The sequence below is a fragment of the Rhipicephalus sanguineus genome, chromosome 7 (genome assembly GCF_013339695.2).
Source record: "Rhipicephalus sanguineus isolate Rsan-2018 chromosome 7, BIME_Rsan_1.4, whole genome shotgun sequence".
Classification (NCBI taxonomy): Eukaryota; Metazoa; Arthropoda; class Arachnida; order Ixodida; family Ixodidae; genus Rhipicephalus; species Rhipicephalus sanguineus.
Genome location: NC_051182.1, coordinates 160,570,689 through 160,641,719, shown reverse-complemented (window position 1 = coordinate 160,641,719; position 71,031 = coordinate 160,570,689). Strand labels below are relative to the sequence as shown.

The following is a 71,031-nucleotide window of genomic DNA, read 5'->3' as shown; positions in this document are numbered from 1 at the left end:
CAGAGCTGGAGACAATGTGCTTCACACTGCGTGCAGGTTCGTTCACCCAACCGGGGCCGTTCCCTCGAAAGTTTGGAGGATGGTGGCCCCGCGTACCAGAGCCACTCGTCGGCACCATATCAGCCCCAGTACCAGGGGTACCACCACAACCCGCCGCCTTACCATGCCCCCCAGTCAGACTGGTACCACATGGTCAGCAGTTGGCGGCAGCACGGCTACGACACCGACTCCGAAGTGGTCCGACAGGTGTCTCACGGCTACGACTACGGCTACGAACCGGACGGAACGGCCACTCTGCACCGGCCACGAGGACTCGTGAAACCCCGGCCGGTGGCCAAGGTCAGTTATATGACTGCCCACTGAGACACAGATGATGCCATATGCCTAATCAATACTCGAAGCAGTAACATAAAATGCCCACCGGCACCTGCATAATTATTATGGTGATTAGAGGACAGTTAACGTGCAAATATTCTATCACTCTGAGATCAGGATCGGATTCCTTTGTTTCAGTACTGTATGTCTTGTTATTTTTCAGTGCCCGTTGTTCTAGGCAGAATTCTGGGCTTGTGCAAATAATAAATTTTAGGTTCGAAGCGAATAGTAATTAGGTCAAATAATTTCGTATAGTATATATCGCGTATTATAAAAAAAATGAGCATATTCATAACCTGCACAATATTTTTTAAATTGAAATAAGGCGTGTGCAAATGTCATTCCTTTTGGTTCAAAGGAAGTGAAAGCAACATCGAATATTATCAGGATTTGACTTTCGCTAGAATGCTGGAGATAACCTGTAAAATATGTTACGTTTTAAAATTTACTGTGCTTATAGAGCATAAAAGCTGGCATAACAAGCTTTTAAACTTCAAAAATGATGAATTGATGTGAGGGTAATATGTTCGTTTAACCTTGAGGTAAGCTTCGCGGCAGTGCGGATTTTTTGTGGATAGGTGTATTCACGGCATAGCACGCCTCCACTGCAGCGAAACCACCTTTACAGGGGGGGGGGGGTACATGTGGACTAATATACACTGTTCATTTCGAATACTTCGAGATTTCCAATAATTTAAATTCGAATCGCAGCAAATTTAAATACTGTAAATTTAAATAATTTAATTTCGAATCGCAGCAAATTCGAATACTGTAATAATCGTTCGAATATTCGAAGTGTTTGAATATTCGCACAAGCCTACAGAATACCCTTGTTATTTTCTGCAGTGATTAATGTGAATTGCGCTGTATGTCACTTTCAATGTTTCATGTGATGTTTTATCTAATGAATGCTAATATGGTGCTGGAGCCCTAGTCAGGTGACCACCTAAACATCACCTTTTCCTCTAAGTAGCATGGAAACTGTGTATTGTTAAATAAGTAAGTAAATAAATAAAGTAGCTTCAACAGACTTTGCTGGAGCAGCCTCCTAGCAAACTCAGAGAAACTTGTAAGATCACACTGCCGGTGCAGTGAATCAAAACGAACTTGCCCAATCTCCCATTCCGATAAGGGACTTGCAGCAATCTCATAGACATAGGGCGTACATGACTACCCCGATAAGTCATCAATCCCTTGAAACGTAAGTCCTTAACCACAAAGAAACTGACATGGCCTGTGCCCCCAGGTGGCAGCGAGGGCGCTGCTGGACAGCCCCGACCTCGACTATGACCCCAAGGACCTTGACCCCAAGCTGTCCTCCGATTGGCCAGACACGGGAGGCGGGGCAAAGCGGAGCCCCGCCCCGACCCCGCCCAAGCGAACCAACTCCATCCGGAGGCAGCAGGAGGCCAACATAGCTGAGACGGCATTTGCCACCTGCGTACAGAGCCTCACGTCCAGGTAGGCTGCTTTGCTGATGAAATTCCGCAATGTTTGTTTCATCATCTGCACAGACGTATCTGACAGGACCTGTCAATAGATTACTTGGCTTTGTTCCTGTAGCATTGTTGGTGCGCTGAGCTTGATCAATTGAGAACAACAGTCATGCTTGCACGTAGGCATTTGCAGGGTTCTCCAATGGGGGCGCAGTGTTTCTCACCACAGCCGTTGGTCAAGTACAAAAGAAAACAAGCTTTGCAATAGATGCAAAAATGAAAATGAAGCGATGAAATTCTTCTCACAGTGGCCTGCCTCTGGTCCCCAGTTTTCTGGAGGGTGATAGTGGGGAGTGAACAGTTCTTAGAATGCACCGTCAAGGGCCCTCAGCTGCCATTTTCGTCACGAACCTGCATGGCCAAAACTCTGCAGTTTACGCAATGACAGGACAGGTCTGTCTGAGTGTAAAGGTAATGGACACACTTGTCACTGTTAGTGGGATGGCTGCCCCCTAAACATCTAAGGACATAGAATGTTGTACAGTCGAACCCGACTATATCGAACCCGTTTACATCGAATTATCCTGTATATCAAACAACTTCTGAACACGGTATAGCTACAGGGAGAATATATAGCGAAAATTACGGTTACATCGAACAAGAATAGCAGTGACTCCCGATATATCGAACGTCAAGCGGGTCAAAGTGCCCCCGGAAGTTGGCTTTCCCTCGTAGCGGGGGGGAAACTGGCGCTTTTCCCCACCGCTCACTCCAAAAGTTGTTTAACCCAGCAGCGCATGACCCGCTCTCCCTACAGTGACCGCGCCGTGTCAGTCGAGCCGCTGTCACCCACCTGCAAAAAAAATGATCTTGACCCGCCCGCAGCGCTTGCTGAGACAGCCAATCAAGGCCTCTTGTACTCCCGTCGTGCGAGCACTAGGGTCATGCGAGTTATCTCCCTGCATTTCTCGTTCGCTGTGCTTCGCACCGTGCGCCTGTGCCGTGATGGTTAGCGTGAAGCGGCAGAATTTGCCTTTCACCGTGAAGCTCGAAATTATAAATCGAGTCGAACATGGTGAGAAGTCGGACGTCGCGGCAGTGTGCAAAATTCCGAGGAGCACTCTCAGCCCGATCTTGAAGAATAAGGCGGAGATTAGGGATAAAGCGGACAAAAGACCCGGTGCCCGTGGCACCCAACGCGTAGCACGTCGAGGCAGCCGTGCACAAGTGGTTCGTCGACGTTCAGTTGCGCAACCACCCCGTGTCCGGCCACACGATCAAACAAAAAGCAAAGGACATGGCTTTTCTCCTTGGCAGGGAGGATTTTCAAGGTAGCTCCGGTTCACTACAGCGGTTCAAAGAAAGACATGAGAAACGACGATCCTTTGCCCACACCCTCAGAGGTGATTGGTGCTCTCGCACTAGTCCGGCGCTTCTGCGTGAATGTGGAAGGTTGCGGCCTCGCCTGCTCTGACTCCTTAGAGCATGTTGAGAAATGCGTGCTGTCGCAGGCAGCGAAGTTGCTCAAACAGAAAAAAATGGAAGACTATTTCAAGCGCAACTAAGCTAGCTTCGTCAATAAAGTGCTTTTATGAATGGTGTGTGAATTTATGACGTCCAATTCTTTAGCAGGCTTATATCGAATTATGCCCTATATCGAACTGACAGGTGTTTTTTTGCGAGTTCGATACATCCGGGTTTGACTGTAAATGTAATGTCTTGGTCAGTAACTGTGTGATCAGGCATTTAATTCCATTTATGGATTGTCTAGCAGGAACATTGGCAGTAGTATGACCTTGAAATCATAACCTAAGAGCGTTGAAAGCTGAAAACCGGGCATTATATTTATGGAGTGTTCACGCAGATGCCAGTGTCACAATTGCAAAGTTTCAGCAAGATAAAAATTTTGTGAAAAGATGAAACATTTGCTCCCGTATTTCAAGGTCTGAATATATGCATTTTTCGGCGAAGAATTTCAAGAAGAAAACAACTAAAAAATTCAGCCGGTTCCATGCCGTGAGCACCGTCGTGACAGAAGCTGTAAGCGTGCAAGTGTATGTGAGGGTAGACTAAGACAGCTTAGTCTCCTTTCTAGCATCATCATGACTACTTAGCGTCATCGTCATTTCGTTCTATTTCTTTATTCACTTCTCCTGTGGTCATGTGACCTGCATGACGCATACTACTACTTACTACTACTGCTATGACAAGGGTGGCACGGGGTAGACTAGGACAGCTTTGCTGTAAAAAATGAGAACACGCATCTTTAATGTCATTCCATTCGCGCTTGTCTCACCCTCACCACCAACCACTCGCAGGTTCACCATGGCGACAACGCGTGACGAACCACCGCTCCCTCCACCGCCCCCGCCCGCAACGTCAGCGAACAGCGTGGTAGACGAAGCTCCGCAGGCGCCACTGCCGCCCCCACCAGCCATGTCGACCCCCAACTCGGCCTCCTCGTCGGATGGCGAGCTCTCGCCCAGTGGCACCCTGCTCCGCCGGAAGGACTCCAACGGCTCCAGTGTCTCGTCGGAGTCCCTCCCGTTCGCCTGCGAGAACGTGGGCACCATCAAGCAGAGGCCCGGGGAAAGCGTGCCCCCACCCTTGCCACAGCACGGCACGGCACTGGCCGCTGGAGGATCTCCCGGCGCGGACGACGACGGACTGGACAAGCCGCCTTGCCGGACCAGTCCACCGACGACGACGGCAGCGGACGTCCGTAGTCCCCCTGAAGAAGTTCCTGTTAGAGGTGAGACTCCTAAGGCAATTCCTCAAAGACACGAACTTTACTCAAACGAAAAGTTCCATTTCCAGATGGAGAACCGGAAATCTTTTCAGCTGGGAAGACTTACGGTTCGATAATTCAGCTCAAAGTGGATGAATGTACAGCTGGAAGTTTGCCAGTTCGCAGCTCAAATTCGGCCATATTCCAGCTGGATACTCGTCAACTTCGAGCTGTATTCTAGTTATATATAGCTCAATTATCGAACCAGAAATCTTTCCAGCAGGAAAGAGTCACTAATGGGGCAGGCAGTGGAACATTTTCATCTGAGTATATTTACACTCACACCTCATTATAACAAAGTCTCATCTGCCACGAAAATAACTTCGTTATATCCGAAAATTCGTTATAGACGTTTATTTTTAACACTGTAGCTATGAGAAGGCTATTCTTCATTTGCTTCGTTATAACCGATAATTCGTTATATCCGTGTTCGTTATAACGAGGTTTGAGTGTACATCCACAATTGCAAGCACATCGCGTGCGCCGTGTAGGCAGTGTCGGCACAGCAGTGCTTTCAATGCCTGTGCACACAGGCTCATTCACCTATGAATTCGCCTGACCACACGTTCACTGACCTTTTAGGACATCACATTCTGCATTGTAATGCCAGACATTGCTTGCACAACTTGGTTGCCTTGCTTACAAAGCTAATGGATGCACGTTGTGTGTCCTTTGCACTTTCCTGCGCACACTGTATGATAAATGTCAGTAAACAGCATGTATATTTGACATTAAAGTTTTCAGTTGGCAGTCAGCGCTTGTCCTGTGGCTTCCTCTGTCTCTGATGAAAAATCCTGCAGCACTGGAACCAAAGTTTCAAGAAGTGGTCTTCTGCTGCCTTGAAGAAGACGAGGCCCTTCTTAAGCTAACAGTGTTGAAAGCTAATAACTAGGGGTGTGCGAATATTCGAAATTTCGAATATTTTTCTAATAGTGTTTGCTATTCGATTCGATTCGCACTGGAATTTTACTATTCGAACTATTCGAACTTCCCAAAAACAAATACAGTCAACGTCCGACTGAACGTGACCCCTTCAAATTTTCAATATGCTTCACCTCATTACACTCTCGTATTGCGGCAAAGCTGCCTTTCACTCTCCGTTACAGTCGAATTTTGCCAAGACACAGTCAACGTCCGATTGAAAGCAGGGCTGGGCAGTATCGCGATACAAGAGTATCGCGATAGTATTTCAGAGATACTTTTGAGTATCTGTATTTCTGTATCGAGATACATTTGAAAAATGTATCTGTATCTCAGTAGTGAAATACATTTACGATGTATCGCCTGTATCGCGATACTATGCTGGACACTGGTATCTCGTTACATTGTTTTTTTTGTGTCAAAAATGAGTTGAGGCGTGTTTCCAATGGGGGAATGGCATTTTTTTTTTTTCTTTTTTGTGCCAAGACAAGCAAAAGCGCGCCGCCGGTAGCCGACAGATAGGGCGGCGATGGTTTCCGCTCAAGCACAGAATGGTCCATGTGGTAAAGCGCGTGACGCCGCAGACGGCAGAATTGCGGGGGCAGTGTTGTCGGCCTCTGCCGACGAAGGTCGCTGTCTCTCAAGGTCAGTGCAGCACGCCTAACTTTTTCCGGGTGGCAAGCTATTACTTCGCGACCCCCCACGCGGATACCGCCTTGGAACAGACTTTGCAATGCTTCTCATGCATTTAGTTCTCAAAGCGGCGGCACTTCCAAAAGCAGTTCCCGTAGTCGCGGCGGAATGGACTAGAAGATGGCTATCTTTGACGCGCTTTCAGCCATCTCTCCAATGTCAGGGTGCGTTCCTAATTGATTACATGCGTGAAACGGTCTTTTGTGGTAGCAGGCTCCCCCACCGCCGGAGCCGACTTCGCCTGTTGCACCTTTCTGAAATGGGTGCTGGTAGCGTCGGTGATGGTGACAACTTCATTGAAGCTGACAGGGTCAGATGGCTTAGGATTCCGAAGATGGGGACAGACTTCGGATTCTAAACAGTCAGAACAAACCAAGTGAGGGCGGAAGCGTTTCGGTATCTAGATGAACCGAGAAGAGATATCGCCACGCTGCAGGGCAATCCGGCTATGAAGGCGATATTTATTCACTATAACACGAATTTGTGCTCGCCTTCAGCGGTAGACATACTTTTTTCTTTGGTGAGTCTTGTGCTGAGGCTGAACCGACGCTGTTAGAAGACAGCCTATTTGAGATGCTCATACAGCAACCTTCTCAGCAAAGCAGATCTTATGTGCAAAGTAAATGCATACTTTTTCTCAATTCACTGGTGTTCATTAGCGATTCGAGTGATTTGCTTAAAGTGTGCTATTTCTAGCAGAGCTTAGTTTGTTCGCCAAGTATGTCGATTTCGGTGTCCAATCCTTGTTACTGTTGCTGTGAAATAGTGTATATTTATTTCAATTGATACTTGTAATTATGTCATTATTGCTAATTATGTACTTTGTCCACCCCCTCCCCTGCAATGTCTTAATGGCGCTGAGCGTACTGTAATAAATAAATAAATGAACTGAACGTTTCGTTGCGCTGTAACTTTATTTACAACATTATTCTGCACTAATAAGTGTTTGCGTAGTATGAGCATCCTTGAAATAAAAAAAGTATTCCAGTATCTGTATCTCTGTAACTGTATTCTGGAATACTTTTTTCATCTTATTGCAAAAGTATCTCCGAAATATCCCGTTACGTTATAAGCAAATGTATCTCAGTATCTGTATTTTAGGCTTCCAGTTCATGTATTTCGATATCTGTATTCCGGAATACTTTTCTGGGTATCTCTGCCCAGCCCTGATTGAAAGTAATCCCTAGAATTTCTATATGCTTCACCTCATCACACCCCGGTATTGCGGCAAAGCTGCTTTTCAAGCTCCGTTACAGTCGAACTGCCAAGAGACAGTCAACGTCCGGTGGTCCCTAGATTTCCAATATGCTTTACCTCATCACACCTTCGTATTGCGGCAAAGCTGCCTTTTAAGCTCCGCTACGGTCGCAAATGTTTTACCTCAAACAAAAAAAACGCTGGTTCCAACATGGAGATGAAAGATGTGGTAGAGTTGGGGGCTCAATTAATGCATTTCTGGGCCTGAAATTTGGGCAGGAAGTCAGAAAAATCGGACGCCGAAGCTTTGTAGCATCCAAAATTTCAGATGTTCTTATATATCGACGTCTACGAGGCAGATTTGGAACTCCAGACTTGAAGGGAGCACACCCTTGTCCACCACATCAGTTGGCCTTCCACAGAAGTTGAAAGAGGAGAGGCTGAGGAGATGGCATCTCTGCCTATCACGTGTAAAGTGTTGTCGGCACCACTTGGTTGCACCAAATCATGTACATAAGTAGAATTCGGCCTCTACATTGCCTCATTCTTGATAAGACAACCACCCCGCCAGTGCTTCAACCTGGCGAAAAGAAACGCTCATAAGAATATGCTTAGGAATCCTCTCTAACTTTTTTTTCTGCTATTTCACTTCGAAGTATTCGAAAAACATTCTAGAAATATTCGAGAAATATTCGAAAAATATTCGATTCGATTCGCACTCACACCTCAATATTCGAATTCACTTCGCACCCAAAATTTTGCCATTCGCACAGCTCTACTAATAACCAGGTACTATATTTGCGGAGGGTTAATACAGATGCGAATAATATCACAGTTGCAAAGTTTCAACAAGTTAAATATTTTATTTTGCAAGGTGATGACATATTTGCTTCTGTATTTCAAGATCTGAATATATGCACTTTGTGGTGGAAAATTTTTAAGGGGAAAAAAAAGTGGCCTAGGTCAAGTAACTCAACATTATTTGTTTTGACAGCTTGGGTTGAGGGTTTACGGGTAAGTGTCTACGGGCGAGCGTTTACAGATTAGCATTTATGGAGATGGGTGTTTACAGTTGCTGATCTCTTCAAGCTTCCATCTTCCACTGAACTTCTGCTTTATTTGGAATTCCTCTGTGTTTTACACGTCCATTAGCAATGGCTTGCACGCTTTAACTGATGTGTCCAAGTGATGAAACGGTTACTCCTTAATGAGGGAGCCCTTAATTTTCGATTAACCTTGGTGGATGACAGAATAAAGGTGCCCTGTTATGCGTGACATTATTGGTGTTTGTTTATTGCAGACGTACCCAGGAGCTCACCCCCATCATCACGCGACAAAGCTACAGCACAGAAACCCACCGTTCCCCCTCGCCCCGTAGACAAGTGAGTCTTTGTTTTTTCATTACTTGCAGTCATGGGATTGAATGCTTGCGCAAGAGACAAGCTATAGCAGCCAGCCAAGCTTATCAGCCTAGTTTAGCTCAAACGAGACAGCAAGGATGGAGCCATCAAGTGTAGCTGTTGAACGGGGGTAAGAAAGGGCAAAGACGAGCTTATGGAGACTTGTCTTTTGGAAGGCCCTGACGAGGGCAAGGCTTGTTGTCTACAGTAGACACTCCATCGCTTCTAGCCTAGGTCAAGTAACTCAACATTATTTATTGTTCAGACAGTTTGGGGTGAGTGTTTACGGGCAAGTAAGTGTTTATGGCCCAGTATTTAGTGACAAGCATTTATGGAGATGAGTGTTTACGCTTGTTAATCAGCATGTTGGTTCGGCAAAGAAGAACGTTGATCTGGTTTCGGGGGACAGAAGCTTCAGGAAGGATGAGTGACATCAGGCTTGGTTATCAGTGCAGGTCATCAGTACTCTTGAAGACGCGAGTACAGATCTTCTAGGGTGACATTTGTAGAAGAACTAACCAAAGAAACATTGAGGGAAACAAAACTTTAAGGCTTTCAATAGAATGCATACCGTATTTTCTCGCATATAACCCGCACCAAAAAATAGGAAAATGTGCTTAATAAGTGGGGGTGCGGGTTATATGCAGGGGCGAGTTATATGCGAGAAAATATAGTAATTGGGGGCAGCATTTTAAAGACACTGATAGCATTCCAAATATACATACGAAATAGGACAGCTAGAATGTATAATGAATGCTTATTAGCAAATGGTGGTCGTATCAGCAAGTGAAATGAAAATGCAGTTAAGGTTTTGTGTGAGTGAGTGCTACTTGTGGTAATTTAGGCCTGTACTGTGTGCATTGTTTCCCTGCTGACTTCATCCTTAATACATCTAGCCAAGAAGCAAACGAGGAGAAAGATAGGCACCATGCAGTGGAGTTTTCCAGTGTGACTAGCACTACAACACACAGACTAGTGGATAAAAAAAAAATCAATATTGAGACGGGTCCAGACAAAATGAAACGCAATGCGCGTCTATCTCCCCTGCATGAGGGGGTGGACTGTGGCCAGGCTAGAGGGGGGACGTGTGCGTGCATCTATTTTCTGCTTGCCCCTCGCGGCCAATGTCAGCAAACTTGAGATGGGCCAGTGCAAGCAATGCATTTGCCTCTGGTCAGTGGACAGTGCCTGTACGCGGGACATTTGCTCTGTGCCTAGATATTTATTTGCATAAGTATGTATGACCAACTAGCTGAAATCAAAGCTTAGCTCATCCTTAACATTGAAAAACATGGTTGTTGTTCTGTGCAGACTGTCCCTGACGGCGGGCGGTCGCCTGATGGCGCCGGCACCGTCGTCCTCCTCATCGGGAGACGTGATTCACGACATTGAGCACATGCTGGCCAGCTTGACCGACCAGTTGGATGCAATGCTGGAGAGCGAACTCAACCCCTGAGCTCTTTTTCCACCTCTTCCCTTCCTTTATGCCTTTGTATTCCTTCAAATTTTTCTTTCGCACATTGCTTGCACGTTCCACATTTTGCGATTCCCTTCCTGGAGATGTTGCGTTCTCGATTGGTCACTTGCGGTTGCGGTATTTGTAGTTTGATGCGGTGGTCAGCGCCATCTATCATTGCAAGATGTGCATTTGCCGCTCTTTTGTCACTGTTGCTGTCAATTTCACTTGAGTGAAAGAAATGCACTCAAAGCTCGTTTTAAAGTGAAGTCGCATCTGGTACGAAAATAACTGTTATATCCGAAAATTCGTTGTAAACTTATATTCGTAACATTGTATCTATGACATGATTACTTTTTATTTGCTTCATTATAACCGATAATTCGTTATGTCCGTGTTCGTTATATCGAGATGTGGGTGTACAGACAATTGATGCGCTTAACTGCTGCAATTGCCCCATGGCAACGTACTTATCTCGGGTGCTTCCGATTCCAATAAACTTTGCCATATCATTACCTTTTTGTACTTTATTGAGACAGTGCTGCCAGTGATCGATCGAGAATGAACTGCACTCAGCGGCCTTTGAATTGCTGCAATGCCATTCGTTACATCGCTTCTATCTTTTGTTGCTTTACGCCAGCTATGCTTTTAGTTTCTGTTCTTGATTTTTATTTTTTGTCCTGTTTGCTTCTCATCCTTCTTGTCATGGAAGCTGTTAATCCTCCTGTTCTTATCTATCAGCAACTTTCGTCACCCTAATCAATCACATGCATCCCTCCTGTTGTTCACTCCTTCACTTCCGCCGCACACGCCTTCTCACAACCGTCATCGCATCACTTTCCGCTCTCCTGGGTTTTGTGAGCAGCCTGCATCTAACGGGACGTGGCGACGCACAATCCTCGCAGCCGCCGACGCACATTTCCGGTCGGCGAGCAGTGGAGGCAAATAAAGAAGTGACATCGCCACGACGACAGCCGGACTACGAACGGTCAAGCAAACCAGTTGTGAACGCGAACTGCGCATTCTCTTCCGAACTCCGCGTAGATCACTCCCCTCAACCCGTGACACTTCAACCCTTCCTCCTCCCTTCCTCGTTGACTGCCAAAGTGCACGAAATGTGGCCGCGGCAACTTGACGAACGGACTTTTGTTGTGACGCGTTGTGTCAACTGTGCCGCACCTGCGTAGCGTCGCATCGCCGCAGCGGATTTCTTCTCTTTCTCTTCTCCCCGGTGCAACAGCCGATGACGACGAAAGCACTCCGTATCATCTTTTACGGGAAAGTGGCTTTTTGTTGTCCGTAGGACTTTCAAAGCGCCTGTGCCTGACTCTACTGTGGCATTGTGTGACGTACGCCATGGAAATCTTGCATTGGCTCTGTTATTTTGCGCGTGTGACCAAAAGTTAGGGAGACTCTTTTGTTTTCATTGTAGGTGTCTGTGCAAAAACTGGCTGCATTGTGCGGACCCGCGTTGTTGTTTCCGAATAATTCGCACGTGGCTCGTTTTGAGCAAGAATTTGTTGTTAGTGCTGGCCAGTGGTGCTCGGTTTTGAATGCTGCAATCCGTTGCACCCGCCGCAGTTACCTTTTGGTTTCCTGGCGCAATGAATTATATCGCAAAGCTTGTAAGACAATTGAAGAAAGCACGCATGAAAAGATGTTTGGGCCTCAAATATTAATGGACAGTGACATACACCCAAGCACGTAATTTAGCTTCAAAAAAGCGTGTGCGAGTGTGGGATGACCCACATAAAGTGAATCATTGCTCGAACCGTTTTATTAGATTCCATGTTAGCTTTGGTCATTGAGTACCGTTGCATTCAAGATTATTGGGATGCTAACACAAACATTGCCTCATTGTTTTTTTTTTTGCGGTGGTGCTATATTAATGCACTTGTTCATCAGATGTGTCTGTACAACACACTCGCTGTTTGAGATTGGCCTTTACAATATGTCATGATCGTCGCAAAGCCTCCACGTTGAAACAGCTGACGCCATTGAGGACTGTCGGTGAAAAATCACCAGCAGACATGCTGGAATCGTCTTGAAATCATGTTGAAGTAAGTTTATACATGTTATGCACAAATGTGCTTTTTCTTGAAAAACTTCTATGGTACAATATTAAGGGCGACACTTGAAACAAATAGAAAAGTTAAAGCTACTCGTGGTGATCTTATCATAGAAGCTTACAAGGAAGACACGGGAGCGTTCACGATGTAAAGTGAGCGTCGACTAATCTCTTCTGGCACGTCCAGAGTTGCACGTTAGCTAGAAGGCTTGAGTGAGTGGTCAAGCGAATCGTCTGTACGCAATATAAACCTCGCCTACATCTTTTCCGGCCTCTTATCTATCTCTCTCTCTGTGAAGGTGGAAAGTAGACACAATCGCTGACAACGCTGCCGCCTCGTGGTGTGAATGTTTCTCTCTGTTAGTGACATCACGGCGGCGCAATGTCCTGGCAGTTTCGTAGTGGACGTCTTACGGTTTCGTGTGTACATACGCCTGGGAAAGGCGCAGCCCATAACAACTGCAGTCCCGCCCCCCGAATCAAAGTTTTCGAAGGGCCCAACGTGGCCGCTCGAGAGAAAGTACAAGTTCCTTTTCTGTTCTCTTGGTGGCCTCCCGTCCCTCGAGCACGAACGTTTGCAGCCACGGGGACGATGGCGTGATGACGACAAATGTCATATTGAACGCGCTGCAGGATATTGGTGTGGTTCGTGTGGTAGCAGCTGCGTTGGTGCAGATTACCCGTGGACTCTTAATTGGCTCACATCATCAAAAGGTTACCTTGTACAGGAAAGAACATATGGCCAATTATTTTCCATTTCGCGTCCGTAATGTCTTGGTGTCACATACTAATGAATTGGGTAGATCTCGGGCATAAGAAGCTTACACTTTGTGCACATTATGCATCCTTGAGGGTGAACATTTCAGGCACTTTTTTGAACATTGAAGCATTAAAAATTGAATTCTTTTAGCTCTCATATAAATGTAAAATCAAATTCTGTTACCCATTCGTTGTGGTTCTGGGAAAGCGACCTCTTACTAGACAGATTATACATTTGATTTTTTTCAATTTATATAAACACAAGCAGTACGCAATTTTTCAGTCTAGTGTTGTTTAATTTTAGTGAGCAAAAAAGAGAGCTCTTTAGTTTGTGGGCAAGCATAGCAGTTTGGGCAAGTTGGTACATCTTTACTTCGTATACGTACTACATAGTGCTGAAAAAACGAGCACGAATGAAGAGGTGAATTAAAAAATATCACACACATTCTAAAACTGAAGCTGTTTACTAGCCGTTCAGTATCGGTAGGTAATGCTGTTTGCCTCTGCAACGTAGGGGCATGAGAAACATTTTCGTACGACGAGTTGTAGAATCTGAGTCAACATCATTGATAATCTGCGCACAAGCTGCCGCCTATGACGTTTCACAACAATCCTGCTTCGATTATGTTTGGTATCATTTCTGTGTTGAGGAAAATGTGTTTGCTTACCAAGTTGCAGGCTGTTTTACCATATTTTTTTGTTATTGTCCTATGTTCCACAGCTGGTCAGTGGAAAATGATGAAGAAAAAAAATGCGAGATCCAGAAGGGTTCGACTCTTGCAGTTGTGCGAGAGGTCTATATACAGTACTTGAGCCATCAAATGTTGGCGCTCGCTTGCATTTTGAGTTCTGTTTTTGCTTGTGCCGCAACTTTTTTTTTTTTTTTTGTAATGTGGTATTCACTTATTTTCAGAATGAGTGCGGTGTTACGCCTGCATCAGTCTTTCGTCGCTTCGATGATGTGTGTTCCGGATGCGGCTTTTTTTTTTTTCAGTTCATCCAGCTTTTGTCATACGAACAAAAACTTTCGCACAATTTGTGCATATAGTTATAGTCTGTTGAATTTTTCTTCACGCGGAGCTGCATTTGCCTCCAAACTTCTGAGGCGAGCCACGTAGCAGTGCAGAATGAATGAGACGTTGCATTGTAGCGCTTGCTTTTTTTTTTCAGTGTTTGTTTGCTCGTTGGACATACGTGCTCGATTTATCTTGTTCTGTATGTACTATCTTACCTTGTAAGCCGGTTGTGTACATGTCATGTTCACCTGCGAAACATGCTGCGAACATTATAACATGATTGATGCATGTTCTTTAAGTAGGTGCTGTTCTATAACTACGATGTCTTCTTTTTCTCTCGTTTTTTTTTTTTTTTTTCATTATCAGGTTACGCATTCTGTGGGTGATAGTTCCTTTTGAGACTGGAATTGTGTTGGGCACATTGTTGCCTGCATCAACTGAAACCTGCCTGCATAAGCAAAGTGCTTCGTTTCTGAAAGCACCGCTAGTTAAATGTTCAAGTTTCTTGGTACACCCTTGCTTTGGTTGGGATACAAATGCCATTTGGTTTCGCGGCTGCCGTTGAAATTGATCAAGATTCAGCCAGTAGGCGGTAGAACCAAATCCGCCAGTACTTTGATTGGTTAAAGTGTTCCGATGACCTGTTTTTCAGTCTGTCCAAACTTTTCATCAAAGTTGGTAGCCAGGTTTCCTTTGTTGTTGTTAATAGACGACCAATCAAGCATCCTATTGCCGAAGACACCACTTTCCTAGCGATAGCGCAGGAGTTGAAACTCTGAAAATGCACTTCGTAGACCTTAAAAAAAAAAACTTGCACCACATCAACAACCCTTCCATTCGTTTCGTTGATGGCAGTGGCTTTTATGAAATTATACTAGCTCCTGTTTTCCACGGCAGTGCCGCTTTTCCGAGGTTCAGCAAGGCAATACTACGTAGCACATAGATTCCATTTGTCCGCAGCAGCTGACAATCTAGCATTCATCACACTTGAAGGCTAAAATACCCCTGAAAGAATTTTAAAAAACAAGATGCTGGTTTTAGAGCACACTTTTTATAAACTCCATTCTGCATGAATGCCACTGAAAAGTAACGTCTATCAAATACCAGCCGATTCCTCTGAGTTTTCGTTCAAAATGTGTACTACACGGGAAGCGGCGTTTGTGAATTCCCGACAGGTGTGACACACGGGAATGCCTATTTCAAGTTAACATATCTGATTGCAGATAGTGATAGGTTTTAGTGACTGTTTCGATGTGGTAAAGCAGATGCACGACGAAGATTAGACGTTGATGTTTTAGGGAGAGTGTATGGCACACATCATACTTGAACTACTGCGGTGTACCGTGCGACATTTCACACTTTATTCCGTTAGCCTCGAAAGCCGAAGGCAAGTTAAACATATCGCCTTCTTCAAAGTCTGTGGGACGTCCTTGACGGTTTTGTTTTTTTGAATACGTAGACTCGTTCGTGTCTAGCCTGGTTAGCGACCAGCCACCGTCACAAGCATATGTGTGTCTCATTTTAAGACCAGCATCATTAGTCTCATGAGAGATAGTCATAGCCAGCAGAGTCTTTTAAAATCATAGTGCCAAAAAAAAGTAACCACCTCCACTAATTGCTGAAAAAAAAAGGTCATTTGGGAATCGCGACACATTTGTTCGCATGAGAACCATTTCGCGGAACGCTCTTCTTCGCAATGTCATTCGTTGAGCCGATGATCTGTTCTCGTTTAAAACGCCGCTCACCCTTGCGGTGCGAACGTTATAGTTAAAAAAAGTGAAGCGGGTTCGGTGTTGTTTGCGGTCGTAGGCCAAAAAGTGTGAAGAGTCGATGAGGAGAAAGATTTTGTTTTCTCTACTCTGCAGCGGTTAGATAATCGATGTGTCATAGACGATTAACTATTTTTAGAGTTCAGAGCCAGAGATGGTTGATGCTGGCCTGAGCTAAGAGAGCATAGTGTCTTTGTCTCAATGCCTTGAGTGTTCCGTCTTTTCTTTTCCTTCACCTCTGTCCATTACTGGCGATTTTTTCTCCCCCTTTTGAAAATAAAAAGCAGAGTTCCAAGGACAGAAAAGAACGAAGCGTCCTGTGTTATGTGCTTAATCCTGTGGTGGTCAGAGGAGGTGCATTTAAACACAAACAGTTTTGTTAAGATTTAATGTGTATTCAGAGCGCTAATAAAGCAGGACAATAAGCAACAACCACATCAGGAATGCTGTGATGTGGTTGTGCATTTCTTCGTTGTATTTGATTTGGGCTGCGCTTTCATTTGTACCATGAAACTACTCTCCCAAATCGGTCTTGCTTGGCATGCATCATCAGCTAACCCAAATAATTAATCTCTTAGGCCACAGGAAAAAGGAAATATAAGTGTGACAGATATTACCTTTCCGATCATGATGCTAAAAAGAGAAGTTGATTAATAATTAACTTTTGAAGGCCACATTTTAAGTGCTTGGTCATCTCTTTGCTACTGACACTGCAAATTGCATTGCTGATTGGCCAGGGCTAGACAGCTGTTGATCATTACGAAAATATTGTGCTTTACTTCAAACTTAATTCAACCTGGCAACCCCGTAAAGCTTTCCATGCATAAAAATAACTAGTCTAAGAAAAACTCCATAGAAAACTTGAGTGCAAGTTGGTACCACTTTGCTTTGGCCAGATCTAGCTGCTGTGTTCTTTTCGTTTTTTTTCCCAAACGTGCAAGGCAGCAACACCTAGTTCAACACTGTAGGCAGCAAGCATTGCAATTTCTTCCTCAATATCACGTTACGTGAAAACTTTCAGTAAGAAGACAAATCTGCGCAGGACTGCTGGGCTAGCCTAGTGCTTTACCAGTAGCTTTCCTGCCCAAAATGGTACAAACTTGGTACTAGTGCTTTGGTACAAACCTAGCCTCTTGCCTGGAAAACAAAGGTTCTTAGGTGGTTGGAACACAGCCAAGCGTGAGCCAACAAGCGGACAACATTGACATTCATGTTACGGGGTAATTTGCTTTGCCTGGAGAAGTTTTCAGCTGCAAATGCCAACCATTACAAATGCTGCACGCTTTTCTGGGGTTCAGTCTATTTTAGATTCAGTACATTGTTTCTGAGGACCAAACACAGCGACTGTATTTTCATGCATGAGGACTGCAAGGAAATGTACAGGGCACATCATACACTAGACTGGTAGTTGTGACCATTCACTTATTGCAATAGCTTGCTATAACTTTTTGTACTTGCACCTCCCCAAGTATACACACGCTCTAGAGTGTGTCAGTGAGGGTCCATTGTGGCAACAACTTTTGTCAAAACGCGCTACAACCCATTTCACTGAAGTGCCACGTACACAGCCTTGGAGTAGAAGACAAACAGGCTGCAGAATGTGTACAAAGGTTTAATTCAAATCAAATAGTTAAAAATGGAAAAACAAATGATCAACTTGAGAGCCCAGGAAATGTTGCTAACGACAGGGTGGCGAGAGATGAAATGGACATGTAGACGCGAAGCCTTGCCCGAGGCTGCAAGGCTTCCTCAGCCACCCTGTCACCTTTTTTTGAAGCCGTATTTTTTTCTTTCGTAGAACAAGTCAGTCTTGGAGCTTCCCAGGTTCACAATCTTCGGACAGCCATCTCTCTGCAGTCAAAAAACAAACATGTCAACTGTCTGTTACAATTATGCTTAAGCTGCCAGTAGCGTCAAGGCATTATCTTTTCAAGAATATCCTAAAACTAGTTTTTTTCTCGGTACCCTTTAGAATTGGCACGTTAAACACAAGAAATGCATTCAAGACAGCATTTCATATTGGAGACCGTAGAAAAAAAAAAAAAGACTAGGAGAATGTTGGCCTCCCTGCATGGTTTGCAGTCAGGTACTGCTTGTGTACTGCAGTGGAAAATGACTTCCTAGAATTGTAGCGCCTTGTGTGAGAGTGAAGATGCATGGACTTGCCCTGATCATCTTAAGTAAAAGAAATTGGGTCATTTTGCCGTGGATGACCTCGGCTAGCCCACAGTATACTTGCGGACAACTTTTCTGGGCAATGAAGGAAAGGCTACGGGGGCGGAGCTACTGCACATGTACTGCTCCGCGAAGTAGTCCGGTTCAGCGCGCGTTTCGAATTTAGTTTTGGTTTGTGAACCTTCCGTATCTCCTGTGACGGCAGTTTGATTATTAGAGCAGCTGTCGCAGGCTTAGACAGCCACTTGTTAGTGAAATTCGTCACAAGTTCCTTCGGCGAGTCGTCTGAAAAGCTGGAGGCCGACGAGCGCTCACCTGAAGATGAAGATGTCATTTTGACTGTGAGGTGCACGTAAAAGGTGTGACATTTTCACAGGCACAAGAACGCGAAATGAAACTGCATAAAGTAAAACAAATATCTCCTTGGTGCTCGCTGACCCTTTTTTCAAACAGCATCCCGTAGAAAATAAAGTAATGTCTTTTTTTATGCTCGCGTAAAAAACACAGACGCAATTGTAGGATTCTATTATTCAGCAGTAGCACACACATGGTTCGGCTCTGCAGCCTTTCCTTCATTTCCAAGAAAAGTTATCCGCAAGTATAGCGGGCAAGTGAACTGTGCTCGTCTACGGGAGAAGTCTTCACACAATTGGCAATTGTAGGTGCAAAGTTGTAAAACATCAATGATGATCATAACCTAACCAATGACAACAAAAATAGTGAAATGGCCAAGTTGATCCAGGTTGTAAAACTTCTATACAATAATGACTTTTACACAAACTTTTAGTACAATGCCGCACGTGGCGACATCCCGCATCTGCCGCAGTGACTATGCAGCTCGCGATGCTCAAATCAGGCAATGGCCGTGGACTTTGGGTTTATGGTGCGGTCATTTGGATTTATGGCATCATATGTCGAGAGAAGGAACGATTTCTAGCTGACGTTGAGAATTTATTGTAAATTCCAGGTCGTGTGCTGTGCTTATAATGTTTGGCTTGTCTGTTCTCGGAAGCCTCGACTACCGATTGGCAGCGTATTCTGACCATGCTGAAAAAGTGTTGCAGGGCCCCTTTAAGTGTTCATGCTGCCCCACCGTTGCAAGCGTGGTAGTGGACTAGCTCCGAGGGAAAAGTTCCACTCACGTCTTTCTCCTGGATGGTGCACTCCTTGCAGTAGTAGGCATCCGAGACGCCGGGGCCTCCGCAGATGACGCAACGGCCCTGGTACGATCCGTAGTTGCACTCGTCGCAGATTCGGACCAGGGTGCACGGCCGCACGTACGAGTCGCAGATGACGCACTTGCCGTCACCTGCCAAACGTGAAACAGGAGCACAATGAAACCAGCTCGCACATGCAAGGAACACGAAAAGTTAGCATGGTAGGGTGGATGGACGTGTGTTGTTTGTACAGCTGGCCGAAATATTTTCGTCTCTGCGTAGTAGCATGGGGACATGTGACCAGGATGTGCATAACTGTTAACGGTTCTTGACATTTTTCACAGGTTGATTGTTTGTTGTTTGCGAGTAAGCAGTTGTGTGTCAGGTGTGTGGGAACATGAAAAGAGGGGGACAAGAATGCTCTAAAACAGGTGGTGTAGGACTTTGTTGGAATATTTGCACAACTAACTTGTCTATATGGCAACACTATGCTGAAGTTGCACGAAAGGTGAACGCAAACATAGCAGTCTTGAGTCTATCTGCATTGTAAACATTGCAAATCTCTGTTATAGATAGACAAGCATGGCCATTACCGCGTAGTTCGTTTCAAAGGCCGGCAAAAAGACGGGTTAAGAGTTTTATATGGCACGTTTATTTCCCTGTGACGCTGTGGATAACCTAATTAACACAGCACGTGAATCAAGAGAAGCTGTTTAGGTGTCCCAAGAGTGAACTAATGTGTGCAGACAGCAAAATAAATTAAGGCTAGGCGAAATGGCTCAGCTTGCTGTGCACGGCTTATTATTGATTATTTATTGGAGACAGTCCTGCATAAAGAAGAGAAAGAGATTTAGGACTTCAGTCCTGCGTATATTCATTCAGACCTCTAAACTTCATTACCAGAAGGGAATATTCGAAACGACACGATTGCGCGCGTTGTGACCATCCGTGCTGCGAATAATACGCAACATGAACGCGACAAGATCAAACGGGAGAGTATCGTGTCATAGTGATCTTTCACCGTGCGCATTTTCGTTCCACGGAAGTAACGGAAGATCCGCGCAAATACGTCGCCGAAAGCATCTACGGCCTCCAAGACAAGTTTAGTGAAGCCATATAACGTATTCCGCAAAAAAACACGCGTTACAAGTGGTCTCCAATGTGACTGCCTTTCACGCATCCTGTCGGTTCCTTCGCAGCCTTTTCAACGTCGCTTGCACGAGCGATTGCTCTTCGCGATGTCAAACGTTGCGGGATCGTTTACTTACATTTCTCACAGAGGCGTCCGATGGCTGCAAAGACAAGAAAGAAAGAGATGTTATAGAGGGATGTCACTACACAGTTGCTACACAATACTTTCTCAATAGTTTGTAGATCTGTTGGTTCATTTAAATAGATAATAACGTATCGGCCTTACCGACGCCGGCCTGTTTCCGACAGAAAATCAAATCTGGATGATGCTTCGCCATGATGAAAACTGACTGGCTTGGTTAGGACATTAGGATTGGATACGATAGGGACTGACTTAAAACGAATGCTTGATGTTTACTGCGTTTGTGCTATTAAAAAGGTACATTGTATCACTTTCACTTCTATATTTTAAAATGAAATACCTAAAATACGTTCAATCGTGGTGAAGTGCCTTTTTCGAACACCATTTGAACCAACATTTTCGAACAGTATTCAGTTAGTATTCGATTCGGTTCAAAATTGAGTATCAAAATTGCTTTCTATTTTTGAACGGCGTTTCAAAAATGGAAAGCAAGAAACGAAATTCACGCAAAACAAAAGCATGCACTTTTCACGTCAGTGTTTAATTTCGATTTGAGGTTTATCTGGCGCCTCGGCTCCACAGTTTCGGTTTTGACTGCCGCAGCGCCGCTTTGTTTTGAGTGCAGAGCAGAACGCGGGAACTTTGCTCGCCGTGCTCCTCGTACGCTTAGGACATTTTCGCAATTAGAGCGTAGCTTCATGCCCACATGCAATGAGTAGTGCAGCTAGTTCAAGCGAGTGCGATGGCACTGAGGAGGATACGCTGCGCAAGCATATCAGGCACTTGAAGAGGGAAGGGACGCAATGGACAGGATTTGTGGAATCGAAGACTTCGGTTCAAGCTCTTACCCGCGACTTCGCGGCGATGAACGTTTCTTACACAACTGAGTCATCACATTACAAGTCAGAAGAACAGCAAAGGAAAGGTGTGTATTCTTCAAACTTCTCTGCAAAGCAAGTGGAAAACAATTAAGCTACCAGAAGTCTCATTTTATGCCGGTCTCTCTCTTTCCAGCCAAACTTATGTTTTCTGCGTCAAAAGGTGCGGTTCCAATATCTCTCACAGCCCCTTTCAGGGTACTGTCTTCTGTCCATAAGGGCTGCATTTTTGGGAAGGATCGTCACAATGTGTAGTCACAGCAAGAACAAAGCGTGAGTTAAATTCTTCATGAGGTGGCCGAGTGGCGCTTGCGTCGTCTCAACAAACGCGCGAACGTCTACGCCCAGAGGACATTTTGCTTTCACGTTTTTTTTTTCTTTTTAGTTGTGTCAGTGCTATGGCACTTGGCTCTTAGCCACTGTCCTATGCCACATATTCCAATGCGTGCGGTGTCTTTTCACCAAATTCTGATGCCGCTGTAGTGTCGTTATTGAAGTTTCTCTTGCGTTGTGCTTCGTTACGAAGTCTGAAGAAAGCAAGAAAAGGGGTTGCTTTGCGTCTCGTGGCTTTCGCACATCGGCAGTTTGAAGGACCACGTCGATGCAAGTTTGACTTACATGCACTGAGATTGACTTATATGCAAAGGAGATTCGAACAGCTTATAGCACGACTGGTACCGATGCTGGATTTAACAGAGCAAGCATTCGCTTAATAGAAGGTGTTTTGGCGTACGTCTGCTTTTCTTTTATTCAATGAGTTTTCACAATCATAATTGGAGTGTGAGCACAAGTTCTTTCTAAGCAGTCCTTTTCTATCCCATACATTACCTATGTCTCTGTATTGCTTTTTTCAGGTCTGCTTACGGCAACACGTCTTTAACGTGCTGGCAAGGTAAGCTCTGCTTTATTCTTACTTTTAGCTGTGTGCATCATTTTTTCTACTGTTCACAGACATATTATTCTTAAGTTTACTTTTATGTCAAGGCGACGGTGAGAACAAATATATATTAATCTGCGCGTGCTTGGAGTACACAGTAACAAAAGTTCTGCTTACTGCTTAGTAAAATAGCGAAATTGAGTTTTCATTTTAATAACTTAAATTATTAGCAGCCATCTAAGAGATGTTAGCAAAGGGATTGCAGAAACATTGTTATACGAAATGCTCCGTTTTCTAATGAGTGTCTCAACGAGTCGGTTTGCGCTATTTTACATAGTCACTGAATATTCTGTGGTCTTACCTTAAATGCCTAATTCTCATAGCTATTAGGGGTTACCCACGGCGGTAGTCCAGTGGTTATGGTGCTTGACTGCCAACCTGTAGGTCGCAGCGGCCACAGTTCGATTCCCGTGTGCTTATATTTAAGTTGCATAACACCACGTGGTCCCAATTTCTGGAGCCCTCCACTACGACCTCTATCAATATCATATCGTGGTTCTGTGGGACATCAAACGCAACAGTTATTATTAGCTCTTGAGGTGTGCTGCCTGTATTGTATTCCTATACTTATTCGCTGTGTTTTATGCAGAACCGCTTTTCTATTTTACTTAGGTATATTTGTGAAAACCACAGGTCAGGTGCTTTTTGATCGATCTTCAAATTACGACGAACGGAACGGAGGCCCAAAACAGAAAGCTCAAGGGAGAGCTACCTCAAGAATTGTTCTGGACGACGCCGCTTGGCAGGTCTCATTGACGTACTAACCAGCCAGTTTTTTCCAGACTGTGCGAAGGAATTTAATTTTATGAACATCACCTCTACCAGTGACTACAGGATGTTTCATGCATCAGTGCCGTCTTACCTGCACAACCAGCAGTGATTAAGCACATCTCACAAAGGCTTCAACACGCTACTGACTTTCGGCGAGTGACGTGACACCAGGCGAAGAGTATTGGCACGTTCATAGTGCAGTCCCAAACATCACCAGAGGAGACTTGCACAGTGAGCTTGATCGTGCCTTCCTGCAGTTGCAGAGGTTTCATCAAGCACCAGCTGCCGTGCAAACACTTTTGCGTAGTTTTTAGTTTTCAGCAAGGCTGGGGTTTCGACAACCTTCTAGAAAGCTACAGGAATGGCCCTATTCTGACACTGACCACTGGACTGAGCCATGGCGTGGCAGCAGCCAGTTCACTCAGCTGCAGCACAGAAATGGATGCTGCACCTGGTCACAGTGGAGGAGACGAGGAGAGCGGTGATCAAAGTGCTGCTCTCCCAGTTGCTGGACCAGAGTTGTTTTGTGACCTTCCAAGGCACCAGCAAAGCGGCATGGGTCACAAAAGAAGAATAATTTTTGTCAGGCTTGGAAAAATGCGAAGACATTGTTCACTACTGCAACAATGCGGAGAGCCTAAAGAAGGCACTCAAGTTAGTGGATGAGCTGTCTGGTGTTCTACAAGAGGGAACTCCAGCATGCCGTGGCCTCAGCTCAAGGTCTTCTCCCACTAAAGGGTGCTCCAGACAAAAAAAAAAAAAAACGAAAGCTTGAGCCCGCTTCACACGTGCGAATGCGGAAGTTACAGAAGTACATTTACCCCAACAAAGAGCACTGGAGGACAAAAGGAAGAGTTGGAGCAAGAGCCGATAACCTGCGGCAGGCATGCATACGCTATGCCTCCAAACCAAGTGCAGTAGAACATTGCTGACAGGGGCGTAGCCATAAATTTTTATTCAGGGGGGGTTCAACCATACTTCATGTATGTTCATGCGTGTGTTTGTATATGTGCGTGTATATATACGCAAGCAAAATTGAACATTTTCAGAAGGGGAGGGGGTTGAACTTCCCCAACCCACCTCCTTGCTGATGCATCTTTAGTAGGACCATGAAAAAAGAAAGGCATCCGATATTCCAATGTATAAACAATCAACTCTACCCTATGACTGCCAATGATTGTATTGTGTCGACAGTTCTATGGCTGGCAATGTATTGTGCTTATGCATTTTATTTTGGAAACGCAAGTGAAGAAAATATTTTAAAGGGACTTGCAACCGGTCAGAACGTGTCACAAGACACTGGTGGAAGTGGAATGACTGTGAACTATAGTGATGTAATTGAGCATTCTTTTTGCGATTTGAGTAGAATTTGTATTATTAAATTGTGTTTGAAAGTCATGAAAACCAGCACATTGTGTCGCCAGGAGACAAGCCTTGCCACAGTGTGAATGAGTCTTTCAGATTGCTGCTATTCAGGCACACTACAATTTGTGCTCGTAAAGTAAAAGGAGTTGACACTGAGAAGGTGTGCTGCTTTTGCAGCAACAAGTGTGACCGTATCAAGCACTGTGTGTGTGTCTGTCAGCACTGCGGACAGAAAAATTCTGGTAAAAGATGTTTCATAGCGTTTTCCGTGTTACCATTCCATGATTATACACTCGGACCGGTAAGCTTTCTGTTGCACTAAATAAAACAGGTAACGTAAAAATTGGTTGGCAGTACCTTTAACAAAGGTCAAAATAAACACGATACTGTCAAATTGGCATCTGCACGGTCACAGAATAATCCCCTCAACTACAATGGCTACATATTGTAACACCACTGCCAGCATGAACCGAACACAACATAGATGAAAAACCCGAGAACATGGCATATGATGTGGTCGGCCAAGGCAGCCATACTTCCAGCTAGAGCCATCTTACTGCACCGATTCTCTGGCTTGGCACACTGCCTTGTAAATACAAGCTTCTCATGTCCCGACAAGTTGTGTAAGCTTTTATTGGTACGCAACAACACATTGTTTTGAGTATACATATTTCCTCTTGCAAGTGTGCCTCACTCGTTGCCCTGAAATAGTGCTGTCGTGGTTTGTTTTCTGTTTCTTCATTTCACAGTGCTGGTGTTTCTCAATGTTATGTGCAGCTGTCAAATTGATAAAATCAAACGTTCACCTTGCCTGTGGTGTGCTATGGCCAGTGTGTTACAGTAAGAAAAATAAGTCCAATAATTCTCAAGGCATTGCATTTCTGTGTCATTTTATAAAACGAGATTTTTACACTGATAACTGCCATACTTCAGAGCAGTGACTAAGTCTACACATTACCATCATAATATGAAGTGCCTTTTTTTCTTCTTTGGTCCAACTCTAGGATTGTATTTTTTTCTATAATTTGTATTCTGAGTTTGCTTGGGTATTCTGTCACTGGCATAATCATTACATGCTCGTTGATGTGTCATGCTGTGTTTATATTTATATATGTACACGTTTATATCTTTGTGCCCTCATAACTTGCGATGAATTGCTGTTTGTACTTGTTTAAAACCTTGTGTTCAACCTTGTGTACCCCTCCTGTGCGAGCCCCAACTTGGGTCTGCAGTATTTTGTAATTTGTAATTGTATTTTGTAATTTTAAAAATTTTCGGATTGTTGCTCTAAATAAAAATACTGGTGTCGAGAACCCTAAAACGAGTATTGTGGTGCCTGGGAATTCATCGTATATATTTTAATTACCGCTACCTTAAAAAGACACTTTCGGTTTCGATATCGAGGGGGCGGCTTCTCAGTGACGTTTCATGTCAGTATGACGTCACAGGGAGGCAGCAACTCGCGACGTACTAGCGGCAAATCCGTCATCTACTCGTGGTGCACATAAACAACGATGAGTGAACTGTCGTCCAGTGACCCTGACAGTGATTTCTGTGATTTAGGCTGCATGCAGGACGCAGAACTCGCAAACTCCGGGGAACTGTCTTGACTCGTCGGGATAATGTCCATTGCAGTGGGGCTGGCTTGCAGATGCTAGCGACGAAAACTTCAAAGTCAAATTAAAATATTTTATACGTGTTCTCCGACACCGGTGTGTGGACAGCGTTGACACTGCATACCAAGGAAACGGAAAATGTTCCTTTTGCGGTGTCTCAAAATCGTGTCAGTACTACTTTAAACAAACTTGACAAGTCTGAACTTGCGTGTGAACGTGTTCAGATGTTTGAGAACGATGCAGGGAATGCGTACCGACCTTCCAGGTGCGTCAGACGGGCGGCCGCGTTAAACCTAATTGAAGAGCTAACGTGATTAGAGTTCATGCACGGCCTCCGAGATGTGCACTCAAATACAAATTTCTGGGGACAGCATTTGTTGCGGTGAAACGCATTCCGTTCTTCTCATTTGTGTCGCGAGTTATGAAAGCCATAGACGTCATACTGAAGTGGTGTCTGAAAAGCCAAGACACGTCAAGACAAGTATTGCAAGTGTCTCCAAACAAGTATGGCGGCGCCCACGGAGCCCGAAAGCTCGACTGATGCAAAAGTAGAAAATGAGGAGAAATCCGAAGAAGACGTCACTTTCAAATCTTTGGTGAGTGAAAGTAGAGTGCCTTATGAAGGCATCGCATGAAGCCTAAGCATTTTTGTTGCTTGGTAGTGTGTACGCGACATGTCGCATATTTGTGCACGTGTTCGAACACAGCGTCGTGGTCATTTGATTTCACATCTCACTTGAATGTTGTCTGTTTTCTTTCGCTCTAAATCGTGACAGGGTGTGGTCGATGTACTTTGCGAAGCTTGCGAGCAGCTTGAAATGGAAGACACCCACGAAAATCCAGCGAGAAGCCTTGCCTGTCGCACTGCAAGGCAAGTATCTGCTGCCATAACGTCCACGCAAACGGCTTTGTACTGTGCCATCAAAACCAAAGTGCATGCGTTCGCAGTTGCTACTTGCAACGACAGTTAAAATGCGCAGTCGTGACACAACATGTGAGCGCCCAGACTGCGCAATACGTGACAGCGAACTCCTGCAATTTTCCCAAGTGCCTATGGATATCGTGCTCTCAGGTTTATTATTAATTTTTTTTATATATGTTTCAATGAAAAAGAAGGAGCAGTCATAAAAATCTACTGTAGTGAGTAGCCTGACTGGGTGATAGCCCCTTAGAATGACGGCAACGGACAGTGCGTAGGTCGAAAAAAACAAAAACAATGAAGAAACGGATTGAACGAAAGGTACACAAGAAATGATTTCTTCCACCAGTGGAAGATTGTTGAACATTGGTATAACAGGAAACCTTCACCCTGTGAATATGTGCCCGTGAATGAAAAGTAATTATCCGCGCGCTACCACTGTGTTAAGATATTGTATGTCACTGAAAGTTCTTCTCGCTTCGGCAAACATCTCACCGTTTAAAGAAAATCTTGCGACTATCATCTGTTGTACCTCGACCTACGTGTCTACTTTCCGTACTGCTTCAGCGCTCATCTTTGTACGAATGTCACACCAACTAGGCCATCAAGTCGTGCTTATAATCTTACTACAATTGTCGCACCAACTACCCTTGCAAGTCATGCTTGTAATCTTCATACACATGTCGTACCAACTAGCCCAGCAAGTCACACTTGTAATGCTAAAGGCTTCTTTGGGCTAGTTGGTTCTTGAATCATGGTTTTTGCACTGTTCTGCCATAATGTACACAGGCGTCCTATGTTAAAGGGAACATCGGAGCGTGTGGCGGCAGCTCGGCGCCACCGCCGGCTGTCGGCTGCAATGAGATTCGCGCAGACGCAGTGAGCACCATGCCCGGTGCTCTTTCGTCGCGTCAGTGGTTCGCTTCGCGACGATTCGCAGCGTGGAAGCAGACGGCAGCAGACGACGAAAGAGCACGACTCACAGCGCGCACTGCGCCTGCGCGAAACTCGTTGCAGCCGCTGGCCGGCGGTGGCGCCGAGCTGTTGCCACACACTCCGCTGTTCCCTTTAACAGTGGACGCCTGTGTACATGCTTATAATGTTTGAACAAATGTCGTATCAACTAGCCCTGCAAGTCATGCATATAATCTTAGTGCAAATGTTGTACCAACTAGCCCAGCTTGTAGTCATGCTTATACATGCTTATGGTCATGCTTATGTTTCGCCCATCTACTGTTCTTACAAAACACATCACTTTCGGGAAACTGCAGGGCACGATGTCATCGGTCTGGCAGAGACTGGCTCGGGCAAGACTGCGTCCTTCGCACTGCCCATCCTGCAAGCTCTGTTGGAGACGCCACAGCGCCTCTTTGCTCTCGTCTTGACGCCCACACGCGAGCTAGCATTTCAGATCTCCGAGCAGTTTGAAGCGCTCGGCGCCAGCATTGGCGTCAAGAGCGGTGAGTGTTGCTGCACTGGGAATTTGAGCTCTGTGTTGTAGTTGTTCTTTAGTTAATAACGCCTTGCACTTTTTGTAGCAGTGGGTGCACTTACGTGCACATGAAATGCAAATGTAATTGGGCACAGAATAATCTGATATGATAGGCTATTAGTACATGATGAAACAAGCGCAAAATACATGGAGACTTAGAAAAGACACAGGATGGAGTGCTTACTAGCAACATGTATTTTGCGCTTGTTTCATCATGAACCTTTACCAACGTGCCCAACTGGCAATCATCCTAAAAGGTTATTAGTAATTGAGTTCTTTGTAAGCTCAAAAGGTGTAAAATGGCACGTGAAAGCAATACGTGGCACTGACTTCACATGGGAAAACCACGTAAGTTTCCTTTGTCACTTTATGCAGAAATAGTTAAAGTTCTGTGCTGTAAAAGGTCAATTCTAACTCTCTTTTCTATAATTACCGCTCATGGAATAATCACTTTGCATCTAGACCTCAAACGCTAATTGTTATGCATGAAGTGTCGTATTGCATATGGACCGGACTACCATTTTGACCACACTTGCCACTTTTGTCAACAGAAATGTGTTCTGTTTGTGATGATGACGCCCTTTACAGCAGTGAAATTATCTGGATAGGAAAACAAAGGAAACTATAGAGGGGAGCACAACGTCAGGCAACTTCACAAGGCAACCCCGACTAGTGCCATTTCCTCCGTACTTTGACTTGCAGCTTAATACTAACAATTTCTCATTAAAATTTGTCATAAATTTCACTCCACATAATGACTACGTTCCCGTGTTTGTGTCGCCATTTTAATTAAAGCTAAAGTCATTCTGTTAGTACAACAGCTTTCTTGCTAACACATTATTTCTTACTAACTTTAACTTTTCCCAATGTTTTTATTGCCTCTTGTGGTATTTCATGTACACTGCAAACATATTGTTGCCCATTTCTTTAGTGTGTGTGAATTATTTGACTGTAAACTTTTATTTGCATTGCAGCTGTGATTGTGGGTGGCATCGACATGATGACCCAAGCGCTGACACTGGCCAAGAAGCCTCACGTCATAATTGGTAAGGTTTTTTACGTCAACAGTTGGCACCTTACATTTATTTTGTCTGCTTTTGTGTTTTGCTCTGTAAAGAAACATTAAAGCACTAAACCAACAACTCCCCTGTTACACGGTAGTCATGAACATCAAAAATTTTGTGCTTATGAATATAGTACATAGCTGTTTCAGAGGTTGTATTTTTCCCAACAAGTGAAACAGAGTTCACGTTTTTTATTTCCAGTGCAAAGCCTTACTTCTAATTGTCTCTACGACCAGCATTTTTATTATATTGTGAAAGGGCTGCAATAATCATACAAAACAACGTTGAAGCTGTATTGTCTTTAGTAACGTTAGGCCAGCTTGCTCATTGCTCAGAAGCATGGTTATCATCGTAACAGTTACTTTCTTATACGACATTTTGAAACTTCGCAGGAATGCTTGTGGAAATGCCCCCTCCTCTATTTTCCTTTCTCGTGCCTGCTTCATTTCTATGCCATTATATTTATGTCTTTCTTTCACTTTTACCTTTCACCTTAGTGTTCTGTAGCAAACCAGAAGTTCCTTTTCTGGTGAAACACTTTGCCTTCCCATTATTTGTTTCTCTCTACTTGTATCCACCACAAAACTAAAAGGGAAATCATTTGCTTCTCCTTTAATTTCCAATCCTGTAAACAGCTTCACTGATTTTACTTGTGTGAATGTGAGATGCATCAAGATAGCTGTGTCATATCCACCTTTTATTAGGTTAAAAAATCTATAGGAGACAGAAGTTCAGGGCAAAGGAGAGAGTAGAGGCTTGAATTGAGTAGAAGCCCTCAAACGAATAATGTTGTCAGAGTGACCTTTCGGTTTTGGCGACTCCTCGCCACCTTGTTAGTTTAGGCTACTTAACCCATATATTCTTCGTGTCCTACATATAGGACACTTCTTTGATGCACTCTAACATCGCTATTTCTTTAGCTGATGACTAGCGCCACCTGCAGCACATCAAGCAGGCCTCATTCTCAACGTGTGCAAACCTAGATATTGCTTGCTTTTCATGCTGCCACGTGCCGACCGCTTTCTCCGGGCAAACGCGTGCTTTGTGTGAAAGACGTCATGGAGAGGAAGAAGTGCAATGTCGGTGCGCACGTGAAATGTTTCAAGGCTTACCACACTTGCACATAACACCACTAATGCCCAGTGTCCTATATGTATAGGATGACTTGAAAAACAGTGTTGCGTTTACCTGGCAGTAAATAAAGAACTTGTGCTTTCTTTTGAGGGTAGAAATAGACTTTTTGTGAAAAAAAAAATATTTGTTTTGTCATTTTTTTCTGAGTTTGGGCATATATGGGTTAAACCATGCTTTGCTATGAGAGTGTAGCCAAGGGCCACGTAGTAACTGGAGGTTCACGTCACTTGGCTCCTTGCCCGCAGCCACCCCCGGTCGTCTTGTCGACCACCTAGAAAACACCAAGGGCTTCAACCTGAAGTCTCTCAAGTACCTGGTGATGGACGAGGCTGACCGCATCCTCAACATGGACTTTGAAGAAGAGGTCGACAAGATCTTGCGCGTGATTCCGCGGGAGAGGCACACCTACCTGTACTCAGCAACCATGACGAAAAAGGTGAGCCGCTTGTTATTGCTGAATATTTATCTATTTATTTTACCCTGGGGGTAAACAGTAGATTACAGAGGGAAGGGGAGGTGGTACATGTATATATCAGTCTGATAATAGGCAAAAGTTAAATGAGGAAATAACATGGTTTAATAATATAGCAGCAGTACATAACCTAATAAGCACATAACTACAACAATATGTGCAATACTTATACAAGGCAAAACAAAGATATGGAATTACACAATCGTTAAAGACCAGCTAATCAATTACTTTAACAAGGCACCTTTGAAATGTATGGAGTCGTGGATGCTCATTTTAAACCCAGGAAGCTGGTTCCAATCTTTAGCATTCGCAACGAAAAAGGACAATGAACGGTTAACTGTGTCACTTTTGGGAACATGAACCTTCTGGCAGTGGTTGAGGTGCACTGATGTGAATGATGCAGCACGTATCAATGTATCAATGATGAAGACAAACATGGGTTATGTTAGTACAGTGGAACTTCGATTATACGACTTTCAGGGGACCGCGCAAAATCGTCGTATAATCCGGGCGTCGTATAATCGAAAAACCGAGAATATAGGCAGTGACGGTCATTTTTGCCCCACAACAGCGGGCACATAATGCCTAAGAAAGTCCGCGGCACAAACGTACGCTGCTCCGAGGAACGTAGATTAAATTAATTGAAAAAATGACAACCACGCATTTTATCGGAGGTGTGAACGAACCTTTATTTCTCACCTTTTAAAAAAATCTGTGATTTTCTTCTGAGAGTTTGCCCAGCCACGACGCATCAGCTTTCTTTCGATAGCTGCAACATCTGGCAGCAAGTCGCCGATCTCATCGCGTGCGCAAGCAAACCGCCGAATGTGGTCGACGTAGCACAACACGTCCGCGTAAGTCGGAACGGACACGCTAGCCTCTGCAGCGTCGTCCATCTCTTCCTCGTCGGAAGTTCCCGCAGTGTCGGGACGCACAGTTTCGATAATGTCATCCAGCGACACTTCACTGCACACTGCAACGTCGTCGTCGGCACCAACATAGTCCGCGAAAGATCCAGGCAGCTCCAGGCTGCCGAACTCTGGTTCATCGTCAACAGGCAGTGCAGCTTCACTGGTAGAACAAGCACCACTTCTATTAAAGCCGCAGTGCCTGAAGGAGTTGGCGATAGTTTCTGGCGTGACTGCGTCCCATGCACTAGCAATGTAGTGCATTGCGTCAAGCACAGAAAGTTTCTTATCCAACTGCTTGCGTTCCATGCCCGCCAGCCGACGCTGCACCAGAAACTTCCGATATTTCTGTTTCATGCACTTGATGACGCCAGCGTCAAGTGGCTGCAGCTGGCTAGTGCAATTGGGGGGCAGAAATACAACTTTCACATTTCTCAAATGCGACATATCTGATGGATGGCATGGCGCATTGTCAAGCAGAAGAAGAATCTTTCTGTTCTTAGCCCCCATTTTGGAGTCCAGCTGCTGCAGATATGTAGAAAACATAGCAGCCGTCATCCAGGCTTTCCGGTTGAACGTGTACTGGCACGGCAGCCTTTTCAAATTCTTGAAGCATCGCGGCTTCTGAAACTTGCCGATCACGAGGGCAGGAAGCTTTTCAGAGCCGTCTTCATTAGCGCAAAGCAATACGGTAAGACGCTCTTTGCTTCGCTTACCCCCGTGACAGCTCTCTCCTTTGAATGCCAATGTCTGTTCTGGCTGCATATTATAAAATAATCCAGTTTCGTCTGCGTTGAACACGTCGGACGGTTTGTATTCCCGTATCAATTCCGGCAGCAATGCAATCCACTTTTCTACAGTGTCGGAGCTGACTGACGCGCTCTCTCCACAGCAGCGGCTGTACACAACTCCACTGCGTTTTTTAAAGCGATCCAACCAGCCATTGGAGGCTTTAAAGTCGTCAATGCCGCAGCGCAATGCAACTGTCTCAGCCTTCTCCTTCAAAATTGCGCCATCCACGGCGATTCCTGAACTGCGGGCCTGACGCAACCACTCAACGAGGGCCTTCTCCATGGCAGCATATTTGCCATCTTTCGCGGCCTTCCTGTTCAGGCCGAACTTTGCCGCATTTAGTAGGATGCTGTCCTTCTTCGCGAGGATCGTTTTCAGCGACGACTCGGGAATGTTCAGGTCGCGGGCAATGCTGGCCTTTGTTGCTCCGTTCCGCTTCTCTGCCTCCTCGATTATGCGAAGCTTTTCTCCGAGCGTCAGCGGTTTTCGGTTCCGCGACATTGCGAGACGCAGCACTCGCAACCAAAAGTTCGAAAGCTTCCTCGCACACCAATGACCGAACACAGAAAATTTTGCACGTGGACACAGCAGCTGCGGCGCAGCACAACCAACCGATGAGGCAAACACGTGAAGGAATGGCTGAATGGCAGCACGGCAGTAGGCCTATTCGATTTGCAAGCTTCGACCAATCGCGAGCGGCTAAAACGCCCCAGCCCTCTGGTAGCTAGACAGCGGCGAGTTCCGGTTCCCGCGGCTGTCGCAAACATTGGCTCAACAATCGCCGTTCAACACGTCCGGTATAACGACACGAAATGTAGTGAAAGTTATCGTATACTAGAAAGCGAGCTCGAGATTATCTGCCATGTTATCTGCTCACAACGGTCACTGCGGTCACAACGGTCACGGTCACTACAAAACCACCCAAAAGAAGAGAGAGAGAAAAAAAAAAAAGCGACAACGGAAGTGCGCAGTGCAATGCGACAAAACGAATGCGCTCCGGCTGGCTCCGGCCAACGTTGGCTCTGGCTAGCTATGGCCGACCGCGTTTCGAAAAATTGAAGAGGCCCTGTGGTGGCAGCGCGGATACGAACTCGGTTCCTCGGTTTCCCGACTTTTTTCGCCCGGCCGCAGTGTGTTTGCGTGCCAGCCCGCGTCATCGTAGGTCTTTTTTTTTCTCGGACAGTCCAGCAAAGCGTCGTACGAGGCGGGGCCGGCGTAAAATTGCGTCGTACAATTGAGGTTTTTAATACATTATTTCTATGGGGGTTTTGCCGGGACCAAGCCAATTCGTCGTAAAACGCGGGTCGTCGCAGGACCGGGGGACGTATAATCGAAGTTCCACTGTATAGATTTTATGGAAATGACATAGTCGAGAGCATTTCCTGCAAGCTGCGAGTGGTCAGTGGTTGGTTATCAGGGATCGGTATATAATCATTAATTACTGCAGGACCTCTTTATGGCAACACTGAAGAACTTGTCTTAATTCTCTTAGCCCTAAATGAAGTTATGTTTCTGTTATATCTTGGTGAGGCGAATGTAGTGAACAAAATGCTCACTGCAGTAGTTTAGCAGCAACGCGTTGCGCTGCTAAGTTCGAGGATGCGGGTTCGATTCCCGGCCAGGCTATGATTTTAATTACATTCCTTGTCATTGATGTGCAACCTTGCAACATTGCAGGTCCAGAAACTGCAACGTGCTTCGTTGCGAGACCCAGTCAAGGTCGAAGTTTCCTCCAAATACCAGACCGTGGAGAAGCTGATGCAGTACTACCTGTTCATACCAGCAAAGTTCAAGGTAGGATTTTGTCCTAGGAGGAAATGTTAGCTTGCACCCATTCTAGAGACATGCATTGAAACCTCGCTAGTGCCTATGAAGCATTTGTGAAAGTTCGTGGGCTCATCACAGCATTGTCATTGCTGTTGTTCCAATTGATGGTTATGGCAATGTGGATTCTAGGGCTTCTTTTTTTGCATTAGATTTTTGCTGGGCCAGATACAATCTGAGGGTCACCCAACTTACGAAGTGTGTGATCCAAATGCTACATCCTAATTAACGAAAGAAGGGGAATAGATTAAGTGCTTGTTTGCTTTGTTAGACACAACCTCATGGAACGAACAGACAGTGAAGTCAAGGAAAGTATAGGGGACATTGCTTGTAGTCTTTAACTGTAATGTAGTAACTGTGACATAAATTTAAAAAATTTAAGGGGACGAAAGATAACTTGCTGCTGGCAGGGACTGGACCAACAATCTTCGGATAACATGTCTGATGGTCTACCAGTGGAGCTACGGTGGCGGTCATCCTCCCGTCCACTTTACCGGGTATATCTGTGCGTTTAAACCTGGTAGTGTTAGTCGGCGCCACTCTTTGCCAAGACAGCAAGTGTAGAACACTTTTTTTTTGCCAATTAACAACACTTATGTCACTCAGTAATGCATACACTTACTGTGACGAGATGGTGAGTTCAAATAATGATTTAAAGAATTAATGCGTGTAAGCATATTGAGGTTTTACTTTATTGCTGTGTTTAATGTGGCTTAGGAGAGGAGTAGCAGGGATATTGCTGCTGCTATAAATGCTAGCACGTTTTACATAGAATGTTTAAGACAAGCGTGATGTGTGCAGGATGTGTACCTTGTTCACCTCCTGAACGAGCTGGCTGGGAACTCGTTCATGGTATTCTGCAGCACCTGCAGCAACACGCAGCGCACGGCATTGCTGCTGCGAAACTTGGGCTTCACAGCTATCCCACTCCACGGGCAGATGGGGCAGGTCAGTCAAGTGACAAACATATGCTGGTCAGAATGTATTGTGCTATTTTGTTCATGTTCGATCCAAATGCTTACAATGAAGACCTAGGCAGAAAAAATATAGACTCAGGAAAGAGTGTCAGTACTCTTTCCCGTCTTTATACTTTCTTAGCTTTTTTTCATCTTTGTTCGCATTGTAAAAATGAGGAAATGTTGACTACAGTTCAAATGAGTGCATTGGCGTGCTTTGTTTGGGAGGGGGGGGGGGCAATTCACAAAGGCACAGTTTGAGCACAATTTGATGTGTTACTTTTTTGATGCCACACACTAGAGTGTTTTTTTTTTCCTCTGGCATAATTGGATCTACAAACTTCAAGCATCATTTATGAACATGGTTACAAAATACTTTCACTTCACATACTTGCCATTTAGCGCCCTTGTTTTTATTCTACTGAAATCATTTAGGACCCCTCAACAATTCTGTTGAGTTATGGGAAGTGTCTTAAATGTTGTTCAAGACAGTCTTGAACAACGTATTGTTCAAGACAGTCTATATAATAAATTTGAAACATTTCTTTGTATGTGCTTGCTTCCAAACCAGGCAAAACGTCTGGGTGCCCTCACCAAGTTCAAGTCAAAGAACAGGTCCATACTGATTGCTACTGACGTTGCAAGCAGGTTTGTCTTTTTCCTTTGTTCTAATGGCACTTCAGAAACTTCTAGTTAGAAAGTGTTTATAGTTAGTAATAAGAGAAGCTAATTGATATGATTTGCAATACAAGTAGAACCTCGTTGATACGTTTCTGAAAGAAACGCGGAAAATAAACGTATGATCCGGGAAAACGTACGATCCGAATCCAGTAAAAATTGAGGCTGACAAGGCCATATTGAGGTGCATGGGCTAAAAACATTTATTTCTCAAAAAACATGGGGGGACTCTTCAATTTTCGAACACCTGGCATCTCGCTGGCAGCCAGAGGTCAGCCTGCTAGTTCCGGTCCTGACTGGAAATAACGTCGTGGTCACATGTGTTGAAATCCCGAGACAACCCGAATATTGCAAAATCGAACTCTGGGACAAGCAGCGCGTAAACGTATAGAAACGCTACCGCCGTGTCAGCAGACGAAACTTTGCGCCGCATGAGTGTCGGTTCTTTCTGCATTGCCGCTTGGAAATATGCGGCTAGGTTTGCCGAAGAGCGGGAGTTATAATCTCGAGCATACGCATTTGGCATACGATCACGTACGTTCGCAAGATCACGCGCGACTCGCCCATTCCATGAAGAAAATTGCTGCCCCGCTAAAGGCTTAACAAGCTCAACTCTGCGCAGTGCACGTAACAATCACGGTACAACACGATTTGCGAAATCTCGCGAAAGCGATAAGCGTCCCGAAAGCGACAGCTGCTCGCAGCTAGCGCATACTACGTCGCACACTCGCGCTGATCAGTTTGCGCGCTGTCTTAACTCGAGACATGCGCTGGTATGTTCGCCGCCACTCGTAATCGCACCATCTCGCACGGCAGAACAGGCTTTAAAAGATAACGCCCTGTGTAATGGCAACCGAAGATGAAGTCCCCACGCGCCCGCACTGCGATCCGTCGGGTCCTCACAAAGATGGCGGTGAGCGTGCATCGTCTCGCCTGATCACCAGAGAACTCCCAGATATCTTCCAGAAAAATTTTTTTCTGGCAGCTTCTGACGACCCGCTGGTGGGCAGAATTGTCCAGCCAGAGAAAAACTAACGCGCCGCGCGATGGGCGGAGCGACCCGAAAACGAACCCGCTCCGGGAGAAAAGTGTAGGGAAATTGTGGCACAATGGCGGCATTGCTGTGGTTACGTGTCGCGGCGGCGATGCGGCGACGGCATGTGCGTTTCTGTATGTCTTGTACCGAACCGTGGCGGACTGGACGAGCGACAGCCTCCATTCTTTGGCCGCATTGTTAGTTCCCCCGGCTGTTGTAGCCATGGGGTCTGAATAAAAGTGTGTGGAACGAGTGTGCATCTATGTACCGTGCTACAGATGAAGGATTTGTAATGCTCAGCAAAATCGTGTCACGTGCTACAGAAAAGACTTTTCTTTTTTTTCTTAAAGCCGTTTGAAGATTTTGACGGCCAGCGTCGCTGCCTGCCTTGGGGTCGAAGTGTAGTTGGCAGAGAGTGGCGATCGAGCAATTCTGAGAATACACGGAGGGGATGATCGAGCAATTCGGAGAAGGCATGGGGGGGACAATTGAGCAAAGCAGAGAAAGCGTGGAGGGGGGAAAAGCACTGCGGAAATGCCACCGTCGCCGCGCGGCGGCTGTCTGCCACTTCACGCTTCACGAGTACACGAGAGGGCCCTTTTTGCGCGCCTGAATGGGAGTTTCTGACTACAAAACGTATCATACGACCGCAGTTTTCCGCGGTGCTGAACATTGCTGCCGAATAATCGTATTTTCCGGGAACGTATTAACCGGAACGTATTGCACACAGGTGTATTGGGTTATTTTTAATTTTCGCGATTTCGAGCGTAGGAGCCGGGAAATCGTACTAAGTGGGAACGTATCAACGAGGTTCTACTGTATTGTGATGCTTTCCTTCATGTTGGAATTCATTTCTTTGTCTTTTGACTAATGTACAGCCATTTTTTCTTTTTAATTAGACGTCTGTGTAACACTTCTAAATATCTTAAAGGCCTAAACTTTCTCTGTTTAAATCCAACAGCACTAACAGAATTGTTCAGCAAAGTATAATTATGGTTACTGTCCGTTTACATTGTATTTACTTGCTAAGAGCTATGAGATAATATTTTTGTTAGAATGACATTAACCTTCTCAGCGTTGTTGACCTTATCTTCAGTGCCTTCAAATTTTCTTTTTCATTTTTCATTGAGGTGCCCTGAAGGAAAAGTTGGCGCCATTGTCATTGAATTTACTTGTAGGGATACGTTAGTGCGGTGAGGCTTGTAACCCACTAATACATTCACAGAGGCCTGGACATTCCTCACGTGGACTGCGTGGTAAACTTTGACATCCCAACGCACTCCAAGGACTACATCCATCGGGTCGGGCGAACAGCGCGTGCAGGCCGTTCTGGGAAGGCCATCACTTTTGTGACACAGTGAGTCTTCGGTTTTCTTGTTGGCTAGTTTTGGCACGGATCTAGTACTGTCAACAGTAAAGGGACACTAAAGAGAAAAACGATTTTTCTCGTATTAGTAAATTACTCTTTCACGATACCAAAAACACCACGCTTGCTGCGAGAAGATGCTTGGTAAGTGAGAAAACTCGCAAAGAGAGAAATGAGGGTCATGGCACCACTTTGCAGATCCTGCACCAGTCTCCCGTGACATCATAGGTTTTGACGGCATCTACTAGGGCCTATGCAGTTCCTAATCGATAAAAATTAAGTACATTGTCTTCTGAGGGCGCCAGAGACTTAACGTACCAAGTTTCAGGAACTTTGGTTGTGCCAATGTGGCCAAAATAAGAAAAAACATTTTGAAGTCCTTGACATCACCATCAGATGTTTCAGCAGGGAACTTTGAAGCGAAAATTTTGACGTTGATTTTCTCAGCTATAATAGACGTATGGTGGTGAAATTAACGACACTAGAGTTTTCATAGCATAATTTATTAGGCTAAACTAACTTATTGTTTCACTTTAGTGTGCCTTTAATTATTGTGAATGCAAAAATTATGCGTGTTTCTAGTTATACCAATGTATTTGACTTGAAATGTAGTTCCCGCTACCTATTACACTGATAATGCAGCACAGTCTGCGTGATCAGTGTTCATTGAAAGTTTTCGTGATCGATATTTAGAGCTTTGAGTGATGAATTGCCTTGTAATTGCGGTTGCTTCACCAAGGTACGATGTGGAGCTGTACCAGCGCATTGAGCAGCTGATCGGCAAGAAGCTGCCCCTGTACGAGACAGTGGAGGAAGAAGTCATGTCGCTTGTCGAACGAGTCACCGAAGCACAACGGTTCGCCAAGATGGTGAGTCGAGAACTGTTCACACTGGGGCCTTGTTTGGCAAGCCTTGCATGTGGAGATTCTGGCGTAAAGCGTGGTTAACATACCCCGAGCAAAGCAGCGGATTGCTCTTTAAGTCGTATGCACAAACACCATTGTTACGTTTTTTAATAATTCAAATTAAAATGCACGTGGCGTTTTTTGCACCACCGGCGATTGCTGGGTAATTGCTGGGGAACCAAATGCAGTCACAATGTTTCACAAAGTGTTCTCTCTTTCATTGTAGTACTACCACACTGCATTAGCTCATCGTCTCCATTGCTGACTGCCATGGGGGCAGATTATTGCATTTGAATTGTTGAAAGTTGTACATGACAAGGCAGAAATCCCAGTTATTGTGCGAAATATCATTGATCTCCATGTCGAAATGAGTGGCATGATCACAGTATTTTTGTATTTGATATTCCAGTGTGTGTGTCTATCCCCTGATATACTACACGCTGGCTCACTGCCTTTAAAGTTTCTTCAGACAAGTGTAATGCATCATCATGTGTTCATTTATTACCAGAATTAGATGCAGTACTAGCATTTTTCATCAAAATAAGTTGAGAGCAGAACTATTGAACTTTGATATGGCGGTTTATTGGATCTAATGAAGTACTAAATTTGATATTGTTATTATCGATATTAGAATGGTAAAAATATTTGCTTATAATGAATGAATTTTTTTTTGTCAGATATGAATTTCTGTCAGATACGACACCCTAATGACTTTTGGCTTTATATGTGCTGTCATTTAATATCTCAGGGAATGAGGAGCAATGCAACAAATCTATTTCAATGCGAATTCTTTTTGCACATCATCAGTAGCCTGAATAGTGCTCCGCCCACATTATCACCGAGTTCAGCAAGTTCTGAATGTTCCATGATAACAAACGAATAGAACTCAGCAAGCGCAGTCGGAGCACCATCAACCCAGTAGTAGATTATCAGCGGAAGAAACTGTAGCCCTGCTTGATCCCATGAACTTGAATCTCCTGTGCATTTTTTTTTCTCGCCAGCAGGCTGTTCACCTTGCTAGAATGGATGGTGCTACTGTATCTTTAACACCTTCACACGTTTTTCTTTCTCTGTTTTGAAGCTCACATTACTTTTCTCATAAGTAGCTTCCTTGCTATGGCGGTCACCAGCACTATATGTTATGCGTATGGCCAGTGAGCCCTGCGACACTTTTTCAGCATGGTCAGAAAATGCTGCCGATCGTTAGTCGAGGCTCCTGAGAACACGCAAGCCGAACATCTTAGGGCAGCATGTGGCCTGGAATTTACAATTAATTCTCAGTCACCTAGAAATATTTCCCTCTTCTCTCGACAAATGATGCCATACACCCGAATGACCGCGTCATATACCCAAACCTCAGGCCATTTTGCGCGAAACGAACAAGGACGAAAAAAAGAGCACACACGGACAAGCGCAAGAAAGAAAGCAATTGCAGCGTGCGACAAATCCATATAACTTTGCTCGTGTTTGACGTATTCTAAAAATTTTTGCGGCGGTCAATTCGTGGGGCAATAAACTACTTTAATGTAACCATACGATGGTTGCTTGGAAAAGTGTTGCAGGGCCTCTTTAATTATAAATTGACTTTTGATTGCTCAAATACCTTGTGTTGTGCTTTGTAGGAGCTCAAGGAGCAGGAAGACAAAAAGAAGGGCGGAAAAAGGAGAAAAGCTGATGACGATGACGATGCGGACGACACCGAACAGGCGCTCGGTGTTCACGATCGCATCGGCAAGAAGAGCAAGAAGAACGCTGGTGGATTCAAGAAAAGAAAGAAGTGACTGGTGTAACAAAAGACTAGAACTATTGTTAGGGTATGCTTATTCGCCATAAGTGAAAATGATCCTGTTGCGATTTCAAATTCGCAAGGAACAGGAAGAAATGGACAGGGCTGGAAATTCCGTTGCCTAGTTTAAGGCCCGGCTATTTATTGTAATGCTGGCTGAGATAGTCACGTGTTAAGTGGAGCGGAACTCTCAAATGATATAAAGACGTTCGCGGTGAAGTTCTAAATTAGTTGTTATTTTGGGAACTTTGTGAAATCAGGTTTCTCGAAATCAGCGTTCAAGAAACCTGGCCCCACAACTGTCACATACATACATAACACATGGATTGCAGTCTTTGCATCTTAGTCGCAATTAAGAAAACTGTGTCATTATTTGTTTCACCAAACTTGTTCATTTAAAAATGCCTACGCTGCCATTGTTGATGTTATGTACAAATGATGTAAATATTGAAATGTGCAAGATAAAACAATGTGTGTGTAAAATAAATCGCTGGTTTGGGGTTGAATGATGCATGCAAAATTCCGTTGCTCACTTTCACATCTAATACAAAAAAAAGCAAAATTATCAAATTGTTACCAAATATCATTATTTGTAGCAAAGTAGTGTGATTTACCTTTAGGCTGAAAATTGCTGGGAAGAAAAAGAAGGTCACATTGTGATCATGCCAGTATGCTACTCAGCTAAGAAAAACAAAAATGCACTTCTGAAGTAATCAGTCTTTTTTTTAATTCCCCTATGAAAGTGATGCACTTAGCCAGCATTTTGTGTCATTGCCAGAATGTATAGATTTCAACTATATGTAAGCAAAGTAGGAATAGCATGCTACATAGTACTAGTACTCAAACCTCGATTTAACGAACACAGATATAACGAATTATAGTAAATGAATAGTCTTGCAATAGATAGAGTGTTACAAGTAAGCGTTTATAACAAATTTTCGTATATAACGAAGTTAATTGCTTGGCACATGTGACTTTGTTATAGTGAGGTTTGAGTGTATACATACGAAATCACCTGTGTTTCCATTGCTTCTGTAAGAGAGTCTACAACAGGGCTAGTTGGTTGAAATGCATGGTGTAACTGGTTTTATGTGGTTGTACATGGTTTATGGTGTGCACTTACATCAGTTAAACCATGCAGCGCTTTTGTGCCTTTCTGATAAGTATATTTTTGTGACTTACATACAGGGGCACTACATGCGAGCATACACTGAGCTTCCTTTTACGTCAGATTTCACTGTCTTAATTGAAGTTACTACTTCAGTCAAGGTTTCTTAAGCTGTAGATGGTAGCGTTAAATATTGAAACATTCTGCACGCTAAAAGGAGGAATATCTTCTACAGACATTAGTCATTCTTATGTGCATTGGCTTTAATGCTGCCTTCCTGGTAAATTGACATGACATTGATTATGGAAAAGTAACAATCACAAGGTGTCTGATGAAACTTTTACATTAGAATATTATTGTTTGGGAATCAAATAAGCTCTAAAAGCACCATACTCCAAAACTTGCCTAGTGTGGAAGATATGGGGTTTAGTGGCCGAAGTGGGGTCACGCAATCTGTAGGCACCCAGTGCTGCAGGGCCGTAGCCATAAATTTTTTCGGAAGGGGGTGGGGGTGTTTCAATCATTTTCAGCTATGTTCGTGCGTGTATACATACACATGCAAAGTTGAAAATTTTCGAGGGGAGTGTTCGAACCCCCCAAGCACCCCTCCCCCCCCCCCTGGCTACGCCCATGACCAGGATTTGGGGACATATGCACGTACTGCCATCTCTCGTCGGTGACTGCGGCGGCCTGCCGTAACTGAATGGGAAATAGGCGAAAGAAATTCTGACGAAAAAAGTTAGTTGTCAAAAACGACTCCCGGTTCTATACAGTAGAGACTTATTTGAACATTCTGTTAAAATTACAGTGTCGCACCACAAACCGCGTAGCTTCCCAGAGTATTTAATATTTAACAATGTGTTTCTAATGGGCGGTGTTCAATTGTCCTGGGAAGCCACACGCTTTGTAGTGCAATACTACAATTTTACCAAAACGTTCCAGTAGGTCTCTACTGTATAGAACTCCGAGTCGTTTTTGATAGCTTGCTTTTTTTTTCAAGAGATATGATTTTTTTCGCCCATTTCCCATTCACTTATGGTAGGACGCCGGTGCTACCGCCCAGAGATGGCGCCACGCACAAATGTCCCCAAATCCTGGGAATGATTGCAGCACTGTGTCTATCATAGGCGTGCGCACAGGGGGGGGGGGGGGCTGCCGCCCCCCCTAATCACCCAAGAGGGGGGCGCAAAATCTGCCCCGTGCATTGATCCCTCTAGTCACCTAAGAGGGGGGAGGGCGCGAAAGCTGCCCTATACATTGACTTAGTAGGGTGGGGCGGCGCTGCGATGTACCTTTGCCCCCCCTGATAGGGAACTCTGCGCACGCCTATGGTGTCTATGTATAAAATTTGCTGACGAAAGTCTTGTTGAGGTTGCTTCATACGTAGTTGAGCGATAGAATGTGTTGAGCCATTGTTCACGGACGAACTGGGTCAGGTCGATTCGTGAAAGAAAAAATAGTATTACAGTCCAATGAAGATTCATTCCACAGCACAGGCGCGAACTTCAAACTGAGGTTTATTGAAAAAAAAAAAAATGCCGCACATAATTCTGCGCACATGGCGTGCATTGGTTATCGCTTCGTTGTTGTAAGACTAAGTGACAGAGCCAAAAGACTTAGTTGTTCTTACTCCACTACAGTTCTGTGTGTTTTTAAGTTAGGCCTCGTTGGTAGCCATCTCTCGAACGAGGAGCTGTCGGGCCCTGGCGATGCTCCTCTGTCCCGTGAGCATGTTACCGTCGTCGTCGGTTCCGAGGCAGTCGAGAAGTTCGCGAAGCTCACGCATCGCCTCGCTCGGAGGAGCCGTGTCTATCCGGCCGCCACTACTGCCTCCGCTGCTGTGGTTACTGTCGGTAGTCGTGACGGTAATGTGCGGGTTGTCTTCCATGTAGCCGGTCTCGGCCAGCGCCTCGCTGCTGCCGCTCGCATCGGCCGTGTTGTACGTGGACGACTCGGTGCCGGTCTCGGAGGTCTCGCCTACACGGGCTGCAACAGAAAGAACGAGATTTCAGAAATGCGTAGTCCTACTCTGGCCTTTGGAAAGCTAGCTGCGGAGTGACCATAGTGATCGCTCTTGTAGCACGTCGGCTTCACCGCAGAAAAACGGTTAAAGGGCCAGTAAACAAGCCCGCGATTCAAAACTTGTGATGAAGAGACAACTGCGCACTTGTACAATGTGAACATGCTGTCGCAAGAATTTTGCGAATTAGTGCTGTATAGTGAGGAAGTTACAGGGGATATAACAACCCGCTTCGGCTGGTTTCGGTTTCTCGCTCGGCCTTTCCACCCTTCTCTGCCGCGAAGAGGAGTTGGCGTAGCCCGTTGTCGTGACTACGTCCACTGCCGCAACGTAACACGAAGTCGGCAATTACATCATCAACGCGGTAAAACGTAACACCTCCTCACAGATAACCCAGTGCACGCTTATGACATGTTCAAAGGTGTCGCATTGAACGGTACCTTGTTCTAACCTCTGCTGCAGGGGTCTCAAATACACGGACCTCTCGCAAGTGGTCCGGCCCGAATATGACTGTCTTCGGCACATATACATTTAATAAGCATAGGCGTGCGCAGGGTTTCGTATGGGGAGGGGAGGGGGGGGGCGAAGGTTCGTCGCAGCCCCTCCCCCATTAGGTCAAAGTATGGGGCAGATTTTGCGCCCCCTCTTAAGTGCCCCCCCCCCCCCGCCTCCGTGCGCACGCCTATGTTAATAAATATGTTAATGAGCTACGCAGACAGGACTGATCTCGAGCATATTTCTTTTCGTGGGGCACCCCATGAGGTCACCTGTTGAAACATAACTGTGGAACGAAAGCTCTATATTTCAGAATTTGCGTCCAGATTTCAGTAATTCTGGACTTCAGTATCGATATATTTCTCGAAACCTGACGTCAAATCCCCTTCAGAAATGACCCATATATGAGAATCTGAAAGATATTTCAAATGACAGCGTTCCCTCACATTTTGTTCAAACTGCTCCTCTCCCCCCATCCCTGCGGTTTGAGACCCCTGCTTTACTGTCTATGCTGTAGCCAGTGATTCCACTCCTGCGCCAACTGCGCCAAAGTGCGCCAAATTGTATTTACTGCGCCATCCTGATAATATCGACGAAATTTGCGCCAAACTGCGCCAAAGTCTCGGGTTTGGGGGCGTCTATCACCGGCAATCGCACCGCCGGCGCGTCAGAACATGTGCAGCTCGATCTTGGGGCTGCCAATAAAGTCGCAATCATGGACCAAGAATTATTCCGCTGAATAAATAGCGCTCGCGCGTGCGTTCCGAGTAAGCCACGATGCCATGCACGGTGCCGACGCAGCTTCTGTTCTGCAAGTCGGCTCGACAGCAAAACGCGCTCTCCGCAGAGGCTCGTGACGTCTAGGCCTATCGGTAGCGAGAAACTGCGACGGCGATTCATCGGCGGACGTCGTCTGTTCCAGAAACGCTGCTGATAGCTCGTTTCAAGCGTCGCACGGCACGTAAGGAAAGCAATGTTCAGTAATAACTACATGAGTGCCGCTAAAATGTCTGTCACTTCTGTTTCCGGACATCGCGGAATGAAATCTGGGATCGCTCGCAGTAGTTATATGGGACAATATCGAATTTTCCTTGCTTCGCGTTTATGGAAGAGCACGCGAACGGTGGAAACGCGTTGACACTTTTCCTCAGATATACTTTATCCATGGATCTTCATCCAGAACAGCTTTTTCGTAATTCCTTCCGCCAGCACGTCCGAGTTTGTAATCACTCTGCGGTAAATACCCCCTAAAAGGCCCTGCCCTTTCGAGCTCACGTGCTAGGGTTCCAATTCGAATTCTTTGCTTGCTTTTTTAAAAATGTCATCTAATTAGTAAAATCATATCTCCCGGTCGGAGCAGCCGCAAATGCGCAGCTGTCAGTAGCGGGCCCGTCGCTGACGGCCCACAGCGAAGCGGCTACGCCATGTTACACGTCCGCCCCTCGCTTTCGGGGGTCAATAGCTAACGGTTAAAAAAACTCAGTTTCGCTTAAGAGCGAAGCAATGAATGCGATACCAAAAAATTGTATTGTGAAACGAAGTAAGACTAGCAGCTAACTCTTTTGGATCCGATCTCGCGTAACTCAACAAAACGCTGGTTTAAGGGAATATGGCCCCTCCAGGAACCGAAGCGTTTTCTTGCTCTGAGTTCTCTAAACGCGAAGCGTTGAGAGCACAGCAAGTTTACGAGCCGTCTCCTGATGCCTCGAGATAGCGCGCGCGCAAGCGACTGCGCCCTTCGAAGGATGCGGTCCCCCCCCCCTTCCGCTCCCCTGGCGTCCCTTCATGCTCCTTACGAAAGACGGGCGGGGCGTTTCCTCTCTGTTTGATGAGCAATCGACGGCAGGCCCGCACGCGGGAAGATGTTATCTCATGCGCTGTCCGTGCGACGGAGACAGACGGCCGGCTAGTTTAATCTCCGCTTCAGCCGCGTTCGTCGCCAGCGCTCGCGAGCTTTTACCCGCGGCTAGAATGCGCGTGGTGATGTTATTAATTTAGACTTTATACGGAAAATTACGGCAACGGCGACGGCAAAAATCTGCCGAGAGTGTCCATATAATTGCTATCGCAAGGGTTTGGTACGGGGCAGATTTTGCGGCCCCCCCCCCTTAGGTGATTAGGGGGGGGGGCTGCTCCCCCTGTGCGCACGCCTATGCTCCTGAGATGATTTTTTCTATGAGATTTGCAATGAATCGAAATATTTCTAGCCTTCATAAGAGCCGCATAATAATACTCAGGTGCTTGAATGTTAATGCAATATGCTTCTGTATTGCACTCCAGGATGTAAAATTCGCTGCTCCAAAGTGCTCCCAGATGCAAAATTATCTGCTCCAAAGTGCTCCAAGATGAAAATTTTGCTGCTCCAAAGTGCTCCAAAACGGAAATTTTGCTGCTCCAAAAATTGCTCCAAATCAAAAGTCCTCGGTAGCATCACTGTGTAGCTCGTCTCAGCTAAAGAACAGGGAAAAATCTAGGGACTTTAGTCTCAGCTATACCAAAACCTGTCTATAGAAAACAGGCCTGGTGGGTTTTTTTGTTGTTTTTGCATATCTCGCTTACCGAGATCGCTGGACCACTGGTACCTCCTGAGGTCCTCCTCCGAGATGCTGGAGTAGTAACTCTCCTCCTCGTCATCCATCTCGGCGGGCCTCGTGCTCGAAGCCAGCGATGCCATAAACACGGTGCGCGGTGAAGGCGACGGACTGCGAGAAAGACCTCGAACTTCCTGGTAGATGTGCAGCGAGGAGTCGTCCGCCGAGTCCTTGCTCGTTTTCCTCGAAACGGAGGACTCCGGGTTTGAAGGCCTCCTCGCTAAAGGTGCCCTGCCGCTGCAGGGAGGACTCGAGAGAGTCCTGGACAGCGACGAACCGCCATCGCCTTCGTCGATTTCGGCGTATTCCGAACTCGGTGCCTGAATCATCGTGTGCCCCATACTGGTAGTTCCTCTCCTGGTGGCGTCGTCTGCCGACCGCCTCAGCGGAGACGGAAGCACGTGGTCCTCGTAGACTTCGGCGTACTCGCGGTTCGGTATCATCGCGGCCATCGGATTCATTCTGAGATTCGGAGGCTTCTTTCGCTGTCTTTCGTCGTCTCCGACTTTGTCGCCCATCAGAGACGGTGGTACGTGGTGTTCGTATTCGAAGCTGGGCATCGGGGCGGAGGCGTCGCTTCGCGGCATGGGGCTCGCAGGATGAGGCCTGGAAGGACACTCCGGTGCAAAGTCGTCGTCGTCAACGACGTCCCGACGACACGACGAAGAGTCGTACCTCTTTCTAGTCGCGGGCTCCGTCGCGAAACCGTCGGCCCTGGATTCTGCGGCCGTCTGATAGGTCGGGTTGACGTCCAGGCACGCCGTGATGCGATGTTCGTCGGTGCGACTCGAAGAAGAGGCGATTCGATTCCGCACCGCCGCCGCTGGCATCGTCACGTCGAGTTTCGCCGATCCCGTGGAACCTTGCTTCTTGTGCGACGTCCTGTTCGAAGAGTTGCTAGTCTGTCGTGAAAACAGTTCCGCCGATCGAACGGAACCGTCCGAGTCTTGCTTCCGGTGCGACGCGGTTCTCGCTTCTTTGGACACGCGGTTCGAGTCCGGGGTCGGAGCCGGACTACCGGAAGTGGAGTCGTGCTTCTGGCTGGGCGAATCTTTGCTTCCGCGTTTCGAAGACTTGTCGCGGTGCCGGTGAAAGCCGGGGAGACGTCCCTTGGCGCTCATGAGACCGCAGCTGAAGGACCGGGCCCTTCTGAGCATGCCGCCGTATCCCTTGTCCTTCTTGGTCTGCGAACAAGGATGGTCCTTGCCGAAAGCGTTGCAGTCCGACGTTCTCGGTTCGCAGTCGTGGGCTTTGAGTTCGGCTTCCGATATTTGCTGGTAGATGGCGCCCTCGCTTGAGGGCCGACGGTCCGAGGAACTCTCGTTGTTTCGAGTCGGGGTCTCGATGCTGACGTTTTCGTAGATAATCAGGCTGGACGTCTTCCGACGGCGGTCGTTGTGCCTGGAATGACGGCCCTCGCTGTCGGAGGCGGACGAAGCGTTGGGAGCCCTGCGAGACGCCAAACACGGATTCCACGACGTGAGGCGAAAATATTAAAGAATTCTAAGAATACTCGCTGTTAGGCTAGTCGGTGCATGTTTTGTATCAGTAGTAAACTTGGCGCAAAAGGTGTCAAAATAAACAGCTGTAAGGGAGCGCCCGTTCTATCTGTGCGTTCCTTTGTGTTCCTGCGTGGTCATGTTTTTGGCGCCAAGTTTACTATTGATTAAAAAAATGTAGAAGGCTGCTATTGAGTTCACGTTTCTCTTTTAAAAGGACACCAACACACTAATGGTACACTATAGGCGTTAATTTCGCGGTGAGCTGTATAGGGTTAATTTCGCGTTAACACCGGCGTTGGTACGTCTGAATAATTGGCAATCCGCCTATTTCATTTTCCTGTGCTGCCTTCTGCCGTTTTGGTAGGGGTTTGGTAGTTGCCGGTAGAACCACTATTACCACAAGAAAAGCCTCCGAGATGAGAAGACGTTTCCCGACTTTTCCGCTAGGGTAGACGCATGCGCCGGAGCGTCGTGAAAAAGGCGGATTGTTGGGGTTTTACGTTCCTAAACCACGATATGATTATGAGAGACGCCGTAGTGGAGGTCTCCGGAAATATTGGCCATCTGGTGTTCTTTAACATGCACATCTAAGTACACGGGCCTCTAGCATATCACCTCCATCGAAAATTGGGCCGCTGCGACCGGGATTCGATCCCGCGACTTTCGCGTCGGCAGTTGAGCGCTATAACCACTAGACAACCGTGGCGGGTACCGGTAAGCCTGTGGGGCGTCACGAATTTTAGGGTACTTTTCCCTGTTTTGGTCTCGCTCACATAATTAACGTTATTAAAGGTTGCTGTGTGGTGTCACTCAATTTGGCCGCAACTGGTACTATCCCGGAGATTGTGTAACCTGGGGTCGCTTAGCTCACACGTCTTGCCGTCCTGCCAGGCAGACACAGACAAGGGATATCCGAAGAAAGCTTTGCTTTAATATCGTGGAACACGGCGCCCTATGCACGCTGGATGGCGTACTCACTCTCCTCGCTGTATCTGCACCAGTTTGGGCGCGTTGTCCAGCTGCACCTTGAAAGGCCACGAGACCTCGCTGATTTGGATGGCCGCCTGCAGCGCCGCCACCCACACCTGCCGCGTTTGCCAGTCATCGGCAGCCTGCGTATGTGTTGTGTAAGCCAATTGTGTAAGCTGGGTTGGCAGCCTACCTAGCTTACGCAATCGGTGTGTAAGCTAGGTTGTGAGAAAAGGGCACTAGCATGAGTGGGGAATGTACCCGCTTATAAGCGGCCCCAAACACGTCAAATTAACCCGGCGTTTAACAGAATACCGAGTTGTTGAGGCTTGTTAATTGGTGGGCTTCAACGACCCAACACAACACTAAATTACTGTAAGATGCATAGCGATACTTAGGTGGTGCAGGCAGGGCATAGTTTTTGGAAATTTATATTTCATTTATTTTCGCCCAACTCCACTTTAAAGTAAAGTATGTAAATCGGTTGTCGCCGATGAATGCAGCGGCGAATGTAGTGGGCTCCGAATTTTTCATGAATAGCTCCTAGGTCACAAAAATACCTCTGAGAATAATCGTAAAGAATATCGTACACAGCATACCTGTCATAACAGAAAACGATTGGTGCCGGTCAAATCAACTTAGGTGTTTTCTCACACACTGTATGATTATGTTTCGACCTCGCCTGCTGTAGTTGCACAATAGTTGAACAGGCCATGTCATCTCCTTTGAAGGAATGCGGGTGACATCGAAGGGGTACTCACGAGGTGTATGACGTCAGACCGGGTGATGACTTCCATGGCGTAGGTGTTCTTGGAGCCGTGCGACGGCCTGACTGCCTGCACCAAGCCGAAGTCCACTAGACCTTTGCAGGTGCCGAGAGACTGCGCGAGAGTCGTGGCTTATTTATCACACTTAGCAAGCAAATACTGATTTTAAATGCTGTAAGTTAACGAAGTAGTTTGCAAAACGCGATCTTGGCACAACATGCAGGCGCTTCGTAACCGTTAGATACTTTTGAATTATTTTAAATATGACAGATAATTGTATGTGAGCCTACATGACAATAAAATGAATAAATCAAAATGAAAAATGAAAGCACAGGAGACTTTAATTGTTGTCTTTAATTGTAGTGTGGTAACTGTGACGTAATTACGTCATAATTACCACACTACAGTTAAGGAAAGTTGTCTGTTGAATTCATTTGGTTGTGCCTAACAAATATACAAGCCCCTCGAAAAAATTCCCCTTATTTCGTTCATACGTGACAATAAAGCTTCTTGGTTAGGCTTATAGTCAGGCTTAGCGACTAGTCTTGAGGTCCAGGCGCAGACCGACGGCGTGTTGGTGGCTGACATGGCCACTCTAGGGAAGCAGCTGCCTGAGTTGTCATATCTTCGCCCATACAGGGTTTCTCAGCCAACTTGCGCCAAGTATATTTTTCTAATTTCACGCACTCGAAAGAAAAGCTGGAAAAAGATTAAACAGGGCAGTTAGCATATGTGAAATAATACAAAGTTGCTGAACAAGCCTTACAAGTTTTCTACTGCATATTTTTTGTTACAGTTATTATTTTAAAATTCAGTTAACCAATCTTTGTGAGTTACCCAGCTTATCAGATTGCCAGATCTAAGCCTGGATGAAAGATTCCGACGTTTCAGAACAATTGCTACAACTTTAGCATTATTTATTTTTCACTATAGTTACTAATTAAAAAGTTAAGCAATCTGTTAATTACTCAGCTTGGTGGATTGGAAAACATATCCTGACGTTCTGCGTACGGCTCAGAACAATACTGGGCCAATACGACACACGTGGCAAATACGTTTGTTTTTTTTTATACTGGGCACAAGTCAGCTGAAACACCCTGTATAGAGGAACGATAACAGGAGCACAGCTAGCATTTGAGAGAAATGCTTTATATTTGATTTTCCAGTTCGAATGCATGCCAAACACATAGATGTTCTACTCTGGTAATATTTCAACTGATTTGAATGAAACCTGTTGCATTTCAGAGAGGTTCTGTCTTTTGAAGCAGAATATTGGCTCCAGGTGCCAAATATTCTAAAAAGGAATTGCTGAAACTATGTAAATTTCACGATTTCACACTTCGCACAAAGCATTATGTGCACCGAGCGTGCAAAGCTGAGACTTCCGACCTTAAACCTACTGCGTTTACTTGTGTCTTCCTTTTTCTTGTGCTCCGTCTTTTGCGCTGTTTTCTTTCCACTATGTCGTACCAACACGCCCAAGCATCCACTTTAGCTATACTGCCAAGTACCAGCCGTGGCCGTGGCTGAATCCAGCGAGTGTTTAGGCGCCTTTCAAAACTGTGCAGCTGTTGCACAAACTGGCACTCACGTTATAGTTTGACTGCGACTTGAAGTATAGCAAAGAGCGGCCGTCTAGCACGAACCAGTACTTGCGCCAGAACCACTTGAGATTCTGCAAGAGATTGGTGTAAACGTGCATTAGGTATAGCGACAACGTCATGAACAAATGAGATGCACTTGGCTGAAGTTTACTCGGAATTTATCTCTCAGGAGAGCTCTTGTTCATATTACGCCTACCTAACTGGGCAAAGATCTCATGCGTCCTATTAAAACCCGGTTTAGTATTCCTATTTAAGTTCGATTTTATAGCCAATAGACACTGGCGTACCCAGGGGAGCGGGTTGTATGGCGGGGGGTTCACCCCCCCCCCCCCCCCCGAATGTTTCGCATGTGTATTATACACGTACATATATACACGCACGAACATGCATAAAGAGTGGTGCACCGAAAAAAAATTCCGGCTATACGTCCCTGCCAATAGACGTTGCTCTAGTTTTGTATAGCTAGAGCAACGTTTATACATACAGTTTTTTTTTTCCTTTTCGTAGACAATACAGATTTTTTATAAAAATTCTATGACACTCAGGCTCCTGTCGTTATCGCACATCAACTCTACATCGAGGCGGAAATACTTTTCCACAACTAAAATCTAGTTGACACGACTAATTAGCAAAAACTCGTTAATTACCGTTTTAAGTATTCACTTGAGTGTAGCTGTTTATATTAGAAAGTTGTAGTGCATGATAGTTTATGGCATACCCAGTTTTTAGAAATCACAAAAGTGGCTCGTAGTTTGGGATATTCATAATCGAACTTCAAGGGCGAAATCGAAATTGATCGTGCCCGGTGCGCAGAAAACGCGGCCCCTCTGCTACGTAACGCCGGAACTACACGTGACAAGGAAGTTACGAAATTTGAATCAAAGCGCGCCGAAGCAGAATATGGTCGGGAAAATCGGCAAGATGTATAGTGCTTGTCTGTTTCTTTCTTAAACTATAAATAGGTGCAAAAAAACTATTTCGCCTGTCTGCAAGAAGAAGCGCCGCAGTGGCTACCCCTGAGTTTTATGCTTCTCAGACAAAGAAAAGGTTCATATAGCGATTTTCTTGTGTACAGCTCAAAAGAAACAGATAAGCACCAAACATTACACGCATAAGTAAGGCATTCGCTGGCACAAGTGAGATGTCTTGCAGCTTTTCACGAAAAGATACGGCCGCGGCGCGCCTTCATTCAAATGTCGTCACTTCCTTGTCATGGGTGGTTCCGGTCCGACGTAACAAAACGGTCGCGCTTCGTACCCGCAGGTCGCGATCATTTTCGATAACTCCCTTCAAACTGGATGACGAATGTCTCGAACTACGTGCAACTTTCGTGATTTCTAAAAAATGGGTATGCCATAAACTAAACTTTGTAATATAAACACCTGCTCTCAAGTCGATAATTAAAATGTTAGTTAACGAGTTTTTCTTAATTAGTCGCGACAGGGTCATTTCAGCTGCTGCAAAATATTTCCACCTCGACGTGGAGTTCGTGCGCGAAAACAACAGGAGCCTTACTGTCATAGGACTTTTATAAAAAATCTGTATTCCCTAAAAAAACACCCTGTATATAAAACTCGATCTAACGAAACCCGATTTTACGACTTTCCCGACCTAACGACGAAATTTTCATTCCCCAGAACTATCTCCTCGCAACAATCTTGCGCGACACAACGCGACACAACAATCTTGCGCGAAAACGGCACAATCGCCGTTTTCGTCCACCGCGTTTGCAGTTGGTAGCTTGTCATAGCGTCACGTGACCATCTACCTGGCTTGCATCGCCGTGCAGGGAGCCCCCTATATCTGGGCGACATGGGAATCTGCATGTCCGGGCCGCCATCGGGTCGCCCTCGCGGTTTTAAATGCGAATGCATTTCTTAGTCGGGCTATGTCAGGCGTCTGTCGGTGTCCGCAGGCCTCTCCGCTCTCACTCCCTCTCCCATAGCAACAGCTGCGGGCGCGCGCGCTTATCCTCACCCCTAGCAACCGGAGCAGGTGGTGCGGACGGAGTAGCGGAGAGGGAGTGGTTGAACTTCAATTGATGGCGCAAATGTTAAGACAGGAACGTAGAAGACACGTAAGACAGGGACAAGCGCACCCGTGTCTTCTACGTTCCTGTCTTAACATTTGCGCCATCAATTGAAGTTCAGCTATGCACCAACTAGCCCGACAGCAAACGCTATTAAGAGGGAGTGGAGAGGAGGAGCGCGCTCGCATCACACACTCGCATCGCGGGAGCTCGGCGGAGCTCCCGAGTGTGTGGAAAGAGTGTAGGAGAGGGTAGGTGCAGTGCTTCGCCGCTCCTTCTCTCGCGGTTCGCTCTCTCTCCTCCCTGCGCCACCGCCTCAATGCAGTGCGTTTGAAACGCGTTTGTAGCGTTTGTGCTGCCTTGGCACAGCCTGAAAACAGCGCGTTCTAAACGCGTTTGTGATGCATTGAAGGCGGTGGCAACACCCCTTAGGTGATTACGAACGCACGTTGGAAGCGTTCGTTGAAAGAGGCGCCCAAAAGGGAGACACTTGAGCGCGTCGATGTGTCCAGCTTTACGCCATTAAAATTACTACGCCGTGTACTCTCGGCGCAAGAAATGCATTCGCATTTCCTCACGATTCCCCTCGGAGAGGTGGGGGCATTTCTTTTTTTTTCACATGCGCAGGCGCGGGTTTGACGGCAACAACAATCTACTGGCAGTTTTGAGTGTCGCTACGTTAGAATTTTAGACCTCGAAGGACCGAAAAATCTTTCTCGATTTTACGAACTCCTAGATTTAATGAAATAATTTGTTTTTGGTCATCACTTCGTTAAATGTAGTTTGCACTGTAGAAAACTATACATATAATAAATACGTATAGCTTTTTTTTTAGCGTGGAACAGTTACCAGTTTTGCTGTCCTCTTGCGGAGGTAGCCCTCCATCTTTGGAGGTCCCGAATGGGACTTTCGGAACTGGACGCGGGCACGGAAGCTCTGGGACTCTTCTCGGCTTCTCATCTGGACATCGCTCTCCGGTTCGTTCGCCGCCATCTTCTCGCTGAGCGTGGCGAGTGCGTGCACTTCGCTGCGTGACAAAGCAGATATGAGGGATTAATTTGGACCTAACGTCATTCATTCATTCATTCATTCATTCATTCATTCATTCATTCATTCATTCATTCATTCATTCATTCATTCATTCAATACAGTAGGCCGGTCCAGGCCGAGATATCAGAGGGCATACAAGATAAAGGAGGGCTATACAAATCCGAAGTACATAGCAAGCAGTGGCGTAGCCAGAAATTTTTTCCGAGTGGGGGGGGGGGGGGCTGTTGAACCCCCAACACCCCTGGCTACGCCAGTGGACCATAGCAGCGCGCGACAACAAAAAAGAAATTTCCATAACCGACATATTTATTTATTTATTTATTAGTATACCCTCAAGACCCAGAGGGTGTTACAGAGGGGGTGGGTACGATGTGAACGTGGCAAAAATAATAACAACAGTCAAGGAAATACAGCAAATAGTTGAAAAAGAGAAAAACAACAAAAAAAAAAAAGGAAAGACAATAGTGTGCAGTTACACCATAATGTGTCTCGACACTGCGGACTTGAACAGCCCTTGGTCCTTAGTGGCAGCAATGGAGGGGGGAAGGCGGTTCCAGTCCCTGCTCGTTTTCGGAAGAAAAGATTGCAAAAAGTGGTTTGTGCGGCAGAAAGGAATGGCTACTTTATTCGGGTGGTCAACACGGGATGAGAGGTAAGCACACGGGATATCGTGGTTATGGAAATTGTTATGAGGGACGCCGTAGTTGCGGGCTTCCGAAATTTTGACCGTCCGGTGTTCTTTAACATGCACCCACATCCAAGTACAGAGGCCTCTAGCATTTCGTCTCCATCGAAATGCAGCTGCCACGGCCGGGAGTCGATCCCGCGACCTTCGGGTAAGCAGTCGAGCACCCCAACCACCGTGGTGGTTTAGCTCAAGAAAGAACACTTAAACGTGTTACAACGTGGCAGGAAAGGGCGTATACACTTTTCGTCATTAGTTCTACTAGAGTGTCCTGGTCACGTTATAGCTAATGGTCAAGATATAGCTTCTTGGAGGCATCTGTCGAGGTGGTGTCTTAGTGCAAGAAGTTTTCGACATGAGACAAAATAAATGCGACGCACACAAGCGCTAACTTCAAGCTCATTAGCATTTATTTCGTCCCTCGTCGAAATATTTTCGATAAGATGTTATTACCGACTACCAACTAGCCCGATCATGCATCTTGCTACATCTATCGAGAGTTGAGTTAAAACAGGACAAAACAGGTAAAAACTTCTTTTTCTACATACAAATAACAAACTGTTCGGCCTGAACCATATCTAATGCCACTAATGCCACGACTAACAAGACATCGCCATGCTGAGTCCCTAGCTTCTTTTAGAACCAAGGCGAATTCTTTCATATATTCTTTCTTCCCTCGCACCATTTCTGAATGGTGCGAGGGACTTAAGTACTCAGATGATATCTTATCTTCGATATTCTGTGCTATGCCTTGATATCAGCGGCGTAGCCAGGGGAGGGTGGGTTCAACCCCCCTCCCAAATTTTCAATTTTGCTTGCGTATATATACACACACATACAAACGCACGCACGAACATACATAAAGTATGGCTGACCCCCCCCCCCCCCCCGATAATATTTCTGCCTACGCCCCTGCTCTATACATCAATGTTCATCTGGATTACTGTTCATTACTCATTACTCTGTGGCTAACGTGCGGTGTTGTTTTGTTATTCCTGCACACTCATATTATTTTCAATGTTTACTTACTTTTGTTCGTATTACACGTACGATGCCCCTCCTGCATGGATCAGCCACAGTCGTGCAGTATTTTTGTAAATAAATAAACAAATAAACGATTTTATGGTCAGTAAACTGAACCACGCAAGTGCGCAGTTGGAGGCGTTCGAGGGGAAATTGCGGAAGCGTTCAGAAATCACTCTAGCTGCATTCATGCTTCACTTCGTTCCCTGCTCACATAGGCGAGGACAAAGGGAAGAAATGAACAAGATTGGGCTGACTCGCAACTATCTTTTTTTATTATTATTAGGAAAACACTCTTACGTATATGTTTACAGCAAAATGAGCGAAAAAATTGGGAAGATACGACAACGATGACATTGCACAGAGGTCAACACACTCGTCCAGAACGCTGGAACGGCACGCTCGGGTATGTTCCAGCACGCTATGGCACCGTGTGTACCGTGTAATTAGTAGTTTGATATAGCGCGCACTGTAGGTATTACGTGGCAGCAGAAAGCACAGGACCGGGTTGATTGGCGGAACATGGGAGAGGCCTTTGCCCTGCAGTGGGCGTAGACAGGCTGATGATGATGACGATAGCGCGCACTTGAACATTTATCCTAAGCGGCCATGCAGTCTATAAATTGAGCTCTTTCAGGCCATTTGTAATCGGCAAACATGGTCAGTGCTGTCCGGAGCGCGCCGTTCCAGCGTTCTAGACAAGTGGGGTGACCTCTTTACAGGAATGCTGCGATATATTGTTACCACTACACGTGCTAGTGAGGTGCCTGCACTTAGCGTCACTAGAGGTGATGGACGGCAGTCTAGCACAGCCATCACCTGTCCGTCTAATACGGAAAGCCTCAATTCTCTTTAATTTCTTCTTAACGCAAACTTCTTTAACTTATTTAACAAGGGACGGCAAGAATGCGACAGACACAAGGGCTAACTGCGTACACAATACGTCACCCGCAGCGTAGGCACCTCCACTAGGAGCAGATACCTTGGCTCGTTGAGCTGCTCGAGGTTGACGTAAGGTTGGCCGGCAGTAAATCTGTGCAGTTTCATCAGTGAGTGCACAATAATTCCGCCATGCTTTCCTCTTAGCGACTGGTAGGTTTCCATCACGTTTCCATCCATACGTACTTGGGTGTACAGAGCGTCTTTGTAGATGCGTCCGTGCCTGTGCCATTGAGCTCGAAGAGCACCGCAGGTGACGTAGTGATCTCCGACCTCATAAGTCGGACGTTATTCCTTGGGCCGAAGTACGCAGTTAGCGCTTTAGACTGTCGCATTAATTTCGTTCCTTGTTAAAGAAGTTTCTTCTTTTTTGTGTTTGAGAAGTAATCATGGACTATATATACCAACTAGCCAGAACACGCATATTGCCACTTTATTTTGGGAGTTGCTATCTGTGGCGTGAGAAGACCATTGTGCCCTTAAAAGTATAGGTGCGCGTCCACTCCACATCCTCGGCAATAAATTTACGGACTGAAACATGTACGCGTTTCAGTAAAGATCTCGTTTGGGCTAATTGGGGCATTCTTGAACACATATAGCAGGGCTGCACGAAAAAATCGCGGACGAAAAAAGGAAGTACACATTGCGCCCGCCCGTCCTGTGTACTTGCTTTTCTTCGTCCGTGTTTTTTTTTTTTTTTCGCGCAACCCTGCTATGTATGTGCTCGCTTAGTACGCACATTGTTTACCTACAAATGCGCATGCGCTGTTCACCGGCCATTGACGCAAGTCAACGATTCTACGTTGATGCCTGATATGGCGAAACCAAGAAAAAAAAAAACGACGCCCTTTCAGATGTCCAAAAAACCGCGGCACATCACAGCCACGTGGTGGCGTTGACTCATGATAACCTTCAACTCGGCATGCCATGCTGAGCTGCTGTCGATTCGTATTCCTGCCGTGGTCTTTGTTTTATTTTTATGCGGTGTTGACGCAACGTAGCGGTGACCGCGACCTTCCCGTTGCAGCCCGGAAAGCGACGCCGATATGTTTTTGCAAATTGATGACGTCCTGGACGCGTTCCTCTCGAAGCACACGTCATTGTATCATTGCACCGTAAAGAGCAACGTACGTAATGGTATGTGATTAGAATAGATGCATTCTCTGTGTTACATGTGATGTGTGTGATGTACGCGGTATGCCATGCATGCAGTTCTGTTTCCTTGCGCCGCTCGAGGCGGGCTGCAGATATATTTGGGACGGTGCTCGTCCTAAATACATCCCAGCTTTTGAAAATTGTCAAACTGCCATATTACATGTTTTAACGATAATCTTTTTTCACGACATGTACGTCGATGTCGCTAGTGCTGTGGCTGATTTTAGCATGTAACTGCGATCACAATAAGAAAAAAAAAAGCCTTAGCATCAATTGTGTGGTCAATCAGTCACTGGGGGGTTATTGCGATCTATGTTTCGCTTCTGCTGATGGTAATAATGCCCCGACAAAAAAATGTAACCTCACCCGCTACGGTGGTCTAGTGGTTATGGTGCTTGACTGCTGACGTCATACTTCACGCTTGTGCCCAGGTCACATGACCCAAAGCTGTCGAGGTGCAAATAGACTCTCCCCGTTATAATGAAGTCAGGAAGGTCGGACGAAAACCAGTCGGGTCATAATTAATAATAATAATAATCGCTGGGGTTTAACGTCCCAAAACCACGATACGATTATGAGAGACGCCGTAGAGGAGGGCTCCGAAAATTTCGACCACATTGGCTTTTTTGACGTGCGCTTAAATCTAAGCACAGGGGCCTCTAACATTTTCGCTTCCATCGAAATGCGACCACCGCGGCCGGGATCGAATATGCGACTTTCGGGCACGGAGCCTTTCGGGTCAGCTGCCAACCACCATGACCACTGAACCACCGCGATGGTTAGTCGGGTCAGAATTCGTAATAGTCAAAGGTAAAAAAGAAAATGGACGCCGGGCATATAAATAAGACATAATCGCAATATTAATTGATATTTGTTGTACTTGCAGAAGAAAGTAAGGTGTACAAACACGAACACGAGATAAGAGAAACAGACCACACATAAGCCAACTACTTCAGCTTTCTGTCGTTCCTGTTGTCGATGTCTATTTTTCTTTTGGCAGTTACCTTTCTAAGCAGGAAAAATGCAGCCTTTCTCCGAACTCGAGCATGCGAGCTTTGAGGATCGGATACATGTGCTACACTTTGGGAGCTCCACGATGCAATTAATTAGCTTTGCGGATTATGATCGTGCACATGTTCTTATAGAGAGCGAAGGCGTTATTTATTTATTTATTTATTTATTTATTTATTTATTTATTTATTTATTTATTTATTTATTTATTTATTAAATTACATCACAAGTACCTATCAGAACATTATGTGAAGGGGATTGCGTACTAAAAAAAAATCAAGACCAAGAGCATTAACCAATGCTTTCGAGTCTACAATACAAGTAAGCAGCACACTGTGAATACAGACAACAAATGCATTGAATACACTGGTCATATCGGGTTAGTATTGTAGACCCGGCAATAAAAATATCGAGCGAGTGCTAAAATAGGACCAGCGAGATTTCGATGGAGGCGAAACGCTACAGAGGCCCGTGTGCTTAGATTAAGGGGCACGTTGAAGAACACCACATGGTCTGAATTTCTGGAGCCCTTCACGACAGCCTGCCTATAAGCGTATCGTGGTTTTTGCACGTCAAACACAGCAGTTATTATTATTTAGTATAAATCAAGACATCATCATACAATGGCTATATATTCGCAAGAAGCGGGATAAACTATGAAAACATGACGTGCAGTTAGTCTCGTCAGATAGCATCCTTCATCAGTGGCGGTACCAGTGGAGGCGAGGGGAGGAAACACCTCCCTCCCCCCAGATTTTTGCCTGCCCTTTCCCTTGCCCCCCCCCCCCCCGCTTTTCCCCTCCTTCTCTCCCAGCAAAGAAATTTTAGTGCTTGATGTGCATTTTCTTATGACACATACTGTGTAAAAATTTACTGTAAGTAGAAAAATACGGATCAGTCGTCCTACTCACCTTTTTGTTCGATCTAGTGCATCCTGTAGCTAGTCGTCAGTCCAAGTCCATGCTGCTAATCCGTATAGGGCCACAAACAGCGGTATCGAAACAGTCGAGAGAAAAAAAAACACTTTTAGCGGTCTGTCTCAACGAGTTGCGCGTACTGCAGCGCTGTCATTTTAGCATCCCGCCACTCTGTAAGCACGATACGCACTCGTCTATCGCTGTACGGTGACGCCGTATGCGCCAGTCGCTAGACGGAACAAAAGTTTTTCGAGCGGACGCGCTCTCGGAGCGCGCGTTTCCCCTTTTTTCGTTTTCTTCGTTTTGTCTTTTTTGTTTTTTTTTCTGTTTGCTTTGAGTCTTTGTTTCTCCTTTCCTCTCCAGTTTCCGAGGCCCGCAGGAAGAGAAACCGGAAGTCGCGATCGCAGTAGCATCCGCGCGCTCCTCTCCTTCCACTTCCGCTCTCGACCTCCCGAGCACACGCTTGGCCGACCGAAAGCGCGACGTTCTTTTGTCGACATCAGAAAAAGGCATAGCGCGCGCTCGTTCTCTCTACATACACACACAGAGGGCTCTCTTCTTCTCGCTCTGAAAATTCATCGTTTCGAGTTGCTCGGCGCGTGGCGATGATCGTAAACCAACCGCACGCCGTTCCATCGGCTTTCGTTTAACGATGTTGCGCGTATGGCTGCGGACCCTTTGAAAGCGACGACCTCTGCTTGCTCTCCTGTCTTGATTTTGAGGTTATTTGTCCCCGTTTTGTTATAGACTCGTGGTGGAAAGGGTTTTTTTTTTCTTTTCATTGAAGCGGGCGACACGCGCGATAGCACAGGACACGGTCACGATGCGTCATCGCGTAGGGCGTGTTGTGACCGCGAGGCTGCGTGGGGGTCGGAAGCTTGTCGTGTGAAGTTCAGGTAGCCATGTATGGTATTTTAAGAGGGTTGAATGTTGAGTGAGTTGGTGTTCGTCTTTTCCTTTCCGTTCTGCCATTTCGTTGCGCTACTTACTTACGATGACATTCATGTATGTCAGGCATACGTGTGCGCGGGGGGGGGGGGGGGGGGACAGGGGGCGCCCCCCTTCCTAGTCACCTAAGACGGTGGGGGGGGGGGGCAAAGTCTGCCTGCCCCATATATAGACCTAATAGGAGGGGGGGGGGGCTGCGATGAACCTTCGCAGCCCCCCCTGTGAAGGGGAACCCTGCGCACGCCTATGATGGCAGGGGTATCAAACACGCGGCCGAGCCCGCACGATTGCCTTCGTCCCAGATTTTAGATGCGAAGGCATCTCTTGCTCGGGGGCAGGCCCGTAGCCAGGAACTTTTTTCAGGGGGTGCCCACTTGCTGAAAGCCTTCACTATTTGAGAAAAACGCTTATTTTCATTATTTATTTTCGGTAAAGCACCATGTATCAAAAACTTTGGCTACGGGCCTGCTCGGGGGTATGTCCCGCGGCGTGCTAGTCCGCACTCACACTACGCATGCGCAACTCTCCTCCTTCCCTCTCTCCAACAGCTGCGCGTTACTCTCTCCACTTCTCTACCAGCACCTGCTTGCGCTTCTCCTGCGTTCTCGCTTCTGCTCTCGCGGCGCATGCGCTACTCTCCTCCTCTAGTCTCCTCTGCTTCAAGTGGTAGAGCGCTGCGCGCGTTCAGTCCAGCGCTTGCTTCGGTTGACTCCTCTGAAATGCGGGCTCGACATGCCGAAATTCTCTCCTGCGCTGCGCCGCGATGAGCGCCAGCGCGTGCGCGTCCCCTCCCCCTCTCTCTCCTCTCCTACGCTGCTCCCCTCTTGCGCGCCTGTAGACCGCGTTCCCCGCTCGCCCTGTGAGAATTACCGGCCAGCTAGGCTAGAGGCACGGCCGAGGGAATACACGACGCGGGTAGTGTTCCTCTTCGCGTTCCACGACGCGAGGTCGGTAGCATGCCCAACGAACGCCAACGGAACGCGATCGTGCAAGTGCTCCGGTTTCGCATCGCCTCATGGTCCCCTTTAGCGGGAGATGGTGTAATTTTTTTCGAAGGGTCCTTCCTTTTTTTTGTAAGCATGTTCATTAACTACACAGACATGACTGGTGTCAAGCATTCTTTTCGTCAGGCACCCGATGCAGTCGCCATGTGTGGAAACAAACTATTTTTTAGAATCCCTCGGAAAGGGCGCGGCAACGTTAGCTGACATTTTGTATTTCATACAAAGTTTTATAAAACATTTTGTAATCAAGCCGCACAGCTTGATTAGCACACTCAGGTCTCGCCTATCTGCAGTGTGGAGAACGACCTTCAGGATTGGCTGCAGGGGCGTAGCCAAGGGGGGGGGGTTGGGGGGGTTCAAACTCCCCCCCGATATTTTTCAGTTTTGCTTGCGTATATATACACGCACACATACAAACGAACGCACGAACATACACAAGGTATGGTTGACCCTCCCCCCCCCCCCCCCGGAAAAATTTCTGGCTACACCCCTGATTGCCTGCTAACATTGCACGTTATACACGCTACTGACTAATCTTGCCGGTCATGTCACAGCAGTGATGCCGTGATGCCTGTGCGGGCAATATGCGCATATCCAGCAGCCTGAACACAGAACTTCGCCTACGCAGTCGCCTCGTGTTGACGACACTCTGCATGCGTCGTACTCTAACCACCCTTTAGGCTTGCGTTTCGGCCCATGTATTTCTTGTATTTCTCGAAAATAGGGTATGTATCCAAGCCGCCGCCAAAGTTCTGTTGGGTTAATCTCGTGGAAATACGAGCGCGATTTATCTGCGTTTTTGTTTACGGTGGAGACACCTTATATTTCAAAGCATATGCGCGCTTCCGCAAACCCAACGAATCTATGAAGCGGTTTGTTCTAAAATTTCGTCGTATTGTCGCATTAGTAACAATTGCAGTTTTGAGTCATTTAGAAAAGCCGTAACAGCCACCGGTGCAAATAAGAGCTGTCAGAATGGCGAATTCAGCGATATGACCGAATTCGACATTCTCCATTACTGTATAGGTATAGCACGAAACTCTACTCAAGACAGATACAAAATAGCATCCTAGAACGCGCCCCGACTTGAAGAAGAAGTTTCGGCACGTGGCTTCTTACAAAACACAGCGGCCGCATCAGCATCGACACCGGTTCGTTAAAAGGGGCACAGCCTCAACAGCATCATCATCAGTTGGAGATCGACCATGCTGACGTGTCCTGTTCCTCGAACGCTGTGATCCGAAGTCAGGTGCTGCTACAGAGTTCGGAGGTCCCTCCATGTCCGTGGAAGAAGGGTCGATGGACGCAGCCCCAGCACGTTGGAGCCGCGTGATCCAGGAGCTACAAGGCGACGTCGCGAAGAGGACAGCGCTGATCGGAACCGTTCTTCGGCAGATACGTTTCGTCGGAGCGTTAAGCCTAACGAGACGCATCCTCGAGGTTCCAGCCAGAGGAAGAGGCCGCAAGTTTTGGTCGCGGAAGTCGCGGAGTCTTGCCTCCGACATCAACGATCGGGTGCCTCAGGCTGAGTGGTAGCTGGGGCGAAGGACGCCACCGACGGGCCGGCTGCGGTGTGGTCGCTTGTGGACACAACGCAAGGTCGTCGCCGCAGCTCCGGAAGTGGCACGACTCTCAGAACGAGCACGTCGGGCAGGTATGTCCACGTTGTTCCTTTCCATTTATACATAATACACTAGAGCTAAAACAGACAATTAATAACCCCCATACCTTCCCTATTGTTTGTTGGTTTGTTTGTTTTGTTTGTGTTGGTTGTTTCATTACGCTGTGTTTAACATCATATAGGCTTGCGCGCAGCGGGGCAGGGATGGGGGCGGCCTCCCTTCCCTAATTATTTACAAGGGGCGCCTACTTAGCCCCACATATTTACTCAGCCGGGCCTGTCCCGTATAGTTAAAAGCGCAATGTTACGGCCACACAGATTTTTGACGATAATGGCGGCCGAGGACCCCTGATGTTGCACGTCACGGAACAGTTTGCTTCCCACCTTTACCGCACCGGATAGCCAGGCAACAAAGGCAGGCCGTTGTGAGCAGCACGTCATTGCTTTATTTTCATTTTTGCATCCATTGCGACGATTGTTTGCTCTCGGACTCGACCAGTGGGGAGGGGCGGGGGTTGTCGCTGCGGCGGCACTTGCCATTTCCCTCCCCTTCTATGAGATCCCTGCGCACGCCTATGGTCCGCATGAAAATAATTGAAATAGTTGAGGGCTCTGCATAGTTGGGGGTTCTGCAACCACCAAGCATTGCGATGGCCGCGCTGGATGCGTTTGAAAACGCGTCCACTCAGCACGGAGACGCAGACGCAACGTCGAAGTATATACATGCGGGGGGCCTTTAATTGTCCGTGACGGAACGAAAACGCGTCCAGCGTCTTAGCGCGATCGCTCGCACAAGTTGCAGGTGGGAAATTCGTAGGGTGCGTTCACAGCGTAATTATAATGTCTACGTGAGCGTAATACACGTTGCTGTATTAAACGTCTGTGATAACATAAGACTGATTTGTGCAAGTTGGGTCTTACTATTCAAAAGGCCAGCGCGAATGAGACAAGGCGAATAAACATCTCGGCACTTGTGATGTGGTATTGGGTTTCTTCGGGTCTTCTTTGACTCGCGCTGCGTGTTTGAACGGGAACTGCTGTGATAGTGTCTTCAAATCTCTTAATTCTTTTGAAATATTTGTTTTTATTTGATTTACTGTTTTCTATCTTACTTCTCATTGTTTCTTCTTCAATTTCCATACTCGAAAATTAACTTTAATTTCTCTTTTGTTTTATTTTTTACGTTACTCTCAGTAAGTTGACCATTTCCCCGTATGCTTTCGTGTAATGAATTATACCGTATCCACTAATTAATGCAGTTATGTACTCCGTTTACTAATTAGGCAATGATAACGGTTGTCCTTTAACTACCTGCTGGCGATAGCGAGGAATGACTTCTTGTCACATCAGGGAAGAACATTGCGCCGATCCTCACTGCCTTGCATGCGTAATCATGTGAACACTGCAATTAAACTCGGAAGCAGGATATCTCGGAGCAAGGAAGTGCTAGAATTCTTCAAAGACGAACTGTGAAGAAAGACGACTGCCTCGTAACTTTTCGATACAAACATGCCATATTACTGCAGTCACTTAAAAGTTATTTATTTGATGTTAGTTAACTAGGCGGTTGTCCGCGATAATTATCTCACTATGTGCGCCCTTGGATGCATAAACTTCTGTGCAAATATGGTATTCGCGTACCTCGCAGTGGCGAATCTCAAGAAAATCGTGAATCTTCATTTTTATCACCGTATACATTATAGTAAACTCGCGTTCGTTTTGTGATCATAATTTATCATTCTCCTAATTACTCATACAGCACCGTGCTTTTTTCTATTGCAGATGCGGCGTGCAGAAAGCTGCAGATGCAGTTTCACGCCCCACGCCCGACGGCGGCTCTGAAGAAGAACGGGCCGGGAAGGAGAAGTCTTAATGCAGACTTTTTAGTTTCTTTTTTCGAAGAATCTCACGTGATCATCCCAGCGCCTGCGGCCTCAGCAGTGTCGACGGCTTACGAACAAACTTATGTAGAAGAACGGTTTTATGCGTATGTGCTGCTATTATGGATGTTTCATTTGCATTAATAAATTACGAAATTTCGGAGTGATTGTGTTTCTATTGAACGAGGTAACGGGAAAGCAATGTTGTCTAATTGTTATTAGTCGCAATAAATTGAACCCAAGAGATAATGTAATTACCAACGAAAGAATTGAGGACGTATGTAATCGGGATTTCTTGGCATTCCATGGTTGTAAATCTGTTGTGACAGTATTTGTGCTATGAATGTGTTGGTGCATTACAATGAATGCCTATAATTTTCCGAAGTTCAATTTTCCCTGCCGCGAGCCACGCCATTCGTGTGCCTGCTGATGCAGGTCAAGAACAGTATTTTCCAGGCGCAGTATTTTGTGCTGCAACGTTGTCGAAGTAGCTAAGACCTTCGCAAGTCAATATATCAATCAAGCAGTACGCACAGTCGCTCGTGAGCTGAAGAAAACATGTAAAGACGAAGGCAGAAGCAAGATTCTTCAAAAGTACGTAATATATGCACGGCTCTCCTGGTTGGTCTCGGGCCATATGACCTTATGGTTTAGAATAAGGCTGAGCTAGTTGGTAGGAATTCATGTTACAAAACGGGGCGACCGAACACAGACGCAAGATAGTCAGGTCAACACAAACGTCGAAGGCGTTTGTGTTGTGCTTACTTCTCTCTTGTGTCCGTATTTGCACGCCTCGTGTTTTAACATGACCATACGGTGCTGGCACTGATGTTTATAGATTACCGTTCCTGTAACATCGCAATTTCTTACTCATTGTAGCAATTCGCTCACCCCATCTACAAATTACCATCTGAACGGCGGAAAGATGATTACTTTTAAGGGCTCGTTTTACTTTGTTAGACACAATATTAATGAGAACTAACAGACAGCAATGCCAAGGAAAGTATATGGGGTGTTATTTGTAGTAATTAGAATATAAATGTGAAGAACGTAAAGTGGACGAAAAGATAACTTGCCACCGGCAGAGACCGAACGGCGTATCTGAACGGCGTATTTTTTTGTTGCTCGAGGTAACTTTAGGACTTTGGGTTACTTTCGTGTGGACCTTTCTGCTTCGACCTATCGGTCATGACACGTTTCCGACTCCTAAAATTGAATCTGGCGTCGGCAGTTTACAAAAGCAGTAGCCTTTGAGATTCGTGGCTCACACGCCCGGTGGCACACGTTTGGCCACCACCTATACAGCAACCCGGTTCGAAGAAGATGAAGTTGAGGCACGTGGCGCCATACGAAACGCCGCGGCCGCATCAGCACCGACATCAAGCCAGTTGGAGATCGGTCGTATGCTGACGTGTCGCGTTCCACGCACACTGCGCTCCGACTTCAACTGCGGCGACAGAGTTCGGAGGAGCCGCCAAGTCCATGGACGTTTCTACGGACGTAGCTACTGCATGGCGGAGCAGCGGGATCCAAGAGCTGCACAGGAACGTCGCGAAGAGGCCGGCGTCCATGACGGTCCAGCCTCTGGGTTGCGGACGGGCGTTAAGCCTAACGAGATGCACTCCATCTTGCACCGGAGGAGAAGGAGGAAGCATGGGAGGAAGCCGCAAGTTTTGGTCGCGGATGCCGGAGTCTCGCCATTGACATCGTCGTGCGCACGGAAGGTCGATGCCGAGGACGAAGCTGACGAAGGTGGCGGGCCGGCTGTGGTGGGGTGGCGGTATGGGTGGCCGCGTGGATACAACACAAGACCCCCGCCGCAGCTCGGGAAGCGGCGCGGATTTCCGGAACAAGCCCCTCGCGCAGGTATGCTTAACTTCATTGGCTGCATTACATATCAACGTAATAACATATGGGTGTGAGGTAGGGCGCGCGTATTAGAATTTCTATCTTCGCACTGAGTAGAGCATAGAAAATAAACCTAGCAGAGAGGGCCACGTGACACTAGAGTTTTAGAATAGGGCACGCCAAGGTTTGCGTTAGCGTTCGTCCCCACTGCGCATGCGTCATTCCATATCATCTTTGGTACCCACGTTTAGTGACGAAAAAGCGTACGTACGCAACGAACGCTGTCTTTGCGTAGCACATTCTAAAGCTGCCTAATCTTGAAGCCCAGTCATAAAAAAAAAATGAAACGTAAGAATGCTAGGAATTCTACCTATAATTGTAGAGCATGGAGCATGAGGAGGGAGCGGCGTCGGAGGAGGTTGGCCGCTAGGCGCGCTCGCTCGTCAATTTTTGTTTTGTTCCATGAGTCCAGCAAAAAAGGAAGAAATAACAGGAGCATGATGGCGATTGTGCTATGAACGCGAAGAGTTAGCGGCTTCGGATACTTCGGATGAGGTTGGCTACTCGGATAATGGCTACTTGGCTAGCAGCTTGGCTACTGATGGCTACTATTAACTGTGGCTGGCTGCTTGGATTATAGCTCGGCTAGTTCTGGTAAATGTTGGTTAGTGATAGCTCGTATGGGTTAAATGAGGGTAAACATTTACTAGTGTTTGAAAACGTTTTACTTTGTCTTTATAGAATGTCAACTTCCGCTAGTTATTAGAATGCATTGCTGTACTCTGCAATGACTACACTGTCACTTCAGCCCGCCTTTTACTATTCTATTGCAGATCATGTGTGAAGGAAGCAGTGGGGCCACTGTCGCCATGGAAACAGCTTCCAGGGCGCAGGGCCTCCCCTCTACTGGCCCTGAAGTGGACGTCTGCGGGGGCTGCGTTGTCTGAGGAATGAGGCCCCTTCTTCCTCGACGCCACGGCAACGCCGACAGTCGAGGCGTTGTATCTGTCGGGCGACGGGTTAAAACCCGTCTATTATTGCGGAAATATTTTTATTGGCACGTTTGGCGGAACGCACTGTCGGTGCAGTAATAAATGTATTGTATTAGTGAAGTCGAACGTTTATTTCTCGCAGCAGCTGCCACGGTGGCCTAGTGGTTACGGTGTTCGTCTCATGACCCGAAAGACGCGGGTTCGATCCGGGTGGCGGTGATCGTGTTTCGATGAACGTGAAATGCTAGAGGCTCGTGTACTTTACGATGTCAGTACACGTTAAAGAACTCCAGGCGTGTCTCATAGTCCGGGTCGCTTTGGGACGTTAAGCTCCATAAACCAAGCCCATAAACCAGCTTCTTGCTTGAAACGGGTGGTGTTGCTGTTTTCCTCTGGGCATGGCTCATACCCAATGCAGGGTTATTGGCCGAGTAACGGGTGAATTTTCCCAATATTTTCTGTAGTGTGTCATTTGTAGAAGCTAACGTTTACTAATATATTGAATTGAAGCACCAATTATTGCGCGACGATTTTTAGTGACACCAGGATCTAGTGACACAAGGATAAGTGCCCACTACGCCATAATTCTTCCTTTTGTGAAAGGCCCACTACGCGTCCGTAAGGCAACACGTGCTGCCCGCTTTGTTGATGCTTTTGCAGCTGATGATGGTTAAGTATGTCTGAGCGCTTTGTAATGGGTGGACCTTTAAAACACCCACTCGTTGCGAAATTCACCTCTTTTGTCGCCTGGCGCGATTCTACACTTCTGCCACGCAATATTACTTGCGTTAATGAGACTCCTTCAACTACATGATATACATATAGTGTTTTTTCCCGAAGCAGTTTCAAACAATGGCGTAGCTCTCATGAACAGTGGATACCAGTCTGGCTGAAACTGTAATTGTTCATAAAAGTATTTGATCTGTAGAGTCATTTGTAGAAAATGTGACCGCCATGATACCATTGGTTCTGCATGCCTGTGTAACATGCGAGCTTTCCATAGACTGTGCATACTCATTAATAAGAGCATGCCAACAGGCATATAATTGCTTTTGGGTAGCGCGAGATAATGTATACGCTATAAGAATTTAAATCAAGTTGTTTTCTAAAAGCTCCTTGTAGGACGTCCCAAAAGAGGATGGCGTCCTTACAGCATGAAATGCACTGCTCTGATACCATTTTAGTACACAGTGTTATTTGAAACTCTTGCCGTGTGACGCTTATTGTGTGCTTATAGACGCGGCTTTGAATATTTTGCATGCTATGTATATACATTAAGAGCATCTGTAATAAATACCATGTAAAAAAATGACGTAGCTCTGTGGTAGAACGCCTGCTTGCCACGCTGACGGTCTGGGTTCGATTCTCACTCCAGCCGAAGTTTCTTATTATTTATTATTTGCATCTTTCTCGATTTTTCGGTCACGGACAAGATGATGATTTTTCGCTAACATCCAATGACGCCGACACCGGGATTTCTGCGAAACGGGC

At 46.1% G+C, this 71,031-nt stretch overlaps 4 protein-coding genes across 4 annotated transcripts in view; 2 read left to right on the top strand and 2 right to left on the bottom strand.

Moving 5' to 3' along the window:
• LOC119399222 (caskin-1) overlaps window positions 1-16,307 on the top strand; it is a 512,467-nt gene extending 496,160 nt beyond the window's left edge. Inside the window, exons 19-23 of the mRNA XM_049417581.1 lie at window positions 37-339; window positions 1,622-1,836; window positions 4,130-4,563; window positions 8,711-8,792; window positions 10,122-16,307. Coding sequence (XP_049273538.1) covers window positions 37-339; window positions 1,622-1,836; window positions 4,130-4,563; window positions 8,711-8,792; window positions 10,122-10,266 — 1,179 coding nt within the window. The 3' untranslated portion in view covers window positions 10,267-16,307. The remainder of the gene's footprint in view (window positions 1-36; window positions 340-1,621; window positions 1,837-4,129; window positions 4,564-8,710; window positions 8,793-10,121) is intronic.
• Window positions 16,308-17,474: 1,167 nt separating this feature from the next.
• Window positions 17,475-20,769, bottom strand: LOC119400421 (PHD finger-like domain-containing protein 5A). The gene is made up of 4 exons (XM_037667445.2): window positions 20,628-20,769; window positions 20,479-20,502; window positions 19,196-19,362; window positions 17,475-17,729 (listed from the first exon to the last, which is right to left on the bottom strand). The coding sequence occupies exons 1-4, from the start codon at window positions 20,677-20,679 to the stop codon at window positions 17,640-17,642; spliced, it is 333 nt and encodes a 110-aa protein (XP_037523373.1). The 5' UTR covers window positions 20,680-20,769; the 3' UTR covers window positions 17,475-17,639.
• Window positions 20,770-26,541: 5,772 nt separating this feature from the next.
• Window positions 26,542-41,402, top strand: LOC119400420 (probable ATP-dependent RNA helicase DDX47). The gene is given in 12 exon segments (XM_037667444.2): window positions 26,542-26,646; window positions 26,827-26,862; window positions 26,864-26,921; window positions 28,241-28,429; window positions 29,436-29,507; window positions 30,905-31,095; window positions 34,509-34,625; window positions 35,457-35,603; window positions 36,183-36,259; window positions 38,551-38,682; window positions 39,431-39,560; window positions 41,219-41,402. Coding segments are annotated over 12 exon segments (1,398 nt in total). The 5' UTR covers window positions 26,542-26,556; the 3' UTR covers window positions 41,378-41,402.
• Window positions 41,403-44,137: 2,735 nt separating this feature from the next.
• LOC119400419 (uncharacterized) lies at window positions 44,138-61,447 on the bottom strand. Its single transcript, XM_037667442.2, has 7 exons — window positions 61,242-61,447; window positions 55,317-55,494; window positions 52,426-52,509; window positions 50,829-50,948; window positions 50,077-50,210; window positions 47,565-49,045; window positions 44,138-44,476 (listed from the first exon to the last, which is right to left on the bottom strand). Exons 2-7 carry the CDS (start codon window positions 55,458-55,460, stop codon window positions 44,148-44,150), a joined length of 2,292 nt encoding a protein of 763 aa, XP_037523370.1. The 5' UTR covers window positions 55,461-55,494; window positions 61,242-61,447; the 3' UTR covers window positions 44,138-44,147.
• Between the last annotated feature and the right edge of the window lie 9,584 nt (window positions 61,448-71,031).

Coding starts and splice junctions, on each gene's coding strand:
- LOC119400421 (XM_037667445.2), bottom strand. CDS start 20,679: ATGGCGAAGCATCATCCAGATTTGATTTTCTGTCGGAAACAGGCCGGC. Junction 19,363..20,478: donor CGGACGCCTCTGTGAGAAAT/GTAAGTAAACGA, acceptor CACGTTTGGCAG/GTGACGGCAAGTGCGTCATC. Junction 17,730..19,195: donor GCACCATCCAGGAGAAAGAC/GTGAGTGGAACT, acceptor TTTTGACTGCAG/AGAGATGGCTGTCCGAAGAT.
- LOC119400419 (XM_037667442.2), bottom strand. CDS start 55,460: ATGGCGGCGAACGAACCGGAGAGCGATGTCCAGATGAGAAGCCGAGAA. Junction 50,211..50,828: donor GGTCTGACGTCATACACCTC/GTGAGTACCCCT, acceptor ACACATACGCAG/GCTGCCGATGACTGGCAAAC. Junction 44,477..47,564: donor CCAGTGGTCCAGCGATCTCG/GTAAGCGAGATA, acceptor TTTCTGTTGCAG/CCCGTGTAGGCGAGACCTCC.